This window comes from Erpetoichthys calabaricus, chromosome 4 (genome assembly GCF_900747795.2).
Source record: "Erpetoichthys calabaricus chromosome 4, fErpCal1.3, whole genome shotgun sequence".
Taxonomy (NCBI): domain Eukaryota; kingdom Metazoa; phylum Chordata; class Cladistia; order Polypteriformes; family Polypteridae; genus Erpetoichthys; species Erpetoichthys calabaricus.
This window is the reverse complement of record NC_041397.2, coordinates 211,533,997-211,606,085: the sequence shown is the minus strand read 5'-3', so window position 1 is coordinate 211,606,085 and position 72,089 is coordinate 211,533,997. Positions and strand designations below refer to the sequence as shown.

General features: G+C 37.8%; 1 protein-coding gene across 1 annotated transcript; it reads left to right on the top strand.

Moving 5' to 3' along the window:
- Positions 1-20,800: 20,800 nt before the first annotated feature.
- On the top strand, positions 20,801-71,687 carry LOC114650555 (F-box only protein 40-like). The gene is made up of 4 exons (XM_028800280.2): positions 20,801-20,914; positions 46,406-46,431; positions 46,621-48,525; positions 71,025-71,687. Exons 2-4 carry the CDS (start codon positions 46,429-46,431, stop codon positions 71,226-71,228), a joined length of 2,112 nt encoding a protein of 703 aa, XP_028656113.2. The 5' UTR covers positions 20,801-20,914; positions 46,406-46,428; the 3' UTR covers positions 71,229-71,687.
- The last annotated feature ends 402 nt before the right edge of the window (positions 71,688-72,089 follow it).

Sequence of the window (72,089 nt, the reverse complement as noted above, 5' to 3'; positions counted from 1 at the left end):
TCACAGCCATACAGTACATAAATGTATAATAATTTAAATAAACTGCTGGCAGGTACTGATTTATTTATTAGTATACTAGGGGGCTTTGCTCCCTGCTCGCTTTGCTCGCCAACCCCCTGGCCTTCACTACGCGCCACCCATTTCGCGTCTCTGCCGCTCACATATGTGGATTTCACTTTCACCAAACATCAAATCTTTTAATTCTTGTGGATACGCCTCTTCATTGGGAAGAAACACTACTTTTCCCTAATGGCAACACGAATCAGGCAATTTACAAGTCTCCGACTTAAAGTTCGATCTCTTTTTGCTGTTCCATTTTTTCATTGAGTAATAATTTCGATTTGTTTGCGCTAATGCGATATTTTACTATAATTTTTTTGAGGTTTTCAAATTTTAGTACTTTCATTATCTCTAACCTGCTCTGCATGTGTATTACGCCAATGTTTTTGAATTCTTTACGATGTTCTACTTTGTCAACTACTCTTTATCTTTTATTTCCAGTCCTGGCTGTGGTTAAATCTCTTGGCACAAAGTCTTGTCTCAAGGAATGTGAAAGTATCTCTCTGAAAAAGTCACATCTCGTCCCAGGTCAAAAAGTGGGGGGGGTGAGTGTTTTGGTACCCCAACTAAGTACTAGTGCTTACTTTCCAGCAAGTACAGTTGGTTATTGAACTGGATGATTTACAAATATCTAAATATTTAATTTTTAAATCATTTATAGACTTCTCTAAATAATAATTTGGCTTGCCATGACAAATAGGCTTTACTGAAACTGAATTAAGTGTAAAGGAGAGTGGAATCAGGTTATAGAGTGTTAGATTATGTCTTTATACAGTTAAATAATGAAATAATGAAGAAAAATATAGTGGTCAAGCAAATATGACATAGACACATAAATATGATATGTTTTTATATACAAAATGAGAGGAATATGCTGGGATTTTGTGTACTTTAAGTAGGCATTATTTGGTTGGGGAAGCAGTGATTATGCTTTCTGAGGTACCGTTGAAGCATTTTGTATTTTACTAAATCTGATGAGACAGAAACAGTCACTTTTTGTGGAATGATTTCACACTTTTCTGTTTTGTGTTTAAGTTGTGTTAAAAGACTCCAAATTTGTTCCCACAGCTCTGTAATAAAGTGTGTTATAGAAAAAGACTGTTTTCCAGTTTTATTTTTGTACCTCAAAGCTCAGATTGTAACAATATTTTTTACAGAAGAGTGCATGTTTGGCAGGAAATACTGCTGTTTTACCTACCTCAGCAGTATTTTAAGGCTACTTTATCCTTAGGCTCATCAAATACTGTTACATCAAGTGGTATGTTTCCATTCTTACCAATTTTGTGCACCTCCTGACTGGCATACAGCTCTGAAGTGAGATTTTAGGACACACTATGGTAACTTACAGCTACTTCTTATGTTCATAGATTGTCTATATTGTATTGATCCTTTGACAAGGATGATGGCTCTGTCAAAGGTGTTATAAATTCCGAGAATAATTGCTGTCTCCCAAGAGGTATACTATGAATGAAAACCTTCTCTGCCATACCCCTAGTATAACACTTTGCCCAAAATGCTGCATCATGTTGACATCTGGCCACTTTATTACAACACTTCTTATAATGAACTTGATGTCACAGATGAACTGTACTTTTGTGGAAGGACCGTCATTTCTACAAACATAATTTGTGATTCACTGATAAGGGGATTTAATCCTAATATGCATTATGTAATAAAATACTTGTTAAGGTTTGCATTTGTTTTTCTGTGGACTATGCTACAGTATATTTTGAAATGACTGTAAGGGTCACATGCAGACTAATGTCCCAACTTTCTGAAAAATGTGAACAAAGAGTCAGTGTATACTAAAGAGAGATACATTGTTACGCTTTTTAAATGCATTTTTTATTATATATTATATGATCATTTATTTCTTCTTCTTCTTTCAGCTGCTCCTGTTAGGGGTTGCCACAGCGGATCATCCTTTTCCATATCTTTCTGTCCTTTGCATCTTGTTCTGTTACACCCATAACTTGCATGTTCTCTCTCACCACATCCATAAACCTCCTCTTGGGCCTTCCTCTTTTCCTCTTACCTGGCAGCTCTATCCTTAACATTCTTTTTCCAATAGACTCAGCATCTCTTCTCTGCAAATGACCAAACCAACGCAATCTCGCCTCTCTGACTTTGTCTCCCAACCGTCCAACTTTAGCTGACCCTCTAATGTACTCATTTCTAATCCTATGCATAATCGTCACACCCAGTACAAATCTTAGCATCTTTAACTCTGCTACCTCCAGCTCTGTCTCTTGCTTTCTGGTCAGTGCCACCGTCTCCAACCCATATAACATAGCTGGTCTCACTACCGACCTGTAGACCTTCCCTTTCACTCTTGCTGATACCCGTCTGTCACAAATCACTCCTGACAGTCTTCTCCACCCATTCCACCCTGCCTGCACTCTCTTTTTCACCTCTCTTCCACAATCCCCATTACTCTGTACTGTTGGTCCCAAGTATTTAAACTCATCCACCTTTGCCAACTCCACTCCCTGCATCCTCACCATTCCACTGACCTCCCTCTCATTTACACACATGTATTCTGTCTTGTTCCTACTGACCTTCTTTCCTCTCCTCTCTAGAGCATATCTCCACCTCTCCAGGGTCTCCTCAACCTGCTCCCTACTCTCGTTACAGATCACAATATCATCAGCAAACATCATAGTCCATGGGGACTCCTGTCTAATCTTGTCTGTCAACCTGTCCATCACCATTGCAAATAAGAAAGGGCTCAGAGCTGATCCCTGATATAATCCCACCTCCACCTTGAATGCATCCGTCACTCCTACCGCAGACCCCACCACTGTCACAATTCACTCGTACATATCCTGTACAACTCTTACGTACTTCTCTGCCACTCCCAACTTCCTCATACAATACCACAGCTCCTCTCGAGGCACCCTGTCATATGCTTTCTCCAGGTTCACAATGACGCAATACAACTCTTTCTGACCTTCTCTATACTTCTCCATCAACATCCTCAGGGCAAACATCGCATCTGTGGTGCTCTTTCTTGGCATGAAACCATACTGCTGCTCACTAATCATCACCTCACTTCTTAACATAGCTTCCACTACTCTTTCCCATAACTTCATGCTGTGGCTCATCAATTTTATCCACCTGTAGTTGCTACAGTCCTGCACATCCCCCATATTCTTAAATATCAGCACCAGTAACTTCTTCTCTACTCCTCAGGCATCCTCTCACTTTCCATGATTCCATTAAACAATCTGGTTAAAAACTCCACTGCCATCTCTCCTAAACACCACCATCCTTCCACAGGTATGTCATCTGGACCAACGGCCTTTCCATTTTTCATCCTCTTCATAGCTGTCCTTACTTCCTCCTTGCTAATCCGTTGCACTTCCTGATTCACTATCTCCACATCATCCAACCTTCTCTCTCTCACTCATTCTCTTCATTCATCAATCTCTCAAAGTACTCTTTCCATCTGCTCAACACACTCTCCTCACTTGTGAGTATGTTTCCATCTTTATCTTTTATCACCCTAACCTGCTAAACATCTTTCCCAGCTCGGTCCCTCTGTCTAGCCAATCGGTACAGGTCCTTTTCTCCCTCCTTAGTGTCCAACCTCTCATATAACTAATCATATGCCTTTTCTTTAGCCTTCACCGCCTCTCTCTTCACCTTGTGCCTTATTTCTTTGTACTCTTGTCTACTTTCTGGATCTCTCTGACTATCCCACTTCTTCTTCGCCATCCTCTTCCTCTCCTGTACTTCCACCACCAGGTTCCCTTTTCCTCTTTCCTCTTTCCAGATGTCATGCCAAGCATCCTTCTTGCTGTCACCCTTACTACATCTGCTGTAGTTGCCCAATTGTCTGTTAACTTTTCACTGCCACCCAGTGCCTGTCTCACCTTCTCCCTAAACTCAACCTTGCAGTCTTCCTTTTTCAACTTCCACCATGTGATCCTTGGCTCTGCCCTCACTCTCTTCCTCTTCTTGATCTCCAACGTCATCCTACAGACCACCATCCAGGATTGAAATTAAAAGTATATGTTGATATTAAGGATAACTCAGAGTCAGAACCAAAGTTATGTTGAAGCAAATTAGCAGCATCTTTCCAGTTTTGTCATGAAAATTCTAAGCAGAAGGTGAGAACAATATGGAGATGTGTTACTCAACTGTAATAGTAAGATAAATATGTGCTTCATTGCTATATTTAAAAAATGTCACATAATGACATATTTTAGATTACAAAAATATTTGGAAAAGAATTCAGAATTATTGTTGAATAGATGGATGTATAACACCTAAGTAAGTAAGTATAATGATAATATACAATATACAAAAGTACAATAAAACTACTTGGGGCGGAGTGGTGGCTCTGAGGCTAATGATCTGTGCTGGTATCGAGAAGGTTGCTGGATCGAATCCCTGTCACTGCCAAAAAGAGATCCTACTTGCCCTTGAGCAAGACCCTTAACCTGTAATTGCATCAGGGGTGCTGCACAATGGCTGACCCTGTGCTCTGACCCCTAGGCGAATGCAAAAACATCCCAAGGGGAAGAACAAAAAAAATATATGCAAAAGTACAATAAAAATAAATAAGCTCAAACCTAATTGCATAATACTGCCTTGTGCAATCCTTCTTAAATTCCCATACTTATAGACACAACAGTGTTCTTTATTGTGCAGGTATTGTTTTGGTATTTTTCGAGATCTAACAATGTTTATAAAAGTCATGCAAACCTTTCTAATAATTTCTGTGAGAAAGATGGGGATTATTATGCAATGCTCCATAGGCTACTCAAGAGAGTTTTCTTGGCCTTGCCTTAAGCCTGCTTTTTATTTATTTTTTCCTCATGAAGGTTCTGTCAGGCACAGGCTAGAGATCTTTCCTTGATCACTGCAATACATTAATATAATTTTAGCCAGCATCACACTCCAGATAAGATAATATGTAAAAAAGTAAGAAACATTTTTTAAATAATTGCTGGTTCATTTATGTTATTGCTTTCAGGTGCTAGAGGTAAAGAACACAAGCACTGGTAAGTGTCAGAAAAACATGTACAGTTCTTAATCAGTAAGTATGACCACAACAAATATACATATAATGGAGATGAATAAGGAAAAAAAGGACATGTCATCTTAAGGGCAGGAAACCAGAATTTTAACAAAGGACAGCAGGCATCAAAGCCAGCATTTAAAACTGTTGGTCTATGCATCCCTTAAGACCATTCTGATGGCAGCTGTCATCCATGAGAAGCAGCAGGCAGGCTGGAAAAAAGATGAAAATATTTAGAGATAAATCTTAGAGCTGGATGAAAAAAAATAATAATAATAATTGAGGTGATAATAAAAAAAGAGCAGGCCAAATATATGTCTCAAACAACTGTCACCTGGCAATGACACCACTTGAACTATATAAATGCATTATAAAACTAAAACAAACAAAGCACACTTTTTTGAATATGCTGTTAAGGGATGTTGAGGTTATGGATTAGTTCAGAGTCATAATAACATCATAATCTCTAAAAATAATCTCATATTTTCAAACACTGACTTGCTAAGTGTTCCAAGAGCAAAGTGTAACAGAAATGGTAAAGCAGCCTTTTGCTTTTATTTAAATAGACTATCGAATGATTTCCTGCTAGAGATACATGAGGCTAATACTACTGAATAGCTAAAAAACAGCTGTAAAAGATTACAAGTAACACCACAAAACCACATATTTAATGTTTTGCATTTATTCACAACAGCATGTATGGTTCTTTTTAAAGAATACTACCACAGTGTAATACAGTCTTAAATATAATATATAAAGCTGAATGTGTTTTATTTTGTGTTTGTCTGCCATGCAAATCCACACGGTTGGACCAATCACTGCCAAAATGCATAAAAGTACTTTGGAGTGCCCAGGTGAGGCTGCAGTCTTTAGGCCTTGTAACTCCTACAGGTTTATTTTCTGCAGCTGCTACACCATCTGATGGCCATCTGATCATAGCATTGGTTATCTAATCAAACATGGACTTTTACCATTTTAACCATTAAAGACCTACACAATATCTGATTTCAATTGTAACTTAATTTTCATTCACCTACGTGAATATTCGTGCTTTTAGTTCAGCATTCGATACAATCATTCCCCAGCAGCTAATACAAAAAATCAGCCACTTGGGACTCAAGACCTCTCATTGCAACTGGGTGTTGGACTTTCTTACAGGGAGGCCACAAAATGTGCGGGTCAGCAATAACACCTCTAAGACCATCATGTTGAGCACAGGGGCCCCACAAGGGTGTGTGCTCAGCCCGTTGCTCTTTACTCAGCAGACCCATGACTATGTACCAATCTACAGTTCCAATCACATTGTCAAGTTTGCGAATGATACAACCGTGGTTGGCCTCATCACTAATAATGACGAAGCCAACTATAGAAACAAGTTGAGTCAGTTGGTCCAGTGGTGTAAGGACAATAATCTCTTTCTGAACATGGGTAAGACCAAAGAGATTGTGGTCAATTTCAGGAGAGGTCATCCACAGCACCGCCCATTGACCATCGATGGTGTAGCTGTGGAAAGGGTGAGTAGCACCAAGTTCCTGGGGACGTACATCTCCAAGGGCCTCTCCTGGTCAGATAACACCACATCACTGGCCAAGAAAGCTCAAACCCACCTCTACTTCCTACGGAAACTGAAGAGCACAAGTTCCTCCCCCCATCATGTGCTCTTTCTACTGGGGCACAATCGAGAGAATCCTCACTAGCTGCATCCCTGTATGGTATGGAGGCTGCACTGCCTCCTGTAGGAAGTCCCTGCAACGCATAGTGGATGTGGCCAGTAAGATCATTGGTGCCCCACTGCCCTCCCTCAGGGACATTTTCCACACCCGCCTCACCCTCAGAGCCTTTAGCATTGCTGGGGACTCTTCCCACTCCTTACATTCCCTCTTCAGACTCCTCCTGTGAGGGAAAAGGTACTGGAGCCTCCGGGCCCGCTCCACAAGACTATCAAACAGCTTCATCCACCAAGCTGTCAGGATGTTGAACTCTGTCCATTATCTTCCCCCCTTGCCCCCGGCCCTTGGACCGTAACAAAAGTCATTATCTACCAAGTACCCTACTTCAGCTGGTATTATATAAAAACTCAATATTACATCTGCTGCTGTCTGTCTTTTTGTACATCTCATAAGCTACTCTATAATGCACCTTCTCACTTTTTACTGTATGTGGCTTTTGCACTACTGATTATTGCACATTGTACTTAGGTTACTTTACAAGTTCTAATTTTATTTATCTTATATGTTATACTTATATACGTTTATTTTATATTTTATTGTACTACGAAGATTCGATTCTTCTGTATGTTCTGTACATATAGTGAATTGACAATAAAAGGCTCTTTGATTTGATTTGATGATTTGATTTGATTTACATTTTGTGGGCTTTCCATTTCTTGCCTGTTTTATAACTTTAATTTTTCATTTACTAGTTGTAAAGCATTTTGAGCTATACCTCTGTAATGAAATGCACAACTTAAATAAATTATTTGTTGTTAGAAATGATTTAGAAAAACTCAAACTTAACAATAAACAAAGTAATACATTTTGAAATACTGAAATATAATGTTCTTAGACCAAATTCTCATTGTTCTACACATTCCTCCTATACAACATAGTAAAATGGCCGTCCTTTCATTCGACACAATCATTTTTTTCCTCTTTTGTTGTCCTTAGTTCAGGTCTTAGAATAAGCACATTCAGTATGGCCTTTCTATGTTCCCTGCTTAGCCCTCTTGGAAAGTATGTACTATTTCTCCGAATGTCACCATTACTAAATACATTTGAAAATGCTAAAACTTTGAGAATGTAATAATGGACAGACCAGTGTCCCATCCAGGATGGACTCCCTTCCCTTACCTAGCTGGGAGGCCAACATAATCAATGGTACAGAAGGAAAGGGCACCAGGACTGGCATCCCACCAGCCATGGATGGGAATCACATAACCAGCTAGGATGCCACTCTGCAGGAAGGGCAAATGGGATGGAGCATCAGTACTGGGATATGTAATGGAAAAGCAGGATAATGCTGTGTGGAATAGAATCCTGTTAAAGTTACAGCATTCAATAAAAAATATTTGTTTTGAACCCTGGGACTTGTGTCTGTGGAGTTGTGTCTGGGGTTTTGTGGCACCCCATAGTGTTCAGAAGAGGTTAAATAATGTGTCACCTACCAGGTCAAGCCGTGGGACTTAATCATAAATATATTATCATTTTTAAGTAATATAACCAGTTATCTATATAGATTTTATCTGTCCATGCATTTTCAGAGCCATCTTTTTCAAATCTAGGGCAAAGAGCAACCAAACCTGGGTAGGATGCCTGTCTAAAGATGGGCACCCTCAAATGTAGTGAAGAGGAACATGAACTAATTTTTTTAGCTGAGACCTACAGATACAGTGACGTGAAAATGAAATTGCAGTCTCTTTAAATATATTACATTGTAACTACCATCATCTAATATTCACCAAGTCCAAAGTGACAAAAACATGTAACAAATTTACCAATGCCATTATATATTCAACAAAACAAACATAGTATTTGTTGTGTGAAACACACACACACACACACACATATACACATACAGGTCAGGTGAAGTTGGCAAGCATGAACCAATAGAATCAATTGCCTGCCATACCCACCACAGAACAAAAAAGCTCGGAATCCTGGTTGACAACCCCCTCCAAGGAGACACGCGGTCCTGTCCCACCCCCTGGAAATGACCCTCAATCTGCCACAGCCAGGTATTATGTGGGTGTCCCCTTGGCCTGGTCCAGCCACTCAGGTCCTCAACAGTGAGGATCCTGTGAGCCAGATCATGCTTGGGGAATCACATCATATGGTTGTAGTCCTGTAACTGACGTACCCTAATAATGCAGGTAATGTGCCTCATTCAGGACTCTGCCATGAGCAACTGCTCATTAAACACAAAGTCAAACCAGCAGTACCCAAGGATTCTCAGAAAAGACACAGTACCGAAGGAGTCCAGTCTTTGTCTCAGCTCAATGCATAGTGTCCATGTCTCACAAATAGCAAAACGTACAGTAACTGGAGATCCAATTGGGTCACACCTGTTGGGGATCGGTATTAGCGTGATGCTGAGGCGTTGCCCACTGCACGGCAGCACTTGCGTCCAAATTTGAGGTGATCCATCCAGGTAGGCACGTGGAACATACACATACAGTACATAGTGTACAAATCTGTGTACCCTTATTGCTTTTACATCAGGTGAAAAGGACATTAGAGCCTGATACAACTAATCAGTTACACTTTGTTAGTTGCTGGTATAGAACTTCTGGGTACTGTTAGTATTGTGAGTAACACCATGCCAAGGACAAAAGACATCACCACAAATTTTTGCTCCTCAATCAGGGAAGTGTTTTAAGGTCATCTCCCAACAATTTAAAGTCTATCAGTCAACAATGAGAAGGAGTATTTAAAGGGGTAACTTTCAAGATAGTTGCCAAACTCCATACTAGAGGGCACCCCAGTAAATTCACCCAGAAATCTGTATTATGATGCTGCAAGAAATGAAAAAGAACCCAAAAGGTGTTCACCATTTTAAATTCTGTATACTTCACTTCATCCATCCGAAAGAAGAAGTATAGGTAGCCAGGAGAAAAAAATAAAAAACACATGGTAACACATGTTAGGTTTACAGAGTCGATTCTGAACAAACTACAAAATGTTTTGTAAAACTACAAGAAAGCTTGTAACATGTCCCCTGGACAGACCAAAGTAGAAGTCCCTGCTTGTTTTCACCCTAAGAACATCAGAATAGTGCTGGAAGATTGATTTCTAGGTTTTTATGCAATCACAGGTACATCTCACTATTATTGAGTCCACCAGGGATAAGTGAAAAGAAAATGAAAGGCCATCTATGTGAAAGACAATGCATGACTGGAAATTGGATCATTCAACAGGGCAATGATCCTAAGATAAATAGAGCATCTACAACTCAATGACTACAAAATACAAGAATAAAGTCTTTAGAATGACCAAGTATGATACTAGAGACTGATAAATATATACAGAAAATTATTACTTCAAGTGATGGCAGCTACAGGTGATTATGTATTGAATGAAAAATGACAAAGCAAAATTGCTTTTGTGTCAATTGTCACTTGAAGATCGATTTCTCTAATTGTAGGACTTGTTGAGGACTAGATTATATTATATGTATAACTACAGAATTGGGTCCTCCCTGCGAGGAGTTTGCATGTTCTCCCCGTGTCTGCGTGGGTTTCCTCTGGGTACTCCGGTTTCCTCCCACAGTCCAAAGACATGCAGGTTAGGTGCATTGGTGATTCTAAATTGCCCCTAGTGTGTGCTTGGTGCGTGGGTGTGTGTGTGTGTGTGTGTGTGTGCGTGCCCTGCGGTGGGCTGGTGCCCTGCCTGGGGTTTGTTTCCTGTCTGGTGCCCTGTGTTGGCTGGGATTGGCTCCTGCAGACCCCCGTGACCCTGTAGTTAGGAAATAGCGGGTTGGATAATGGATGGATGGACTACAGAATTTAAAGAGAGTGTACTAACTTTTTTATATAACTATGCAACATGCATGAAGGTGTATGAAACATTTCTTCAGCCCATTAAAAAAAAAAACTCATGATAAGACAATGGGTTTTTTAGTTAAAAAAAGCCTTTAATTGATATTTCTTATTAAATATTTATGTCTAAGGCTAAATACATAATTTTAGTTCAAACTAATATAAAATACTACCTTTCATTGATGAAATAGTTCTTTAAAATGAGAATATCTATATAAAAATATTCAGACAGCATTCATTTTTCCTATCTTAAGTCGCAGACCCCGGTGCTAGTTTTTGGGATTATACTGCCATCTAGTGTCAAAAATTAGGCAGCAACCTGTAATAGAATCAAGATTAATTTATTTTATAGTTTATACTGTAATTTACTATTTTTAGTCGGATCAGGCAATGTCAGTTTAATCAAGCACTTTGCACTTTTACGTTTTTTAAGTATAATTTGTTTTTTAAAAAAATTCCTGCAAACATTTTCTCTTTTTCAAATGGATAAACTTTTTTTATTTTTGAAGCTTTAAAAAGATTTATTATTAATAATAATAATAAATACAGAACAACTCACTAATATATTTCTGTTGGATTATGATAATAATTTATTACTTACTTAGGTTTATCCAAAAATATGTTCAGCTTACAAGTAAAGTAATATATATGGCAATACTCTAGATATAAAAACATTATATATTAAATTTGTCAACTCTGTCCTTAAATTTTAAACATATTATTAGCACAAAAATTTCCATTTTTAAAAAAAACACTTTCCTGTTTCTTTATGTTTAATGCAGTTTTTTAAAGAATATTTTTCCCATTTTATTTTTCTCGCCATTTTTCCTCAGTAATTAATGACTTAATGATAAATTCTCTATTTTCTTTCCAATCTATACCTTCTTTTGTTAAACTTGCTCAATCTAACTTTTAGGTTGTGAAGATCCTGAACTGGTGAAAGGCAGCAGTGGAGCTGTTGGTCCATCACAGAGTGTGCACACACATGACCTCATCATCACTCTTACTAGCAAATCTACAGTCACAAATTAATCTTAACACAGATATTTGGAGGAACTCCAGAAGATCAGGAGTAAAATCCATTCAGTTGGGGTAGAACATGCAGACTTCACACAGAAAATGACTTGGCCTCCTCAAGCTATGGGGCCACATCCATAACTACTGAGCTGTTGTGCTGTTGAGTAAAATAGATTCAATGTATTTGTAAACAGCTTTCTTTCTGGAAAAACACAAACATAAAACATTAGGAAAATACAAAACCATACCAAATTTATACACTTAAGCACTCATATTTTGAACACTGTTTATGCATTTGTATGCTTCTTTTCCCACAATTCATTCATGCATTATTCAATTATTTTACATACACAAATGATTTTGTTCTCATTAGGGGCTACTTTAAAAAAAGCAGGTGCTCTTTGATTGAAATAGTCAGGTGGCCAACGAAGGTCCCAGCATATGCTGTTTTGAATTTGTGTGGATTTACATTTCTCTGTCACGAATTTAACAAAAACTGATCAGAAGCAAGATTAATGCAGGAAAAAAACATTTTATTTTTATCCAGATAATAACACTAAATAATTTTTATCAATATGGAAATATTGGTCACCTACCGAACAATCAATGAGGAGACCAAACAGGCAGTATGTGCTTATCACTTCCAGCTTTCAGTTCTCCACTCCTTAAAATGAGCATTTGATACACACATTTTGAAGCAGACACTCACTAAAAATGTTTACAACTCTTGTTTGTTTAAATGATGAAAAAAACAGTAGGTGGAGAGACCTCCCATTGTGTATCAGATCTTCCATTGTGTATTTAAACCTAACATTTTTACTTCCTACAGGTAATATTTTACATTTACTGACATTAAATTTCATCTGCCACAAATCTGCCCAATTTGATGGATTCCAAATTATCTGCAATCCACCCATCTTTATATCATCTGCAAACTTAATCATCTTGTTAATTACCTGTATATTTCTATCCAAATCATTTACATACAGTATATTAAAAATAGCAGCGGCCCTAGCACTGACCCCTGTAGAACACAACTCTTAACATCAGCCAATTCTAATAAGGCTCCTCACACCATAACTCTCTGCTTCTTGTGTCTGAGCCAATTCTGCACAAACATAACCCTGAAATCACACATCTTAATAGTTTGATGCCCAACCTCTCATGTGGTGGCTTATCAAATGCTGTATGAAATTCAAGATAAATAATATCATATGATCCACCTTGATTTTTCTCATAGAATTCCAGCATGTTAGTAAAACATGACCTCCCTCTTCTGAATCCAATGCTGACAGTTCAGAAAAACTCCTGTACTTGCCATGTGCTGCTCAATCTTATTCTTAATAATTCCTTCCTTTAATTTTCCTATGATGCACGTTAAGCTTACGCGCCTATAGTTGCTTGGATAATGGGATAATATTTCCCACTTTCCAGTCCTTCTGAATTTCTCCAGTACACAGTGACGTTTATATACATGTATTCACTAGCCTCCTTAAGACCTCAAGGATAAATATTATCTGGTCCTTGAGATTTGTTTGATTTCAGTCTATTTAATCTGAGCAGTACTTCTCCCTCTACAGTTTCTATATCACTCAGTACCTACTTAGTATTCCCGTTTACCTCTGGGAGGTTATCCACTTCCTCACTTGTGAAGACCTCAGGAAAAAAGAACAGTTAAGGAGGAGGTCAAGTGCATCAGAAATAGTTAAGGGGAATTAAAAGATACAGACAGTGAAATAGCAGATGCCCTAAACTTACATTTTTCTGAGGTGTTTACATGTGAGCAAGTGGATAACCTCCCAGAGGTAACAGGGACTACTAAGTAGGTACTGAGGGATTTGGAAATTGTAGAGGGAGAAGTGCTGCTCAGATTAAATAAGATGAAATCAAACAGATCACCAGGACCAGATAATATTTACCCTTGAGTTCTTAAGGAGGCTAGTGAGTACATATATAAACCCTTGACAAATATTTTTAGGAAGTCACTGCGCACTGGAGAGATTCCAAAAGAATGGAAAATGGCAAATATCATCCCATTATCTAAAAAGGGTGACAGGGCAGATCCAAGTAACTATAGGCCAATAAGCTTAACATGCATCACAGGAAAATTAATGGAAGGAATTATGAAGGATAAGATTGAGCAACACCTGGCAAGGACAGGAGTTATTCTGAACAGTCAGCATGGGTTCAGAAGAGGAAGGTCGTGTTTTACTAACATGCTAGAATTCTATGAGGAGGCAACAAAAGGATACGATCAAAGTGGAGCATATGATCTCTTATATATATTTCTCTTCTGGTTCGTCTTGCTTCCACTTCAAAACCGGTCCCGACCACACGCAGCCGACATGGCAATTCTTGATTCTTATTCGTCCTCTTCCATGTTATGCACTATACTGGCCTTCTGAGCATAATACATCCAACAAGTACTCGAGGTGCTGCCACAACGGTACAGTAGATTTACCACTTTTGCGGGAGCCACCTGTGTCTTTACAATAGTTTCCTACACAGCAAACATCAGAAGCTAAAAATTATTGTGAACACATTTGAGAATACAACTCTTCTCTAGCATTTGCTTCCATGGGTGCATAGATAACTCAACCTCCTAACCACGGACCATACTGTTTTAAAATACATGAGCAAATTTATCACCAAATCTCTCCACTATATGCTAACACTTCTACCTCTCCAAGATATGGACAGTTGTATGTTTTTGACACAGCGCAAGCTACTGAAGTACGCTTACAAAATAAAGCAAACTCTGCATGCAGCGAAAATGTACTTCTCCAGCTAGATTCCATGCTCAGAACCATCAACACCTTCGCTAAATCATACAAACACATGCATGAAATCGCTCAGTCCAATCCAACAGCATATGTACGAATGGTTTTCAAGGAAAACCCTGGGAAGAAGTTACGACGATACAATGCCCCGACATTGCAGCGATTTTTGTCGGAGAAGATGGCGAAACGCCTGCTAAAAGGGACATTTGCATCTATCCCATAGGCAACTCCTGTAAACAGATTTCCACGCTCAATATTAATTGCGATCCTATAGTTTACCCACTTTTATTCCTTTACGGAGACATTGGCTGGCACAGAGATTTACAACATGTTCCCGATAAAAGAAGCGGCAAGCGAATAAGGCTTACTCAATGCCAATTTTTTACGCATACAGATTAGCAATGAGGAATACATTTAGTATTTTGCATTCCAGTGGCAAACTATTCCAACAGTACGTCGTAGATGCATATATTAAAACAGAGGGCGCGTGTCTCAACTATCTCAGATTACATCAACAAGATCTGCGCGTGGAACTATCAGACGCAATGCAAGCAAACGCTGAAAATAACAACGTACGTGTAGGCAAAATGATCATATTACCGTCCACATTTCCAGGAAGTCCAAGATACATGCAACAAAACTATCAGGATTGCCATGGCCATAGTACGTAAATTCAGAAAGCCTGATTTATTTATCACTTTCACATGTAATCCTGCTTGGTCGGAAATTCTACATGCATGTCTTTCAAGAAGTATTTATTTCTTCTTGATTTCTGAATTCCTTTCTCACTGTTTTCCGTTCCTATTCTTTACACTGCTGTATGCTACGGCGGATGTCGGCTAGTATTATTTATCTGGACTTTCAGAAAGCATTTGATAAGGTGCCACAATAGAGGTTGGGCATCAGATTAAAAGAAGTGGGAGTTCAGGGTGATGTTTTCAGATGGGTGCAGAATTGGCTCAGACACAGGAAGCAGAGGGTGATGGTGCAAGGAACTTCATCAGAATTGGCCGATGTTAAGAGTGGTGTTCCACAGGGGTCAGTGCTAGCGCCGCTGCTATTTCTAATATATATAAATGATTTAGATAGGAATATAAGTAACAATCTGGTTAAGTTTGCAGATGATACCAAGATAGGTGGATTAGCAGATAATTTGGAATCTGTTATATCATTACAGAAGGACTTGGATAGCATACAGGCTTGGGCAGATTTGTGGCAGATGAAATTTAATGTCAGTAAATGTAAAGTATTACACATAGGAAGTAAAAATATTAGGTTTGAATACTCAATGGGCGGTCGGAAAATCGAGAGTACACCTTATGAGAAGGATTTAGGAGTCATAGTGGACTCTAAGCTATCGACTTCCCGACAGTGTTCAGAGGCCATTAAGAAGGCTAACAGAATGTTAGGTTATATAGCACGATGTGTGGAGTACAAATCCAAGGAGGTTATGCTCAACCTTTATAATGTACTGGTGAGGCCTCATCTTGAGTACTGTGTGCAGTTTTGGTCTCCAGGCTACAAAAAGGACATAGCAGCACTAGAAAAGGTCTAGAGAAGAGCGACTAGGCTGATTCCAGGGCTACAGGGGTTGAATTATGAGGAAAGATTAAAAGAGCTGAGCCTTTACAGTTTAAGCAAAAGAAGATCAAGAGGTGACATGATTGAAGTGTTTAAAATTATGAACGGAATTAGTACAGTGGATTGAAACTGTTATTTCAAAATGAGTTCATCAAGAACACGGGGACACAGTTGGAAACTTGTTAAGGGTAAATTTCACACAAACATTAGGAAGTTTTTCTTTACACAAAGAACAATAGACACTTGGAATAAGCTACTAAGTAGTGTGGTAGACAGTAAGATGTTGGGGACATTCAAAACTCGACTTGATGTTTTTTTGGAAGAAATAAGTGGAAAGGACTGGCAAGCTTTGTTGGGCTGAATGGCCTGTTCTCGTCTAGAGTGTTCTAATGTTCTTATGTTCAAAAAATGCATATTTAGAGCATTCGTTATATCACTGTCTGTATTTTTAATTCCCTTTTACTATTCCTCTTACACTTCACCTCCTCCTTGACTGTTCTTTTATTACTAAAATACTGAAACCATCTCTTTGGGTTGTCTTTTCCCTTATCTGCTCTATTCCTCTCTAACAGTCTTTTAGTCTCCCTGATATCCTTTTAATGGTTGCCCTCATGTTCTCATACGCCCTTCGGTTCACAATGGAATTATGAGTCTTATACAACTTATACATCTGTTTTTTACTTTGCACCTTCTTTTTTAAACTCTTTCTTAACCCATTGCAGAGTTTTTTAAGTTCCTATTAATTCCAAATTTAGGTATGTACCTGTCCTGCATTACATGTCCTGCGTTTTTTAAACCTCTTTCTCTGCTCCTCGACTTTCTCCACATTTAAAATCTTTTCCCAGTCATCCGCATCTGCTCAAAATTTGCCCTACCAAAGTTAAACTTAATAGTTTTAGTCTTTCCATTCACACTCTTCGAAAACACAGAGAATTGTATTATATTGTGGTCATTTGACCCTAGTGGTTCAGTTTTGGACATGTGTTGATGATGTTAGCAACAGTTGCCAAATATGGGAAAAATAACAATAAAATATAACGACAAGACCAAAAATAAAATTAAACTAAAAAATGAAAGAGAAAATTGAATTAGCATCATTCAGGAAAATGCAAAACTTAAGAGAAAAATTTACAAAGACAGCAGAAACAATGACAAAAGCAGAGGAATCATAACAGTAATAGTCTTGCCACATGCTGGATTCAGAAAGTATTCCGACCTCTTTATTTTTTACACATTTTCTTACGCTGTAGCCTTGTTCCAAAATCATTTAAATGTGTTATTTCCAACATCAAGCAACATAAATACCTCAGAATGAGTAAAAACAGTTTTTATAAACTTTTGCAAACTTATTAATAATAAAAACTGAAATATCAGATTGATACAAGCATTCAGCCCTTTGCAAAGACACTTGAAATCTGAATCCAGTGCATCCAATTGTACTGATCACCATTGAGATGTTTCTGCACCTTGTCTGGAGTCCAGCTGTGGTGAATCCAAATGATTGGGAAAGGCACACACCTGATTATATAAGGCCACGTAGCTGACAATATGTATCAGTGCAAAAACCGAAATATGAAGATCTTACAGACCGGTTTGTGTCAAGGTGATGAGGTGTAGGGCTACAAAAATCTTCCTTCAGGACTAAAAGTTCCCAAGAGCACACTTGCCTTCAAAATTCTTAAATGTCAGAGGTTTGGAACAATCATGACTCTTCTTATAACTGGCCATCCAGCCAAAATGAGCAATTGTGGGAGAAGGGTCATGGTAAGAGAAGTGATCAAGAACCCGATGGTCACTCTGGCTGAGCTCCAGGGAACCTGTGTAGAGATGGTAGAAATTTCCAGAAGGACAGCCATCACTGTAACACTCCACTGATCTGTCCATCCCATCCCAGCAGGAGTAGTATCCTGCCACTTACTGAAGCTCAGTGATAGAGTGTCCTGTCTCCTGCCAGATCTCACTGACCTCAGTCTTAATAGTGCACCTTTCCACCCGGTAGTCTCAACACCTAGAGGTCAGATGGTCACCACTACATATAGTGAATGCTATACTGTCCTCTGCTTTCCACACTGCAGCAGTGGATTATGCATCAACCTAAAACATTGAATACAAGTTATCGATTGTTCACCAGTATTTAGAATTTCAGAATACCAATTTAGGCAAGATTCCTGATGAAATTTATTTATTTCTCTTGTGTGAAATTCTTAAAGCATTTTTTTTACTTGTAGGTATACAGTACATACTTTATATGTGATGTATGCGTTTTTATTCAGCTGTTAAATTGATTTAAAGACCTGTTATAAAGTTTTGAAAAAATAAACATTCTATGGTATAGCACAAAAAAACATTCCCTCATTTTCAGAAAACTATAGCTTCATTTTGAAAATAAATATGACTTTCAGGAAAACCAGTACAGTATAGGAGATGTGGATTAGTGAATAACATTTAATCCACAGACACACAGGCTCCAGTTATCTGATGTTCTTTCCAAATGATGAAAGATCAAAGCCAAAATAGCACCTTTGAAAAAGCACACATTATTTTTAATACATTCACTGTGAAGTATTCTTTTATGGTTTATACTTGGAAGTGCTCTACTGAAATCACCTGTACTGACTTTGATTTTTCCATGTTTCTATCTCAGTGTCTAATCTGCATTAACAAGCACTCCAATGTCTGAAGAATCTTATTTCCCAGTATTTGTAAGGGTATGTGAGGATTAATATTTAAATCCAGTGAGTAAAATGTTGGTGTAAGTGTGGATTATGTACAAGGGTTCCAGGTTAAATGACCTTAAAAATTCAGAATACTCTTTGAAATTGAAAATATTTTAATGGAGTTAAATTTGGGCAGTTTTGTTTAAGATGATGGAAAATATGTGGGCTGGATGAGATCTAAATAGAAATGTTCAAATTACTAGATATATTTGAAATGGACTAACTAATGTGGTGGTTCCTATATATAAAAAGAGCTAAGATGAGCAGCTGAATTTAATTTACTGGAGGGACAGCCCACCTCAAGGCAAATGAGAATGAGTCAGCTGCTTCTACTGGCAAATTTGTTTACCTTAGGGTTTATTTAATTAATCGTGAGTGAGGGTGAGCATACAATTGATTAAAATATCAGTGCGGTGGAAGCAGAACTGTGCATTTATACCAGATGGTGGTGTTGAACCTGCGTCTCAGTCCTCAGAAAAAGTTTCATTTACTTTTCAAGCTATGTTTCTATTCTCATCTATAGTTAAGAGTGTTGAGGAGTCATTTAAAGAATGAGCTTGCAGGTATAAGCATCCATAGTGAGGTTGCTACGCTGGCTGTTAGTAATATTGTGAGGAGCTTATAAACACCCTGGAGGTAACGCTGTGCAGAACTACTGCTCCTCTGGAACAATAGAAACAAATTAAGGCAGTTTGGGCATTTCATTTGATGATGACCTCTGAACATTTTGATAGGAGTTGCAGTCGTGATTAAACATTAGAAGGAAATCCAAGACATATTTAAAACGAGCTAGAATGTGTTGAATATTCTTCTTCGGAGATCTGGCTTGATTTTCTTAGTTTTCTTACCATTGCTGTCCTGCTGAGAAAACATAAGGCACTTTTAATAATGTATCTTTTAAACCTAATATCATTTATTGTCAAAATAATTCATTTTTAATATGGTTTCCTTTTTTTATTTAGGTTGATGCAGTAATTAATAATTATACCTCGAAGTCCTACACTCTTAGAAATAAAGCAATCCACACAAAGATGCCAAAAAGAACCTTTCTTTATTTAGATCTGCTACAGGCTAAATACAGCAAATAATTATTAATAGACAAATAACATATTTGGCATTCAGGTATATTGTTACATATTTGTGAAATACCAATGAATCATGATTTTAAAAGGACTCTCACTGCAAACAATAACACAGGCTAAGTCAAGTTTTCTTTATCTGTTAATGTCCTGCTAGATAGTGTACCATACATTAAACATTTAGTTTTTTTCCCACATATTGGGAAGTTTTTCAAATCATAAAGAACCAACTTCATATGCAAAGAACCCTTCCCTACGAGGAACCACACGACGCAGTAAAGAACCATAAAGTGCCATTAAAGAACTATTGTTGCCTAAATGCATAAAAAGTGAACCCAGAAATCTAATTGTCTCACTGTGCGTAACTCAGGGCATGAAATGCATGGATTTCTGATAGCTGCAATTATGTTTTTTTTATTAATAATATTATTAATATTTATTAATAATAATACTTTTATTATTAATAACTCACATTATCTTAAACACATTGGTTAGCAAGTAAAGTGTGCATGAAATTCTTTGGTTTTCTTTTTTAATTTGATTGCTTCGAATGTAAGGGTGACAATTTGCATTAGCTTTAAAGCTATCTGGCATTCCTTACCCTACTACTTATATGTGTATTTTTGAGGCAAGCTTAGTGGTTGGAAGGAGATAAACCAGGGTGTAAATTCAGCTCCCCTAACTTACACAAAAGGTACTTAATAAACATTATTAAACTAATTAAACTTATTTAATAATAATAAAAAAACTTTCATATTTCTGTAAATAGATATTCTAAAGGATGTGACTTAAACACAGCATGACTTCAAGATTGCCTGTGGATTTAAATGTCAGTTTCCTCTACCAAAGCTGTCTTCTTTGTATTGTTATTTTGTAGGGCTCTCTTTCTAGAGTGACTGCAGCACTTGACCTCCACAAAGTTAAAAACCATGTTTGCAATAGCCTATGTTTAAATACAAAATTAGAAACCTGAGCTGGCCTTTAGTAACTGTCACATTACCCGTGGCAGCTCACGCACAAGTTTATTTTTAACACTCATGAACATGGCTACTATTTCAGCAGCGCTTAAACGTTCTCCAGAACAAGAAGAACAAATCTAGGATTTTCTAATACATTATAAGGTAAGAATAACTGGTACTTGTTGTTAATGGGCAACTGCAAAATTCTACACCCCTCTTTTCCTTAACTATACTTGATTAAGCTTTTTTTTAATTAAACATTTTAACAGCCTACTATATGTAAAATGATCACAATCTCAGCTACTGTCAAGTGTATATCTTAGGTTTGCAGTGTCTTAAACCAGAATAAATTTACCTTAAAAATCAAAGGCATGTTTAACAATGTAAATCATTTTTTTAAGAATTAAAACTGTGCTTTTTTTTTTTTGCAGTATCTTACTTAAACTATGATAAACTTACATAAAAATTCAAATGTATTTTTAACAATGTAAACAATTTTTATAATAATTAGAACTTTTCATTTTAATATTGGATGTGTTATTTCAAATATCATTTAGGAGATTCTATAGTATTGCTCTGACTGCAGTTGCTTTAGGAATTCCAACAGCACTTTTTGGCTCTGGTATGGTACAAGTAATGTACTGCACTGAATGATGAAGTGTTGGACTCTGACTTAAAATGTTTGACAATAAACAGCTAAGTCTGGTGCCATTGCTACTTCATGATGTTAATGGAGCACATAATGCCCTTCACTAAAAATATATAAAAGGTCACACTAAAGATAGACAAATGGTAGAAAGAACACAACTAAGTCTCTACATTTTTATAACATTTTTAAAATATCAATTAGAACAAACCTTCTTTCTTTATATTTAATGTTAAAATGACTGTTAAATAAGTCATTTTTACTGATAGTAAACAGAACTTTCATCATTAAATAAAAAACAGTGAGACATAAAGAGAAGACATTGCTGGTACGGCACTTTTACACATACTTAGATTAAGAAATTCAGACAAAATACAACAATAAAAATAACGATAACTAGAATCCAACAAGAAACTTTTAAACATTATTAGTGCATCAAAACTGTGGATTGAAAAAATTGATACAACCATTCACTTTCTTAATCCACTTAATCCAATTCAGGATCATCCTAACAACAAAGGGCACAGGTTGCCCTAGACAGGGTGCAACTCCATTATATGACCATTATATGGAAGAAAATAAGAATACCCTGAGATAACACACATGCAGACCAGAGGGAACATACAGTATTCACATTGCAATATTTAATAAGCAAACCACAATTTAAACACCCAGTCTTTTGGGTCTATGAGAAGACACTGCTAACTTCTGTACTACTTGGTGGCACTGATTATTTCTGTAAAATTGCTTAAAGATAACATGCAGCATATATACATATATATGTACAGTACAGTACTGAATTTGTGCCTTTCATAATTCAATATTAAGATGCAGAAGCTTTATTCAAATTAAAAATAAAACTTTTGCAGATTCTAGTTTGGTTGTAAAATGTTCCATTAGTAGTGTGAAGCTCATTTGGTAGCAACTATGTAGAAGAACACACTTCAGAATTACTAAAATACTAAAATATACATTATACTTTTACTACTTTACATGAAGCGTCAGCTTCTGCCATTGGTGGTGGCCCAGCTTTAAACGTTACTAATACTGAGTGGTTTGCCATGATCTGATGAAGGATGGCATAATACAACTGGACAAACATGTCAGTGTCATTTTAAAATACTTATCTGGGCATTGATGATATGGAATGATTTTTATTTTATATAGTCAGACTCAAATGAGCTTGGTGTTGCTGATAGTCATTCATTAGTGCAGTATGTTGTGTCTATGACTTTAGAAAGCCAAAAGAATTTTACGTAGTGTCACTGATAAAGCTTTTGATAAATACATTTTACATAGTTTCACTTAAACAATATTCTTTGCATTGCCAATACATTACAGAAATACACCAGATGTAGAGAAAACAAGTTGATATAAACTACACATTTCTTATGGCAAGTTGACTTCATAATGTGGAGCTACAGCCGTTTGCGTATAAAGTTGATTATTGCAAATCTATAGCTGTCAGGAAGTGCCAAGGGGTAGAGTAAAATCCCAACATAGAATCCAATTTCCCTCATCCATCAGAATTTCAAGGAATGGCCATGCCATGAATGATCCCACTGGATTTTTTAAATGAGGCTGACTTTTTATGCATTGAATCTAAAAACAAACATACCATACTTGGTGTAGGTACAGACTGTCCACATCCAGAAACTACCAAAAGCAAATCAATTGATGCAATTTTTACATCACTTTCATTGGAATTTGGTGTCTATTAAAGATCCTGTATGTCAGCCACAACAAGCCTATCTGGGCTTAGTTTATACAATATATTGTAAAATGCTATGAAAACATGTATGTACTCTAATACATGTAATTACATGCTATCATTTATCACTGCAAAAACATTAAATAAACAAAATATATAAAAATACACATACAGGGTATATGCAATGCAATATTTCTTATGACATTTGTTGTTTTGAATTGATTGATAGTTCAGTAACGTTAAAATAGATAGATAGATAGATAGATAGATAGATAGATAGATAGATAGATAGATAGATAGATAGATAGATAGATAGATAGATAGATAGATAGATAGATAGATAGATAGATAGATAGATAGATAGATACTTTATTAATCCCAAGGGGAAATTCACATACTCCAGCAGCAGCATACTGATACAAAAAACAATATTAAATTAAAGATTGATAATAATGCAGGTAAAAACAGACAATAACTTTGTATGATGTTAACGTTTAACCACATAGTTTGGGGGAGGAATGATCTCCTCAGTCTGTCAGTGGAGCAGGACATTGACAGCAGTCTGTCGCTGAAGCTGCACTTCTGTCTGGAGATGACACTGTTTAGTGGATGCAGTAGATTCTCCATAATTGATAGGAGCCTGCTTATGTGGAGAGAAACTGTCCTGGAACCTACTAGTGTGAATGCCAGAGGTACTGCACTGCTTACCAGAAGGAAAGCGTGAGAAAAGAGACTTTGCAGGGTAATATTGTTTGTCTAAGGCAGCTAGTGTTGTATACGTCCTAAAAAGAAGGCCAATAATATTCTGTGCCAGCTTCATCACTCTCTGCATGCCTTTATGATCTTCAGCCGAGCTGGGGCCATACCAGAAAGTGACATGGCCTGTGACAATGGATTCCACTGTGCTCATGTAGCCATTAATGAGAACAGATGGAGAAATCTGCACAATCCTCTTGTGTTCCACTTGACTTTTTAGGAAATACAACAAAAAATCATCTACTTCTGTGATTCATGCTCCACCTTCACCATTCCATAAAATAAAATCAGTGGTCCAATTTAAGGGAAACAATTTATTGTCTGTGGCACATTTAGTTTGAAAGATTCAACAGTCTGTTATTCACCAAAAGCACACGGTAAAGCTTCCGTAAGATGAACAAGTCTTTTCAGCAAATTTACTACTCATGAATACTTTTATCATTTTTGTCATTTACCTTTCTTTATCATCTTTCATAATACTGTGATTTTTATACATCCTTTTATAATACACTTGTTTTTTTTACAGTTTGTCAGGTGTACTTCTAAGTTCTTTCTGGTATCTGTCAATGCTACGGTTAATTGCTTTTGTTTATACTGTATTTGAAGTGCTGATTTCTTCATGTATTGTAATGTTCTTTTTTCTGAAAAGCTCCCTGAGATGTTATATGCTAGTAAGTGAGTATAGTACAATTCAAAAAAAAGTATAAATTGATTGGTTTGTACAGTACTTAAAAAACAATAAACAAAGTTGAAAATCCATTTGTAGGATCCTTCATTTGAAACTGGGCTCCTTGTCTTCAGTGATATTTGCTCTGCCTATTCATTTTTGAACTTGCTAACTCGATAATATTTTTTGCCATGGTGGTAATGTGATTATCCCAGCAGTATCAGTCACAAGGCAGGAACCATCCTGGAGGAGATGCCAGCCCACTGCAGATTTATAACTGTTAATTTGTAAAATAATATAAGCAAGCAGATGGTGATGACTACTGGTTTTTTAGATGTTTTTATCTGTGCAATTCAATATGTAAAATAAAATTTCCATCTATTTAATGTTTTAAGGATTATTACTGTTTGCTTCTTAGCCATTAGTTGGATAAATTTAGAAGACAGCAATATTTTTTAACCTCATTACTGGCAAATCAGTATGACCTTAGAACTATTTTTTTTTATTTAGTAATTAGTAAATACAGGAGCATTTTATTTGTGCAAAGATTCAATGTTTTCATGCAGGACTGATGCTAATAATTTTCAGGAGTTTTTTCTGGATGTCGTGTGGTGGGTGCAGCAACGTGCTGTATCAGTCCATGCTCCCAACCTATCAATCTTTCTCTTTCTCTCTTTTCTGGAAGAAAGCATAAAATATTGATGGATGCAACCATTAATTTCTTTTCAATTTGTTTAAGTCATACTGTGTGGTACCAAAATGACATTTCAAGTAGGAAAAGAATTAAGGATGAAGGATTATTGACTAGGCACCAATCAGCAACATTAGCAGTATGTTAAGCACAGTTTTGTGCAATCAGATTTATAGCAACTAAATTTAAAATGCACAGTGATGCTATGTAAAGGTACGCTGAGATCTTTGATTTCAGTGTTCTAGTTAATATGTTTTACTTAAAGAAATCTTGACTGAAAGTGTTATTTTGCAGCAAAAGTAAATGCATCAATACAATAAGAATGTTACAACAATGTAAAGTAATTGCTATTTAACACTTAGTACTTCTCATTTCATAATGAGTTTTACAATATAGCGCCACAGTTATAGTGTCCTGTTTTTTTATTCATTTTAGCAGAAGTGATGTCCGGGTTAACATCTCAGTCAGATTTTAAAGAAAAAAGTTGCAGTAAAGTCAATATTTAACAAAACGAGATATTAATTAGGAAATCACTAGGCTGGCATATCTGAAAATTGTCCTTTAGACCTACATTTAGTGTCAAGTACAAAAATGCGTTCAGCCTCATTTACTTTTCCTTTTCTTTGTATGACTAAAATTAATTTACTGGGACTTAGTTATGATTTATATGTGTAATATAATTTAATTTAAGTGATTATCCATTTTGCAAAAATAAATGTCATTGTGATTATGACTGTCTGCAGGACAGTTAGACTCTTATATAAGGATTGATTGAACTGGGAAATCCTTAGAAAACGTGTTCTTCTATACTCTTAAGTGTTTTGAAGTGTCCAAGGTCAAATCAGTATTGTAGAATTCTCAATATGCAATGTTCTTCAATGTTCTTTTTATTGTGGGTTTTTTGGTTAATATGTACAAACTGGAACTATTTTATAAATTAAACAGTCTTGAATGTGTCTATTCAGTTTTTCCCATTTCTCTGAGATAAACAAATATGCTAAATGGAATGAGTCATGTTTTTATTAACAAATAATTTGCTGCAATGTAGTTTTAATTCATTAAATATTATGTACCAAAAAAACATATTACAATATGATGGAATAGCATCCCATTAAAAATGTATAAATTGTATTGCTGAGCTAAAATATGAAATAACCAATTGCAGTCTGTATTCTTTTTGTCTCTAGATTTCTAAAGACTACCGAACCCAAAGGCCTAATAAATCCCGATTAAACTTGCATATTGTTGTTTCTGAACACATCTGTCCAAAAACTGTGACAAGAAACAGGGTGGTAGAGCTAAGGAGCTTGGCAGACCGAGCAGGGTCTAGCTGCAGGATCTCCTAAGGAGCTCAAATTCAATTACTGAGGGCACAGTCTTGCCAGAAAGCCAGATAAAGGATTTAGCTTCTGCAAGAGCTCAGAGCCTACCATATTATATTAAAGGATTTATCTTTAATCATTTATACAGAGCCCAGGACTGAGGTTCCGGCATCTAAGATTTCATGTGTACATACTCTCCGGGACTTCATTCTGATAGATACACTTTTTTTTTTAAATTCAGACTGCCAGTTTGTGGATTTCAGAAAACAAAATGCAAGAATAATTTTGGGATCCAAGTCCAAGACTAATCCCTTCAACCAGTCACCACAAGGCATGTGGGAAATCCACATTAGCTAAGTCTCAAATATGAAAATGTAGGAAAATATGATTGGACATGAACTGATGGCATTTAAAGACATATTACATTCCATTTTAATGTTTTGTCTTGATTTAACAGTTACTGGTATTAATATAGATGACTATCACCATGATCCCATACAAAATAGCTTACTTACAGCAGTAGAAGCAAGACTTTTCTCTCTCTGGTGTAAAATGTCCACTATCTTTTCTTCGAGCAGTTTTGTAGTTAGCTAATACTTTCTGTGAAGCAGAGCAAAATCCAAGAATCTCTCCTGAGCCTTTCCAGTTATGAGCCAGTTTATGAATCTCGTTATGACTGAGAAACTTATTTCTGATGTTCCAAAGCCAGTTCACTTCATTAACTGTATTAATTAAGAAAAGTTTTAATGGCTGTTCTTGTGCACTTCCTCTTGCAGTTTCTCAAGGGTAATCAGAGATTCAACCATAGACTTTAAAAAGTAAATTTTAGCTGTCCTAATCAGCAGTTGGAATTTAAGGCTTGCATATGTACTAAGAAGTTGACTGATGATCTTTTTGTTATAGCTGATCACAGCATGAAATGCAACACTTAGGTCCATGGCGTTATCTGAAAATTGCCTGTTCATCCAACATGGCACCCAACACAAGGAGGTACAGATGACTTTTAATCATATGAGCTTCTGACTAATGGGGTATATCATCATTCACATCTCACTGTATAGTCACCACTACACGTTCAACAAGTAGAGGCCTTACCTGTATCTTCCTGCATTTCTGTCAGACACTGAGTCGTAACAGCATACTGAGATATGATAGCATAGGTACAACACCATTTTCGTGTGCGATGTGTATCACTGGGCTGTACAGTTTCCTTGGATTTAAGGGCCAGTACTGTCTGCATCATAAAAAAACTATGACGGGTATTTGGCTTTGCAAGCATAGAGTAGAGTCTGTCAACTACTTTTGTAGTCATTTTAATGACTATTGACAGTGCATGGTTCAACAAGGATTCAGATTCAGTTTATACACTATGCAACCTCTCTTATTCGCTGCTTAACCCTGCTCTAATGCCCTGACATTACTGATGGTCCATCATACAAGTTTTCGCATACTCTGTAGCCTATATGACAGCAATTGGAAAAAGTAAGCAAATACTTTTTCCCTTAACATGTAGCCTGTTTGTGTGTCTGACACAAACATAAAATTGTTCAGGACTTCAGACCAGTCTTGCGCAATGGATATTTCCTCATTAATTTGCTCTGCACCAATGCAATTATTTAATTCTAGAAGTGACAGCTCATATAATTGAAGTACAGACTGCATCAAATTAAAAATTTGATGAATATCCATAATGTGTGCGCTCGCTAAACAAGAACAGAGAACAATCTAGACCTGCAGTTGCACAAGCCTGAAGGATGAAGAGATGTCAATTCAAAAACTAAAATATTCTCCAGCCAGCCAGTGTTTTTTTAGGAAAATACTCCAATATTAATTTAGCTGTATTCATCAGTCTGCTAACTATAATAAAAAAGTAGGCACATTACACTATTTTGTTTTTATTATTTTTTACGTGTTCAACTAAATAAAACAATTTCGGCTCAAGCCACTGAGGAGGGTAATCCCTGTCCTTGACCTTGCCACCCCCTAAGGTCTACCTATTACCTCTATGCAAGATAAAACTAGTCCAAAAATCTGATCATTGACCCCCTTCATTATATTCCACTTTCACCACAAATTACATAAAATCCCTTAAAGGGGCACAACAGCTGTATACATATGCCCACAGCAAATAACAGACATTAAACCAAACCCTTCTGTGAATGGTCACTCCGGACCATTCAGAGACAATTACCAGTGGATGCGTGACTTAAGGCAATGGTGAAAAATCAGGTAAATGAATGTTGTTTTAACATCAAAATTACAACGACCCTATTCAGAATGTCATCAAATGTTTGCCCTACTTAATACCTAAAAATGTACCAAACTTAGTTTTGTAATTTTTATTTTGTCCCCAAAACACAGAAGTTCTGAAATAACAGCTTGTTTAATCAGGCCAGGAGTCCAAGAAAAAACAGATGTTGGTTGGAACAAAAACCTGCAGCCCTGGGCTGAGTTTATGACTATTCCCCATTGCCATCAAAGGGCTACTGATTTTTTGATGAATTTTAATTCCTTTAAAACCTCTACTAATACACGGCAAACAAACTGTGGATTTGAGATGTATACATTTTTACTGTTCTGAGGTTTATAAGTAGAAATATTAAAGAAGCTTCGTAAAGTGACCTGAATTACCATCATAAGGACATGTGGAAATAAGACAGTAGGAGCACTCACATCCCTCTTCAAGACTGTGTAGGATTCTCCTTAGAAGCGGAACTGATTTGCTCAGATATTCCTGAAACAAGAATGTCAACAATACTACCAAGGTACTTCACTTCTCTATGATACTCAGGTTGGGTGCAACATCATTAAGTTGAGAGAGGCTAAACAAATATAAATGGTCAAATAAAGGAGCCACCATTTTGACACATGTGCAGTGCTAAAAAGATTTGACTGATACCATGCAATGAGATGGCTAGTAGGACAAATATCCCCAATGTAGACATTTCCTACAAACCATTCTTAATCTAAATGTAAAAGCTCCTAACTCTTGAAAAAAAAACATATTTTGTTTTTTCTGTAAAGAGACTGTAAATCAACAATGACATCAGCATGCATTGAATACAAATGTATCATTTATTTATAATAAATAAAAATAACCATGTCAAAAAATAAAAATAATACAAAAAATGACAGAAATTGTGTAAAAATGAAGCTAAGACCCTATTATTCTGACAATTTCTTCTTCATGTGTAAGCATCTTAGATTAGTTATAAAAAAAGAGTATAGACAACAACGTTAAAGAGTTGGGGCTCCCAGAAGAGACCCTGTTTAATTGCCAATGTTTAAGTTGCAATGTAATCTTTGAGACTGCAAGGCAAACACAGTGGAGGTTAGTGTTTGTTGCATTTTCTTCTGCTGGTCCCCTGTTTTCCCTCAGTGACCTCCTCAAAACACTTGATAATTCCACATGCAACAGTGCATTCATAAAAACCTATAGGAATAAAAGTGCCACCTTTAGGTCAAAAGTCGTTAAATGACCTTATTTTATTTGTGGCCATTACTGTTTTGTCTTTATTTTTATTTTATTATTTCATTATAAGTTCATTCATTTCATTTAAGAAGTGCATTTTATTTTTCACTGTGGTGGGTTGGCACCCTGCCCAGGATTGGTTCCTGCCTTGTTCCCTGTGTTGGCTGGGATTGGCTCCAGCAGACCCCCGTGACCCTGTGTTTGGATTCAGCGGGTTGGAAAATGGATGGATGGATGGATTTTATTTTTCAATATCAAAACAAAAAGGGGTACCAAATCTTCAATTATACCATATATATAGATAGCTACAGTAGGCATTAATAAAGAACTGGAAACCAAAAAGTTCAATACAATACAATACAATACAATTTATTTTTATATAGCCCAAAATCACACAAGAAGTGCCGCATACAGTGTCCATTTTAGGACATCCTCCTCCCTCCGAGAAAACTCCATCCTTCCTACTACCTTCGAGAAAATATTCCTCCTCCCTGCGAGGAATCCCCCGTCACCCCTCCTCCCTCCTTCCACCGCCGTCCGCTCTCAGTTCTCCGATGTCCGTTTTCCGTCATCCACCCTCATATCTCCATCATCCGCCTTCAGCTCTCCGTCAAACCCCACACTCCCCCCGCCCCCCATCACGGCATTTTCGTTAATGAAGTGACGTAATACTCCAGCTCCACCTTCTTCACAAGTTCATTCACCGAATTATTTGTCAATTAGATTTCACAGTAAGATTTTACAGCACGGCTCAAACGCGGGAACGAAGGTAAATGACGTTAATTGTTGAGTGTCTTTTAATACTATGGAAGCATACATATTAACACGTGTGCATTAAAACATGTGCATTTACGGGGTGATTTCTCAGGCTTAAAAGCTCACCTTTTATTAAAAGGTAAATGCAAACTTTTTTTCATTCTGATGGGCACAAACCACGTCGGATTTCAGGACTGTGGGAGGAAACCAGAGTACCCGGACGAAACCCACGCAGACATGGGGAGAACATGCAAACTCCACGCAGGGAAGCGAACCCGGGTCTCTTAACTGGCACCTTTCACTGCGCCACCATGCCGCCCACATACAAACTTAAAAGGTTTAAATAAAACAGAAATATATAACTTTTATTTTTACTTCCTTAACTTGTGGAGGGTGTATCCTGTAGCAAAGCTCTAACTTTTTTCATGAAAGCCCCTTTCAGTCAATAAGCCTTAAAAACAGGTGTAAAGATATTGACAATAAGCTACGCAAACCCACCAAAACATGGAATCGTTTAAATCAAGGCGCTGCGCTACCTTCTTCCAGATCGGTCCTAAGTAAGGCGTTTGTATTTTTCCAAAGCAGTTCTGGTTTCCATCTGCATCTGTAGCTGAGTCGAAAAATACCATCCCATACTATTAGTTAACGATTAACACATTTCTATATGTTTTGTAAGCATACAATACAACTGATAATATGTTGTGCTTATTTATCTGGTGTACCAAAATTTTCGCGCGTTTAACGGCTGAAATCCGACGTGGTTTGTGCCCTTCACAATGAAAAAAGTTTGCATTTACCTTTTAATAAAAGGTGAGCTTTTAAGCCTGAGAAATCACCCCGTAAATGCACATGTTTTAATGCACACGTGTTAATATGTATGCTTACATAGTATTAAAAGACATTCAACAATTAACGTCATTTACCTTCGTTCCCGCGTTTGAGTCGTGCTGTAAAATCTTACTGTGAAATCTAATTGACAAATAATTCGGTGAATGAACTTGTGAAGAAGGTGGAGCTGGAGTATTACGTCACTTCATTAAAGAAAATGTCGATGAGGGGGCGGGGGGAGTGTGGGGTTTGATGGAGAGCTGAAGGCGGATGACGGAGATATGAGGGTGGATGACGGAAAACAGACATCGGAGAACTGAGAGCGGACGGTGGTGGGAGGTGGTGGGAGGAGGAGGGAGGGAGGGAAGAGGGGTGACGGGGGATTCCTCGCAGGGAGGAGGAATATTTTGTCGAAGGTAGTAGGAAGGATGGAGTTTTTTCGGAGGGAGGAGGATGTCCTAAAATGGACACTGTAGCCGCAATGGGCTTTAACAGGCCCTGCCTCTTGACAGCCCCCCAGCCATAACTCTCTAAGAAGACAAGGAAAAACTCCCAAAAAAAAAACCTTGTAGGGAAAAATAGAAGAAACCTTGGGAAAGGCAGTTCAAAGAGAAACCCCTTTCCAGGTAGGTTGGGCGTACAGTGGGTGTCAAAAGAAGGGGGTCAATACAATACAATACAATACACAGAACAGAACAAATCCTCAATACAGTATAAAAATAAAAATTTTAGAAGTATGGAGCAGAATTTAACAGTAGATGATATCACATAATAAGATTTGGATATGTTTAGAGTCCTGGAGACCTCATCCATCAAGCAGCCTCCCCCATTTGGCCATTCCATGGCTGAAAAAGCGCTGGGCCAGCCAATCCGATGAAAGGACCCGTCTTTCCCACAATTCCTGTGATCCATCATCAGGGATGACTTTACCTTAGGCAGGTAAAACAACTTGGCAGGTGGGCCGTGGCACCAAGTGCCACATTTGAGTACCGAGAAGAGAAACAGAATAGGTGAGGGTTAGTATCCAATTCTAACTATCGTGTTACTTATGTTTTAGTGCTAATGACTAACAACAGCAGCTCTAGTCAGGATATGCTAAACTCAAGTAGTGAGTCTTCAGCCGGAATTTAAAAGCTGAGACAGAAGGGGCATCTCTTATAGTAGCAGGCAGACCATTCCACAGTTTAAGGGCCCTGTAACTAAAAGCTCGACCTCCCACTGTTATTTTATTAATCCTTGGAAACATAAGCAGACTGGCATCTTGAGATCTTAATGTGCGCTCTGGTTTGTAAGTCATGATAAGTTCAGACAAGTAAGCTGGACCTCGGCCATTTAATGCTTTATATGTTAATAGGAGGATTTTGAAATCTGCCCTAAACTTAACCAGGAGCCAGTGTAAGGATTTAAGAACTGGGGTTATGTGTTCGTATTTTCTTGTTCTTGTAATAATTCTTGCAGCCACATTTTGGATTAACTGGAGGCTGTATAGAGAACAGTTTGAACATCCAGTGAACACCACATTGCAGTAGTCAATCCTACTAGAAATAAATGCATGAATTAATTTCTCAGAAACCTGTTTATTTAGAAAGTGCCTTAATTTCCTAACATTTTTAAGATGGAAGAAACATGTTTTGGACAACTTTGTAATGTGTGCTTTAAATGACATGCTAGAGTCAAAGATAACTCCTAGATTGTGGGCTGATTCAGTAAAATTAATGGGGATTCCAACTGAATTAAATGATGACAAAATATTGTTGTGATCAGCGTCATTCCCTCCAACAATTAACATCTGTTTTATCTGTATTTAAAGACAAGTACAGTAGTTCTAATTCCTCCACTCCTTTAATTCACTAACACAACTAATTAAAGATAACATCGGGGAAACTTCACTTTATTTAAATGTAAGGTATAACTGGGTGTCATCTGCATACGAGTGAAAATTAACATTATGTTTCCTAATGAGAGATCTCAGTGGAAGCATGTAAAGTGAAAACAGTAAAGGTTCCAGTACTGAGCCCTGCGGGACACCATATTGAACTTCTGTGTATAATGATGGAGTACTGTCAGCACATTTCTGTACATATTGGAATCGATTTGATAAATAAGAACTAAACTAAGTGAGCACAGTGCCTGTAAGCCCAACATCATTTTCTAGCCTGTGCAGTAAAATAGACTGGTCGATGGTGTCAAATGCTGCACTTAAGTCCAACAACATAATTACAGTGGAGTTTCCTTTATCAGAGGATATCAGAATGTCATTTACAACACACATTACTGCCGTTTCTGTACTATGACCAGTGCGGAAACCAGACTGGAATTTCTCAAATAAATTGTAATGCGTAAGGTGTGACTGAAGCTGACTGGCGACTACTTTTTCTAGTATTTTAGAGAGAAACGGTAAATTTGAAATAGGCCTATAATTATTTAGTATGTGTGGGTCTAGGTCTAACTTTTTAAGTAATGGTTTAATGACTGATACTTTTAGTGTATCAGGTACTGTGCTATGCAATAATGAACTATTGATAATGTTTAGAATATTCGCTGCAAGAAAATCCATTGCACTTTTTACTAGTTTTGTTGGCACTGGATCTAGGGAACAAGTAGTGGGCTTCATTTTAGAAATTAAAGTTAAGACTTCCTGCTCAGTTACAGGATTAAAATTACTAAATCGCTGAATGCAATGTAAGATAGGGTCTGCTAAGCTAGTATTTGGTTTGTTCTGTGATGCAGAGATCTGGGATCTTATATTTTTAATTTTCCCATTGAAGAAGTTCATAAGTCTGTAATAAGTCTGCTAATATCTATTGGTATTTTGCACTGTTGATCTGAATTTCCAATTTATAATTTAGCCACTGTTCTAATCAGTACCCTGAGGATTTTTATTATTGCTATCTATTATTGTAGAATTGTATTCTAAGCGAGCAATAATGAATATTCAATAATGAATAAAGACAGCTGAAACAGAAACAGTTGGACAAATCTTGTAAAGACCCTGGGCACACTTGCTGCCTCAGCCTGACACAGACAGGCACGGACACCAGGTCCATTCAGTCAAGCCCTTTATTCGGGGAAAGGAACGCAGACTCTGAGCAGTTTCCAAGGACTGATACCCACAGTCACAAGTAGCACAATAAATACTGTCCTTTCCTTTAGAGTCTTGCAGCCTCCTTCCTTCTCCACTTCCCTTGGCAAGCTTTGTCCACTTCCTCCCGACTAAGGCTCCCTGAGTGAAGTGAGGCAGCTCCCTTTATGATGAACCTGAGAGAACTTCAGGTGGCTCTTCAGTGTTATCTGGAAGTACTCCCAGGTGCAGTGGAAATCTAAAGTAGGGCACTGCAGCTCCCCTTGACGGCCTCCACAGAACCCAAAAGGGCTCCAGCAAACTTCAGCTCCCAGCGTGCCCTATGGGAATCCATGGAGACACAGCAACCGAGGTGGGCTCCTCTCTAGATCTATATATATACACAGGGTCACGGGGGTCTGCTGGAGCCAATCCCAGCCAACACAGGGCACAAGGCAGGAACCAATCCCGGGCAGGGTGCCAACCCACCGCAGGACACACACAAACACACCCACACACCAAACACACACTAGGGCCAATTTAGAATCGCCAATCCACCTAACCTGCATGTCTTTGGACTGTTTGAGGAAACTGGAGCGCCCGGAGGAAACCCACGCAGACACGGGGAGAACATGCAAACTCCACACAGGAAGGACCCGGGAAGCGAACCCAGGTCCCCAGGTCTCCCAACTGCGAGGCAGCAGTGCTACCCACTGAGCCACCATGCCGCCCGGACGATTGATACGATTATTTATGGTAGTGTTCTTGGGCAGAATTGTGAGTGAGCCCACTCCCTAAGATGAGAAGTAACCCCACACATGGATTGTCGCAGAATGCTTCACTGTTGACACAACACGGGACTCATGGTAGCGTTCACCTTTTCCTTCTCCGGACAATCGATTTTCCAGATGTCCTAAACAGTCAGAAGGAGAATTTATCCAAAAAATAACTTTGCACCACTCTTCTACTGTCCAATCCTTGTACTTTCTGCAGAATTCCAGACTGTTCTTGATGTTTTTCCTGGAAAGACGTGGCTTCTTTGCTGCCCTTCTTGACACCAGGCCGTTGTCTGAAAGTCTTCACCTCACTGTGTGTGCAGATGCACTCACACCCACCTGCTCCCAATACTGAGCAAGCTCGGCACTGTAGCTGAATCCTCAGGAGGAGACAGTCCTGCCACTTGCTGGACTATTTTAGCTGACCATTTTGTGCCAGGACCAAAAAAAAATAAAAATGATTTTTTTGTGATAAAGTTAACTTTTTATGCTAATAAAGCTCTTTGCAGTGAATTAATATGCATCTGATCACTCTGCACAATTATATATAAACAATGTGAAATGCCACCACAAAAACTGAAGCTGCAAATTTTGCAGCTATGCCACTGCCAAAATGTTTGGACACTACTGTACAGAAGAGTACTTAGTTACATAGTATTTCTGATGTATCTGATTAACCAATGGCACTGTAACTAAGTTCCATTGTCTTATAAATTTTTCCGGACAAAGTTGGGTAATTTTATAATTAATTTTATAAAGACAATAACATGTGCTAAGGATTTTTGTCCTATAATATAAAACATAGAAGTATATATTATTTTTGCAAATTTCATTTAATGCTTTTCCTTAGATTGTTACATACACTGTGACACATAGTTCATATGTCACCCACAGACAGCTTATCACCTAGGAAAAAAAATCTGAAATGTAACTAACAGTACTAGAGATTTTGTATCCAGAACTGCACACAAAGGGTAATATTCCAGTGGCTCTTGATTTTGAACTATTTCTGGAACATTCAGTCCCATGGCAACATTTACCTCCAGATGTTTTGAGACACTAGCACATCACAGCACAAATAACACCTTAAGTCTTGATTGACAGAAGGCACAGTTAGCACAGCAGTTAACACTATTAATTCACAGCTCGAGGAGCTGGGGATCAAATCCCAGGAAAATTAGTGACTGCTAGGAGTTTTCACATTTACATAGCTGCATAGTTTGTTGTTTGCCAAAGTTGAAATAAAAGTTAATATTATCAATATGCACTAGTTATTTGTTGACTCTAATTTGGCTCTGTATAAATGACAGATGGACAGGTATCTCATCCAGGATTGATTCCATTCAGCCAGTACTGCTAACATAAGGTCTGCCTCTCCACAACTCCAAAAATGAATGTTCTTACATAATTATGAACACACGGCTAAAACCTGCAAACAAAATTTTGAAAAGATTGCTGAGTTTGGTCCAAATGTTCAAAGATGTTGTTTAGCATGACTTTACAATACAACCTCTGGACTTCTTTTTGCATGTTATTTTGGGTGTAAGAAGAATGTAACTTTTCTGAGAAGGTGTTTAAATATAATGTGGTCAAAACACTCCATTGGTCCTGTACTGGGAGCAGCTTGATATAGATGAACAGTTTGAGGCATCAATTAATTAAGGGGTTGATTTTGGACACTGCAACGATTCACTGATAATTTCCATAGGACCAGAGATTACTCCATTCCATTAGGGTGGGCTAATTGCTTGCTTCACTGATTTTAGGAAAGATTTATATTTAGAACAACTAGCTTTGCCTAATTTTAAACAATTAAATTTGATCTGAAAGCATCAACATTTATTCTTTGCATGTTATAAAATTAAATAAATCAATAAATCCCAAGAAGGGGCTGGTATATTTTGAAAAGAAACAATCACAAAATTGTTAACAGGATTTTAATGTCTCAGACAAGCTCCAGGAGCATCTGTAATTCACTGATTCACTGCACGCCATGGGGAGCGACTTCATGTTACATTAGCTCTATGTCTCTGTTTATTTTCTAGTGTATGAGGTTGGGCTAGGTAGCAATACTGCAATACAATGATGGTCATTAATCATTGGTGGAAAATATTTATCCTGTTTTTGACTTCTGGAACATTTTATTTAACTGAACCATTTGACAACAGTATCAGCGGGATGGTGTACAGGTGTTAGCTCTGTGGAGAAAGAGTTCACCTGCCCAACAGAGGATGGATATACAGTACTAAAGTAGGTTTGATGCAGATTGTGTGGCAGTGGAGCTGATGTTGCAAAAGAATCAAGAAACAAAGATATAAACAATATATGCCAGTGATCATTATAGAAAATATAAGATCACTGATGAGTAAGATGAAGAAATTAAACGTACTGGCAAGATTGCAGTTAGAATAACGTGAGTGTAGCTTTATGTGTTTAACCAAAACATGGTTGCATGAGTATGTTCCAGATTTGCATATTGCCTTAAAGGGATTAATACCTTAAGATCAGACTGCATATACCATCAGTGCGGTAAGAATAAAGAAGGAGTGCTAGCTGTACATGTAAACAACAAATAGTGTAATCCTGGGCATATCAGGATCTTGTTAACATATTTATCAGCACAACTGGCAACAGCTTTTTAAATTGCTGGACAACTTTGATTGTTCAAATGAGCCGATTTTTACCAGGTCAGTGAGGAAATTACCCCCTGAGGCAATGGAAGAGCTGCTTTGAAGCTACAGACCTGGAGAAGTTCTATGAACAATATAATGATGAAATTACTGACTGCACTACTGGATATATTCATGTTTGTGTGGAGCCTGATATTCCATCAGAAACTGTTCACTGCTTCCCCAACAACAAACCATGGGTTACCAGTGAATTCAATCCTCTATTTAAGCAAAAATAAGAATGTGTTTAGGGCTGGAAATAAAAGGGGAAATGAAGAGATTGCAGGTAAAGCACAAGAAAAATACCAGTCCTCAAAAGTTCTTACATGACTACCCACAGGTGACTCTCACTTCACACATTATGAAGACCTCTGAATGGCTAATGTTACCTCACCTTCAACCACTGATCAGGACAGTTCTGGGCTCTCTGCAGTTTATCTACAAGGACAGTATAAGGGTGGACAATGCTGTCATCTTTCTTCTGAATAGAGCCTGTTCCCATCTGGAGAAACAGAGAAGCAGGGCGAGGATATTATTTTTTGACTTTGCAGGCATGTTTAACACCATACAGCCCAACTTGCTTGGGGTGAAGCCAGTGAGGTTCGATTTCAACACATTGGCCTTGATAACAGACACTTAACTGGTAGACCACAGTCTGTGCAGCTTAAGAATTGTGTACCAAATATGTTTTTCCACCAGGAACTGCACTGACTTCATTCCTACTGATGTTAGATACAATACTGAATCATATCATCTGCAAACATTTTCAGATGACAACGCCATAGTTTGGCGCAGTGGTTCTCAAACTGTGAGGCGGGCCCCCCTAGGGGGGCGTGAAGTAACAAAAAGGGGGAGCGAAGATGTGAAAAAAAGAAAACAAGAATCAAAAATATGGAAAATACATCTATTGAAACCAAAACAAATTAACTTAAACTACATTCTGATACTAGAAAAATAAATATAGCGTTAGATAAATGTCGATAAAAGTTAAGTAGGTATAATAAAATATGCATCTATGATATATCATTAATTAAAAAAGAACAAATTGGTATTAGTGGGCTCCTTTCAAAAAAACGTTAGGGGGGGCGTGAATAAAACTGTTATGAAAACTCGAGTTGCAAATACTTAAATTTTTGAGAAACGCTAGTTTGGTGTATCAATGGTGGACAGGACAATTAATGCAGGACACTACTGAAGGACTTTGTTAAATTGTGTAAACTGAATCATCTGCAGACCTCAAAGATGTCAGGAGAGTCAAAGACACTCTGACACTGGGTCTCATTGATTTTGAAGAGGTTGAGGAACCTACAAATACATTAAGGTGCATCTAAGCAACTGGCTTGAGTGGAGTACCAACACAGAGGCAGTATACAAGAAGGATCAGATTTGCCTGTTTCCTAAATTGGCTGAGGTTGTTAGGTGTATGCGGCCCCCTCTTATATTTTTTCTACAGTCTGTAGTGTCCAGTATAATTTTCTATGCAGTAGTGGGCTGGGGAAATGACATTGGTTCAGGTGGTGTCAAAAGATTAAATAAACTGATTAAAAAAGGGGGTAGTTCAGTCTTGAGAGTAAGATTAGTGGAAGTGGTAGAACAGAGGTCACTCAGGAAGCTGCTTAGTATTCTGGACAATGACTCTCATCCCCGTATGAGGTCTTGGCTAAAGAGCGGAGCACATTCAGTAACAGACTAAGTCAACAGCGTTGTTCCAAGAAACACCGTGTGAGGTTGTGGTCTATCAGACATCTTAACAGACAATGAGACTATGTGCCAATACGCTGTGCCAATGACTGACTTCCTGTACTGTGAAACTGTAACCAATAAATACAGGTATGTGCAAATCTAATCTTAAAATCAGCAAATACCTAGAGTTTGTACTCTATACTTTGTACTATATAATTTTTGTTATATGTGTGTTTGTACCTTTTTAACATATCTATCTATCTATCTATCTATCTATCTATCTATCTATCTATCTATCTATCTATCTATCTATCTATCTATCTATCTATCTATCTATCTATCTATCTGCTTACATTTAAGTCTGAAACAAGCAGTTCTGCTCAGATACGTTATGTTTAAATATAGTATGGCCTACTGTTTAGAGAGGAATGCTCTGTTTCGAACAGTGCATTTCAAAAGTTGTATCTAAACATAGAGCTCTGCATTATTTAGAGCACTGCATTGATTATAAAAAAGATGCCACTCTGAGTTAGTCTTGTAAAACCAGATGTATAACACATACAGAAATCCATGAGTGAATTTTGCTTTAAAAAGGGTGGGAACAATTACACTGCTTGCTGAGTGTCACATTTCTAAACCAATGCAATGCTTCATGAAGGCAGCACTCAGAGTAGAGATGTTGGAATAAAATATTGTGTATGAAGTTTCTTTTTCACTAAAGGAGTGAGTTTTGGTGGTGGAAAGGGTAGTAAAGATGTAAACACATTTGCACATATTCAAGGATGAGCAGTACAATTGGAGATTTATTAGACTCAACTGATTTAGTCAATAATGTTGTGGAGCATGGAATTGTTATTAGCAATACTCCTATTTCAGTCCTGCCCTTTTCCACTCCAGCCAAAAAAGTTATTCTTTTAAATGCCTCAACCTTTTCATGCAAAAATTTCTTAAAACGGGAGCTCCTCTGATATGGAAAAATGATGTCAAAAATAACATGGATTCCACTGGGCTGCAAAACACCAGGGGCCTCATGTATAAACGGTGCGTACGCACAGAAATGTTGCGTACGAACGTTTCCGCGCTCAAATCACGATGTATAAAACCTAAACTTGGCGTAAAGCCACTCACATTTCCACGGTACCTCATACCCTGGAGTACGCAATTTCTCCGCTCGGTTTTGCAGACTGGCAGCACCCAGCGTCAAAGCAGTGCTACTGTTCCTGTGTGGTCACCCTTTCTTTCTTAGATCCACATTCCTGACGCGGCTTTATAAATACACTGAAACTAACTGCATATTGTTTATTAGTGTAATGCATCTGATTGTAATTAACCTGCAGCAATATGAGTGGGGAATCACAGCAGCAGCTGATTGGAAAGAGAATTATCGGTATGCAGAATGAAGCAGACGCCACGGCAAAATGCTTCAAAGCCTTTCCTGTATAGACTTCGCGGTTTAGAAAACGTTTCATCCCAAGAACTATAAACGCACTCAATCAGTCCATCAAGTGCTCCTTGTAGAACTGTTTGTACTTATAAGTACAATTAACCCACTGTAAACTTGCACTACAGTTATAATACTTGCACAACCTGCACCACTTTATAAAGCGTGTATTTACATATGATGATGATATCTTTTTTAAGATGAAATGCAGTAAAATATGTTGATTATATTATACAGATAAAACTTTAACGTCATTTAAATAATCTGTATTGTTAATAATTAAACATGTGAGGACACGTTGCCACAGCGCTAGCTAGTTCAGGGATTGTTCCTGCCTTGCGTTGTATTCTTGCTGGTGCTGACGCGACACTGGAAGGATAGACGGATAGAATAATTAAACATGTACTATAAAGATATTTCAATGTTCCTTAAAAGTTTTGAAGAATCGGTGTTCTAAGCTTACAAATGGCTTCACGTCTATTACAGAGCTGATTGTGTGGTGATTGGGTATTTGGAGAAAGAAAAGTAAGGACAGGAATTGGGGGTTAGTACGTTTGAAAGAGACAGTACCTCTGTAATAAATTTTTTCATCGAAGGTCACGCATGGCGCAGCAAGCCTCTTGCGTGAGACACGACCAATCACTGTGCCACCGTGTTCCCAAGTTTAATAACATGCTTTCATTCCTATCATCATGAAAAAGATATCACGTATACATCTCAGTATTTTAATTATTCAGAGAGCTGTAATATCACGAATGCAATGGATTATGTGTCCTGTTGGAGAAAGAGAAAGTCTGTTTAAGAAGCACGTAATGATTCACACACATAGACCACATAGAAGATCAAATACAGAACAAAGCATTTAACATGCTACTTTAGTTACAATGGGATTTGAGGAACTAGCAAATTAAACGATTTTAAGATGAAGCTTATGATGTTCTACTTTAATGGCAAAATAAACTACGTGATTAAAGTGGAAATTTCGAGATTAAAGTTGATATTTCTTGCTTTTTTCCCACTGTGTGCCTATTTTGTTTGTCTGTACCCTAATAACCTTTCATATGACACTCAGACAGTGGGCTACGACTCGCCTTTTCACGGCGACTTTGATATGTGACTTTTTTTTTATTTCGGGCACTGTGCGACTTTGTGAACTTGAGCTTTCGAGTTTCTCCGACACTCTGTCACTCGATCAACTTCCTTTTGTTGATTATACCACTGTTTAAACCGACAAATAATAGGTTTTTCCTTTGCCTCCACTTGGTATTCGCTGAAATTCTTATATTTTCCCCCGTGCTTTTCCCATTGTCTTTTCACAGAAGGCTATTTATATTGATTTGCATATTCAAAGAGGCGAAATTCTGTGAGGAGTTGGGGCCAGACAGAAGGCGCGTGCACGTGCGTTACTTTTCACGCTGATCAGGATTTATGTAGTGGAAGAACGTGGAAGTTTGCGTACGTACAGATTCCTGCATCTGGATTTTTCTGTATGTACGCACATTCCCGCTTTTGTGATTACGCCATGTTATAGTGTGAGTTCTACGCATGGCATTATACATGAGGCCCCAGAACACAGATATGTTGTAACTTTCTGCAGACAAGTCTATGATTTTAAAATAATGCGAGTGGAAAGCTAAATGTTGCCCTCAGATTTAGGATTCCTAGCTTTAAGTATGTCATTTTTGTTAGCATTGAACCTATGAAATGATTAAATGTGGGCACACAAATCCTAATATTTCAAATGACCCTGCTGGTCCCCTTGTTCAGTCAAAGTTGCTGAACAAGAAATTGTGGCTGAAGTTGAGGTGGCGCCTGCAGCGTGGCTGCAATAAAATGAAGGGAGGATTGAGGAAATGGGTCCTTTCAAGCCAAACCAAAATGAAAAAGGATAGATTACTGGTTGTGTAGCTGTAGAAAGACAGGATGTTAAGCAAGTGAAAGAAGGTATAAGGAAAAGTCAAGTCTCAATTTGATGAGTTTAAATTCCCCAAAGCTCTGAAAAGACCAAGACAGAATAGTCAGCACATTGTGGATAAAAAAGCAAACAGTACTAGAGGAAGCAGTGATCGACTGGGATGAGATTTGTGTGTTGGACAGTGATGATAAAAGGGGCCTCACCAACTCCAGTTTCCTTTCTGAAGGAAGTCAGGAACCTGGAGAATGTTACAGATTCACAAGAATAAAAAGTTGTTAAAGAAACCAATGGCAAAAAGGGGCTAGTAATTCAGGATCCCCCCCCCTTGCCCCAGATATTCAGTTATTTATTAGTTTGGTGAAACATCTTTTGAAGAGGCACCTTGAGCCAGAAGTGTTCGATGAGAGAGGGGGTTTGCATCTTCTGAATATACTAACCGAGCTACATCCTTTCAGAAAATGCCGTAATGGATTACAAGCTGATCATATTCCAATTTTTCTTTGACATTGTTTGTTTTATGTTTTCAGCTTCTCTCCATATTATATAAAGTGGTTTAAGATTGGAAGTTTTAATATCAATAGAACAGGGTTGCACTGAAGCAAGACATCTTGTGCAAATACCTAAAATGAAAAAATCCGATGGCAGCCTTCCTTCTAGGACATGTATAGCGATGCATCTCTTGAGGCACAATGGGCACAGATCTGGGGTGGCAGTGTATTCTTTAGCCCTGGAAAAAGTCATAGTAGAGGAGTGGTGATTCTCCTAACTGATCATTTGAACACTAACTCAATCTCCATCATTGAGGTCATCAAGAACCATCTGCTGCTTTTGAGAGCTGTGACAGAGAAAAGCACTTTGTTTTTTATTAACATTTACACACTGATGGCAAGTAAAGGGTAGATTTTTCTACTCCCGCACTTTTCTCTTTGACTTCGGATGAATATGTGATTTTAGAAGGGGATTTTAACTGTTCATTAAATGATGGCTTTGACAGGAATCATGCTGAGCCCTACACTCCAACTGCAGGTGCGCTACAGCAGATATGCAAACATTTTGACCTGCAAGATGTGTGTAGGGTGATGAATGGAGAAGTGAGACAGTATATGTGGGAGCAACTGAGGGGAAAATTATTTTCTCTTTCCATAGTAGATTGTTTTTATACTTTTAAACATCATTTAGCCTTTTAACTTCCATCTTTTAATCCCCACGGTTTTACGTAGTTTGGTTGAGTGTCAAATTGTTTTTCTAAAACTGCATCATAAAAGCACACACTGGCAGTTTAACAGATTTGAATTTTAAAAACAGTAGATTTCTTTTGGACATGATGGAGAAAACATACTCCTCTTTTCTCTTCTCTGAGGCAGTAGTCGGACATACGCAAAGATCAAATTCACAGTTCTGTCAGCAGCACACTCTGAATGTCATTCAGAGTAAAGTCAAGTCAATGACAGCCCCAGAGGAAGAAACTGTTGACCTTCAGTTGACAATGGCTTCCTCTTCTGATGGATATGTTTCAGAAACTAAAAAAAAGAAAGACTACACACTCTCTTAATTAGTGCTTTATAGAATCCAGAGTGTAGTAGTGTGTTCACAGTTTCAAACTGAATCAGAATCTGAAGCACCAACAAAATATTTCTTTGACTTTGGGAGGAAACAAGGCCAGAGTGAGATGATACACTGCCTGAAATCTTCAGGGGGACAAAAGTTGTCAGAGTCCGATCAGATTCATTCAAGGAGCTTTGGACTATTAAACTGAACTGAAATCAAATTAAGTGGACATCCAGTCTGAAACATCTGATTGTTTTTTTGATGACCTGCCACATGTTCCTGAGGAAATTCAAACTTCTTTGGAAAAGAACATAATATTAGATTAACCTACTGCTTAAATGGAGAGCTTAAACACAGGGAAGTCTCCTGGCACTGATGGGCTTCCAGTTGAGTTTTATCACATTTTCTGGACCACACTGGAACCTGATTTAATGGTTTTTGATTTTTGTGCATGACTGTCTGTGTCATGGACTGCTTCCATTAAGTTGCAGGAAAGCAGTGTTGGCTCTTCTGCTGAAAAAGGGTGACCTTTCTGACATCAAGAACTGGTGACCTGTAGCTTTGCTCTGCTCAGACTATAAAAAACTGTCTAACATAGTAGGAGTCAGACTAAATAGGGTGATGGAATACATCGTTCATCCTGATCAGACTTATTGTGCACCCAGTTGAAAAATTCATGGTGGCATTTTTCTCATAAGGGACATCTTCAACACCTGTACGCTTCTGGGTCTGCATTCAGTATTTACGTTACTCAAACTGGAAAAAGGTTTTGATTGAGTGAAACACAAGTACTTCTGGAACATAACTGATGGCTTTGGTTTTAAACTTTTGTTGATCAATATAATTAAAATCTTGTATAATGACATTCAGAGTGTGCTGAAATGTAAAGGTGTTTTTCCATCTTTGTCCAAAACACATATTGTTCAGGAAAGCAGTGTCTTTTCCTGCTTAGCATGTGCAGAGTTTCAATGGTAATCTGCTTGCCATGTACTTTAAAATAAATTATATCTGTATTTTTCCTTTAAGTCTTTAAAAGTGTGGCATGAAGGAAACACTGGTATAGAATTGTTAATGATCCTTATATAATTGCCTGTAACTTACCTAAGTTGTCCTGGTTTTGGTGTATCTTTATGGTTATTATTATGCTGTTTCATACTGCTAATATGTAAGCACCACACAAAGTAAATCCTCATTTATCTGTAATATTCTATCATTCTCTTAAATGCTTTTAGATAAACTGCACACATGTGCAGGCCTGAGATGACTCTCTAAATCATATCTAAATTTATCTTTTATACAGAAATTGTTTTGCTTTAAGCTACTACGTTTTAGTAGGTGCCTGTTGTTCCAAGATAAGAAATGCTATTGTTTAGTCATTCATTATTTATATCCTAGATATTGTTACAAAGAATAAGTCATATGTGTGCAACCTAGACAGAGGTTTCTCATACTAACTGCCCATTATCTACATTTGTAAAACAAATCTGACATTTACTCCTTGAGTGTAACTCAATACATTTGATTGTTCTGCAAGAGGTAAAAAGATTTTGCTTCCTCCATCATTGACAGTTCTAGAAAGTCAATGACTTGCTCAATACAGTTACTAATGATAACAAGAAAATGGGATAATGCAACTTAAAACCATTTTATTTGATCTTGTTTAAGAAGGAATGCATCTTATTAAATATATTTTCTTGATTTTAATTTGCAGCTGAATATGCATCCACGTTAGAAATGGTAAGTTTTCCCTTTACAATTCAACTACGATTTAATAAATCAGAATTACATGTCAAAACTAAATAAGCTTTTTTTAATATTTTTTCAATTACATAAAGGGCATAATAAGTGTTTTGTATAGGTTTTAAAAATACTGATGTGTGCATATCTTTTGTTAAATAACAATACACTACACTTCTTTTTCTGCAGGGAAGATATAAACAAACCACTACTTTCCAACATAAACATTGTGAAAAATGTTTCAACTGTCATTGCAGGGCCCCAATCGATATCACTAACTCTTGCTTAGTGGTTAATTGTTCCTTAAATTGTGGGGCTTCTTTCCACATGTGCAAGGAGGAAGAACACAAACTGCTATGTCCTTATGAAAAGGTGCCATGTCTCAATGCTGGATTTGGCTGCCCATTTACAATGTTACGTTTCAGACTTGGCAAACATCTGGAAGTCTGTCCAGCAAGTGTTGTGTGTTGCTCGATGGAATGGAACCGCTGGCCTGTTTCAGAAACAGAAAACACTCTCTATTTGAATGTCATGAAAGAACCAGTTAATCAGGAAAATTTAGATATGTCATTGGCCTTGCAAGATCAAAAATTGTTATTTAATGCCTTAAAAATGAAATCTATTTTCCCTGAGTTAATGAAACCAACTGAAGAATTAAAAATCACAGAGTCTGAAGATGAAGGGGCAGTAGGTGGCATGCAGTGTCCTGCACTCACATCAAACACAGAAGAAAATGCATACGCAGAAGCTGAGGAGAACATATCTACAGGGGAGGAGTATCCTGTGCTTACTCAGGCAGAGTTAGAAGCATTGGCAAAAGACAAAACTGTGGCGGAGCTGGATAAATACAAGGAATGGGAAACTATTTTTAGCAAGGAGCTCTCTAGCTGCAGCCACACCGTAAAGGTTGCAGAAAAGAAGTCTAACAGTTCCTCAGTAAAGGAAACCCCATCTACTGACAAAAGTCAGAGAAAAAGTGAAGACATTCAAGAAAAAGTAGTAACTGAAGTGACTGGCGATGGCAGCTCTGAAAAGGTGGGACTGGCTCCTTGGCAAGATGGAGTTATGGAGCGGCTTGGCAAAGAGATGAATGTAAAAGAATACAACATGTATCTTGTTCACCATGGCAGTATGCTAATTCGGTTTGGCCAGATTTCTGCTTGCACACCAAGAGAAAAAGACTTTGTGTATGGCAAACTAGAAGCTCAGGAAGTTAAGACTGTGCGCACCTTTAAAGTTCCTACCAGCTACTGTGCCAAAAGAGGATGTGTTGGGGACCCTTATGGTAAAAGAAAGAAAGTGAATAAAGCAGTAGACACATCTGATTTGGGAGTCACAGAAAATGATATTCCAAAACAAGATATAGTTAAAACAACATTACTTTGCTCTTTGGAAAGAGAACTGAAAGGACATGTAATTTCTGAACTAGTTGCTACTGATGGATTAACTATAGACTTTGGAACTCAGACTTACTTATTTGACTGTGAACCATTCTTAGCTAACACTACCCTGTCCGATCTTGTTAAAGAAAACAATCAATTTCTTGAGCTTCAGCTTCAATCAGAATGTGTAACCAGAAGACACAACAAAGTCAGCTCTATGTTCACCTTTACCTGTGATCATTTCTTTAGGCGTGATGAATTCTCTTCACATTTTAAGAATATACATGCAGATATTCAGTCTTCTCTCAATGGCTGGTTTGAAGAAAGGTGCCCTCTTTCCTATCTAGGGTGCACTTATGTTCAAAGGCGGTTTTGTCCTGCTAAACAGAAGGCAAGAATTGTTTATAATGAAGATCTAAACACCTTCTGCTTAAAGCCAGTTGTCTCCAAAAAACTCTTTGAAGGTATCAAAACAAAGCCTACTTTAAGAAAGAGGGCAAAAAATCTTGACTCTTTAAGCTGCCTGCCATTTGAGATTCTACAGCACATTGCTGGATTTTTAGACAGTTTCAGTTTAAATCAACTAGCTCAAGTGTCTCATCTTACGAGAGATGTCTGTGCCTCTCTCCTTCAAGAAAGAGGAATGGTATCTTTGAAATGGGAAAAAAGAACATATTCACATGGAGGATCTTCCTGGAGAGCTAGGAAAAAAGTAAGTCAAAAATATACATAACCACTTAATTATTATATAGTAGCATGGTTTTTATTAGTAAACCATCCTGAGAATATGCTTGAAAACAGCATGGTGGAGCAGTGACTACCACTGCCACTTCACATCTCTTGTATACTGGGTTTGAATTCCTGCTCATGTGAATTTCAGTTTACACATTCTTCCAGTGTCTAAGGTGGCACAATGGTGCAGTGGGTAACACTGCTACTGTTGGTTCTCCAGTCTTAACCTTATGTTCCCAAAGACATAATGTTTAGTTTGAATATGATCTCCACAATTAACACTATGCATGTGTGTGTAAGTGGGCATATAAAGGGCTTAATGCCCTATTAAGGGCCACCACTTCCTGCCTTATGAACAATACTGTTGGAATAGGCTCCAGCACACTGCAACACTGAATTGGATTATGTCAGGTTAAGGATGCTGTGCTATGTTCAAGTCTCTCAGTTATTGATGTTAAAATCCAAGAAAACTTGAAAAAGTTTTGTATAAAGAATCAAAAACAAGTACATTTTTGAATGGAATTATGAACTTAATGTCAAATTAAAGTCAATCAAAACTGGCAAATTTAACTTGAAGCTTATTTTTGCTGTATTCTACTGAGTACTGGAAGGTTACATGGGCCACACGGTGACTCTAGTTTGTCTGCTATTAGCCATGGTATTCCATGTTTTATGCTTATGTAGCTGGTGGATGGCTAAATGTTGGCAGATGGAGCTTCATAAGTGTAGCATGATGTTCTCCAATTTGCTAATAGAATGCTTTTCTCTTTTTCCGTTCTCGCTGTGCACTTACAGTTTCTGTCAGTCACTCCATACTAGAAAAAATAACACAGAGACACAAAATAAGTTGTAAAGGAGCTTGTCACATGTGTTTGGTTCTGCCCGTTGCTGTATATTGTTGAAAGAAAAGTTTGGGGACCTGGGAGGTAAACCATTTGGCAAAACGTGAGATCCTAAATCACAGTATTCTACCGAATGATAATACAACCCATGAAGTGGATGTGCACTCCTACCACCACTAAAGTGCACTTAAAAAAGTCTGACAAGAATATGCACATTTTCACTGTGTTCATATTAGGTTACTGAGATATGAAAGAATATGATTCTAATTACTCTATAAAAGAATGAAACACTGAAAGCACTCATGAACTCCTAGGCACTTACAGTCATAAAGCCCTATCCATGTCACCACTCCAGCAGAAACAAAGCTCTTTAGTTTTAAACATGTTTTAAAAATATACATAATTTTCTTTAAAAAAAAAATTGAACGCAATACAGCTTTGCCCCCTACTAGCCTATCAATGTACTCATAAAAAGAAAAAGTAGCTCTGCAAACAAGATCACCAGAGCTTATAAGTCAAGTCAAGTCAAGTAGCTTTTATTGTCATTTCAGCCATAAACAGTTGGCACAGTACATAGAGAAACGAAACAACGTTCCTCCAGAACTCACATAGAACACAGGATTACAGCACAAAGACAAACAGTGGTACAAACGAAGATATTGCAGCACTGACCAGTACACATTTATGATATCTTAAAGTACAAAAAAAGTAGCATGTTAAGCCAAAACGTGACAATATCTTAATAGAAAGAACTGATGTAAAAATGACACTAGAAGCTGGAAGAATGTAACAGTATTGTAATAAATATTATAATAAATATAAAGACATGATCTATTTGAGTGGGAAACCTTGTGCATGCTATCAGTCTAGTCCCCGAGTGTTTAGGAGTCTGATTGGCTTGTGGGAAGAAGCTATTACACATTATGATAGTGAAGGCCAGAATGCTTCGGTACCTTTTTCCAGACGGCAGGAGGATGTATAGTTTATGTGAAGGGTGATTTGGGTCCTCCACAATGCTGGTGGCTTTTTGGATGCAGTGTGTGGTGTATATGTCCGTGATAGAGGGAAGAGAGATTCCATTGATCTCCTCAGCTGTCCTGACTATCTGGCGCAGGGTCTTGCGATCCATGACAGTGCAATTCCCAATCCACAAAGTGATGCTACTGCTCAGGATACGCTCAATCAGTTGTGCAAGTTTGATTTGTAGACTCAAACTCTCACTTGCAGGTGCCACGTTGCGCCATGTGGCAGCCTTTACAGGAGCTCCCTTTCTCTTTTTAAAATTTACTTAGAATTATTAATGGTTTTAATGTAATAAATTAATGTTATTAATTAATAATTTTAAGATTTGGCCTCTGGCTTGTTTCCATACATTTTTGAATGAATTATTTAAATTAAAATGAGAAGATGCTGCTGTCGTCTGCCTCAACTGCTTCTCAGACATACTGCAAAATAAAGAAATGTTGCACAGTAAGTGCAAAGGATCTGATGGCTTCCTACGTCTATAACATCACTGTGCTCACCACCAAATAAAAAGACTCCTGTTACGCCCTGTTGGAAATTCTGCTCATCTGTAAATGAAAAGGGCAAAAGGGTGAATATCTGTAGCAAAGATAAAATTTACAAGCTCGGTCGGTGATGGAAGAGGTGAAGATTTGGAACAAGGACTAAAGTAAAGTGGAAAGGATTCAGACCTGGGCTGGCTTCATATAATGAGAAATGTTTGAGTGATTTCATATAAGTTGCTTTATCTGTTATATCCCATAACTAAACTAAATGTGCGTTGAATTGAATTGTGGACTGAATTTGTTCATGTCACTGCCAGGGAAAGTATGTTACATCATAACTGGCTGACTCAGCAACAGAAATTATTCACTTTGTAGCAATAACTTTTTTGAATAATCAATCTTAATGCTGGTGACTGAATCAAGGCCTGTTAAGCCTGTTCCTTTCATGGACACTACCCTATCCAATATTAATGCCTTTAAATATTAACCTGTGGCACAATCCAAGCAGGTCTGACCTCATCTTACTGCCACCTACAAGCCTGTATTGACAGTAGCAGTTATTTATTATCCAAGCCAGAAGATTTTATGTATGTTTGAAGGCGGTGGGGATTGTTGTTTGTTTTTATCATATTTATTTATTTGTTTAATTTTGAGCTTCTGTAAAATTTTAATTTCCCCTTGAGAGACAAATAAAGTATAATCTCTATTATCTATTCTGCAATTTGATAAGCAATCTTACATTGAAATCTTGTTTTCTCTGTAAAGTACATTGTGATTTGAGGGTAAGGGCTGAGGCCTAGGTGCTAACCATTTTTTTATTTACTAAAAAAAAAACTTAAATCAGCTAAACTTTAAAATGTATTTTATTTATACTGTATGTCTACTCTCTAAGACTCTCTGGCTTTTTCTCACAACTCAAAAACTAGCATGTTAGTTTAACTAATATAACGTTCCCACACCTGCTAAATCCATTCTAGGATGAGATCTGGAGCATATTCCAGCTATATCCTGCACATTGTTGAACCAAGACCTAGACAGGGACCAGTCCCAGACCCATTGTGCTAATTCCAGTATCTAAACTTGCCCAGTATGAGTGAGGGTCCATGTGGATGTGAATTTTCCCTGAGATATTGTAGACCATCCAAAGTAAGTTCCCATCTTATGCTCATTGTTGCAGGTATAGGCCTTGGCCTTGCACAACCATAAACTCAGTGAAGTGGGTTTAACAATAATGGATACATGCGACTCTTTCTTGAAATGGCAGTACTTACCATTTTTTCACTGACACATAGTTGTGATATAATTTGTGTTAGGCTCTCTTTTGATAGTTTCTAATAATCCAAAGGTTTTATTGAGTTCTACACAGGATTTTACTGCTCTTTTTATTTAGATAGGCCATTTGGAATAATATAATCACTTTTTTATGTGAGCTGTCTCTCACTGCTGAGAATGTCATTTTCCAAAGGTGAAAGACTAGGATAATTCCTGATATTACAACCTTTGTCACTCAAATACCAGGCAATTTAATATAAATTCAACTCTGTTTACAATTAAATGATTCTTATTATGGTACGACATAGTGATGCTTAGTAAAGCAGTTTTACAGTTCTGAACTCCTGGGTTTAAAACTAACTCTGTGCAGAGCTTGTTGTGGGCACTCTGTCTCCATATCTGTGTGGGTTTTTTTTACAGGTATTCTGGTTTTCTTCCTCATCCACTGGCATAGCTGGGGGGAGGGGGCACTTTTTTAGGGGCAGCACTTTTTAATAAACTTTAGTACTAGACTTTTTTGACAATTTTCTTTGATACGGCTTTAGCAAGCTAATGTGTGTTATCTGTGTGTCAAAATTACACCATTTTAATATTTACAAATACATATGTTGAAAAACTATATTTTGTGAATGCCAAACTTGACAAGTTTGCTGACTTACTCCGACCGAAGGCTCTCTCTTTTGGCTTATTCCAGCCGAAAGGGATGGAACTGTCAATCTCATTATTAATATTTTATTATTCTCTCAATTTCAAGATGAAGCAAACAAAAGAGAGAGGTGCCGCTTTTAGGAAAAAGAGAAAGGCAGGGTAAGAAGTATTAAAAAAGAATGAAGGGGCTTTACATAATTAACTATATCATAATTAATAATTAAAAATGTAGTTCAAATCTTTGTCATTTTCATTTTTTGTTTTACATTTATTATGTTTTACAATGTAAGTGGATGGATGGTGGGGGTTGACACACTCAAAGACTGCTCTGGGCGACAGAAACTATGCCACTGTCCACATCTCTAAGACATGCTTGTTAGGTCAAAAGGTGACTAATACTGATGGACGTGCATGTCTGTGTGAATGTGTTCAGTGGTTGTCACATACCCAATCCAGAGATGTATTTTAGTTTGCACATAGAGTTTCCACAATAGGATTCTGCTCCTGTTACTCTTAAAGTAGGTAGATGGCCATCACTTTAATTGAGGTTTAAAGAAAGAGGACCCAAAGAAGCCTTTGTTAAGGTCTTGTTACATAATAGTGATTGATTGATGCATTTTTGTAGTACCTAAACTAAAGTGTTACTGGATCAGGTAAAATGAGAGGAAGATGAAGACCTAATTATGAGAGACTTTTTGTAGCGGTGTCAGGTGTTGGACTGAAGGGAAACAAACTGGTGTGGATTAGACAGTGGATTAGTGGGTGAAAAGGTGCACCATGATGGAGGTAGAGTGGATGAAGCCCAGAGAGAAGCCAAAAGTAGATGTGGTTGGAGGTTGTGTCAAATGATCTGAAAAGAATGGATCTCACCCTAAAGAATGCCCATGGCTGGGGAATGTGGAGAAAAAGATTTGTTGGGCGACCATCAAATCTGGGTTTATCCAGAAAATGGCAATTAAACCAGTAATAATGATGATGATGATGCATGATTCTGTTATCAGCAGAAACTTTCATTAGTTGCAAACAACATACACTTTTTACATACACATTTTAAGCACCTTTCATATTGTGTGACATATAAGACTGAAAGGAAATAATTAAATATTAATCATAAGGCAACTGCAGTTTGTCTTACCAATACTTTATTGTATGTTGATTTTAGTCAGGATTTTGTGTAAATGGAAAACTTATACTACACATAGAGTGTTGAGTATATACAGTAGGATAACCATTCTTGTAGCAATATAGATATCTAAAGTCTGCAGTATTTATTACAAACTTTACTCACAATGTTCACCAAGATAAGAGAAATATACTGTTTGGTACTTTTAAAACATTTCTTAAGATACAGAGATGAAGTCAGAATTATTGAACTAAGAACATGTACAAAATAAAATGCTTCTTACATAAAAACCGTGCACGCCGTTATTTCTTCAGGCAGGAAAGGGAGCATGTTAAAAGTACAGTGTTAACACTTTTGTAGATTATAGTGACTGAAGGTGCCCACTATAACAATAAATACCTAGGTGTAATGCTGTATGTAAAAAGATTGCTTTAAATTAAAGAAGGAAGTTTCCTGTGCATGTAAACATCATGACAGTAAACCAAGTATTTTTAGTGAAGGACAGCAAAATATGATGTGGACATCACCAGTAGTGCCTCAGAGATTGACAAATAAAAGGTTCATACCTCAGGCTTTATCAATGCCAAGTAAATCATCAGTGATAATCTTTTAGGCTTGTTAGTAAGTGATTACATGTTCATCAGCAAGGTAACTAAATGGTGAGGGTTGGTAAGATCCTATTTTAATTTATATATTTCTATATACTAAAGCACCAATGGTGGGGAAGCTGATCTGGATTAATTATTTTGTAATAATCAGAGAAAAATTCAGGATGTAGAGGTGATTGAACCGTTAGGGTCAAGTGAATACAATATAACACAATTGTTAGTGCTTTGAAAGAGTGAGGATGCACGGATCAAAACAGTTAAGTTTTACTTTCATATGGCAAACAGATCTTGCGAGCTCTAAAAAGGATAAACTGAGATAAGCTTTTAAGTGTGGAGACAGTCAAGGAGCAGTGGGACATGTTTAAAAATGTTTTACATATAACGTAGGAGCGGTCCATCACAAATTTTGGAATTAGTAAGGATTAAGAAGCTCTACAATGGGTAAATAAGGAGATGAAAAAGAAGCATGCAAAGGAAAAAAACTGCTGTATAAGGTGTATAAGAGTAAAAACTCCAATGTGAATCAGAGAACGTATAAGAGCATGAGGTGGTTATAGAGTACATATGAAAACCCTTCACACATATTTTTCAATAGTTACTGCAAACTAGGGAAATTTGTAAGGAATGGAAAATGGCAAATATTACTCTGTTATATAAAAAAGGTGATGGGGCAGATCCAAGTAACTAAAGGCCAGTAAGCTGCATGTGCATCAACAGGAAATTTAATGTAAGGAATCATGAAGGAGAAAACTGAGCAACACATGGCAAGAACCGGAGTGTTAAGGAACAGTAAGCATGGGTTCAGATGAGGGAGGTTGTGTTTTACTAACATGCTGGAACACTATGGGCATACAACAAAAGAATACAATCAGAGTGTTGCATACAATATTATTTATCTTGACAATTAGAAATCATTTGATAAGGTCCTATATGAAATGCTGGGCATCAAACTATGGAACCCTTTCAGAATTGGATGATTTTGAGAGTGGTGTTCCTTAGTGGTCAGTGCTGGGGCAATATATAAATGATAATAAAAGGAATATAAACAACAAGTTGGTTAAGTTCACATATTGTACCTGCATAGGTGGATTTGTATGAGTCATTCCAGAGTGAGCTTCGACAAGAGTTTAGAATAAGAAGGCAGTATTTCAAGAAGGCAAGTGAGGAGGAAAGATCCTCCGCAAAAATTGTGATGAAGCTCTCCACCCTCTGCACAGCTGAATGGCATAGGAAGAATGGCAAGGAGGGGGCCAGAATGAGAGCAGCCTTCATTATAAAAACCATTTGGGTTTACCAAGAAGACCCACGGGCTAAAACAAACCAGCCAATTTTCTTATACTCAAGAGGAGGTTGACCACTACCTCAGTAGTACATTTAGTGACAGAGCAGGAGAGTAGGAATTAGGGTCATGCAAACCCTTGATAACTCCATTAGAACCCACTCTTCAGTATCAAGAAGTAAATTCTTAAAGGGGTAAAAGTGGCTAAACAAGCTCTGCACAAGGCCCAAGTGGAGTACCACATGTTGTCTACAAGAGATGTCCCAGAGTCTTGGGCCAACTTAGGAAAACCACTAATTTCATCTGAAGGAGGGAAAAGGTAGCCCAGGAGTAGAAGTATGCTGAGGTTGTGTCATTTCCAAAGGAAGGGAACGCAAGTACCATTGAGTGGTTTAGGACCATCTCACTACTCAGTGTTGAGGGCAAAGTATCTTATAGCATTGTTGCACAACACTTGACAGAGATTCTCCTGAAGAATACACATGAATTGTAAATCAAGACACCCTGGTGGTACCGCTCTGATTTACAGAGCTGATTTTAAAGTAGAACAAACTCTATTAACATCCTACTTATCCTTTGAATATCATGTGATCCAGTTATTAGGCGTAGAACCTTTCACTATTAATAAAGTGTATCATTTCCCCAAACCATGTAATTATTTTAATGCTGAACTGTCATTGTTTATTTTTCAGCTTTTGCATCCCCACAAAATTTGTAAACTTGTAAACAAGCTGCAATTAGTTCAAAGTCCTGCTGCTTTCTTACTGAGTCAACTGAGGCCCATAATCACATTACACGTATTCTATACAAACGTCATTGCTTCTAGTTAAGTACTATATCAACTTTAAGATTCTTGTACTCACTTACAAAGCACCCCATGATCTGGCTCCCTCTTATTTAAAAGATCTAATTAAATATTATACACTCACTGCACTCTTGTATTTCTGGCTTTCTTGTTGTTCCTTATGTCTGTCTTCCATGGGAGGTCATTCTTTCAACTATGGTGTCCCTTAGCTCTGGAACTTTCTCCCTTATCATGTCCAGACTCTTCATATTTCTTTCTTTATTTAAAAAACAACTTAAAATCCACCTTTTCAAAGTTGCCATAGATTTTATCCTTTTATATTGTTATGATTTCTTGTTTTATTTTAATTTCTAAATGTAATTTAATTAATTGCACCGTTGTATGGTTTTATCTTGTAATGTCTCCTTCTGTGCATAGAAAGGTGCAATTAAATAAAATGTATTATTATTATATTTCAACACCTCTATGCAGAAGAGGGAGAGGCAAATGTGACAGAATATATCGAACACAAAGGAGAGGCCATGCAGCTGAAACAGGATGCATGTGAAGGGAAAGAAGACCTGGCAGTTAAGTGGCTGGACCTCACCAATGCCTACAGGTCAATCCCACATAGACAGGTGGAAACTACACTGGATCAATATCATGCCCCAGGCAAGATCAGGGATCTTATTTTGGACTTTTACAACTGCATCAGCCTTGACAGTGCTGCTTGAAAGCCTCTATAAGGGCATTTATGGATGACCCGACAGTAAAAATAACTTCTATACCAGGCTCCCCCAGTATCCTCCACGGCCTGAAACAACTCATCAAGTGAGATCGAATGAACTTCAGGCCAGCCAAGTCTAGGTCCATCTGTCATGAGGAAAGTTTTGATTCTTTTTAGGATGTGTCCAAATTCCATCTTTCTCTGAGAGGCCGCTCAAGTGCCTATTTAAGGCCTTTGACTGCACCCTGAGGGAAAAAGCAGCAATCCGGGCAACCAGCGATGATTTGGGGACATTGCTCACTGCTGTAAATATTTGGGGACATTTCTCACTGCTGTGAACATTTGGGGACATTGCTCACTGCTGTGAACAAGTCAGGACTGTAGGGGAAATTCATGGCATGGATTTATCACCATGTCATTCTACTACATACCCTTTGCACCTGCTGGTTTATGATGTTCCACTGTGCACCTCTGAAGGCTTTGAGAGGAAGACAACTAACTTCCTGTGAAGATGACTGGGATGACCACAAAATCTCAGCTGCATCGCCTTGTACAGGAGCAGGAAAAAACTGCAGCTCCCTTTCAGCAGTCTGGCAAAGGAGTTCATGGTTAACTGTGCAAAAGAGAGAAGCTGTATAATGAGACATCAGTGACACTAGATTTTCCTTAGCAGGCACTGAAGTGTGAACTGGAAGGAAGTGGAGAACACAGGAGGCAGTCAACCATGTGTAAGCACAGCTGTGGCATGGAGGTTTGGTGGGAGCAGTCATGTCAGATTGAGCAGGGTTTGGTAGCAACCCAAAACTATGCTTTTACAAGGCTCAGGGGAAGTTTTGAAGCTTCAAGCAAGACTGTAGGAGTCCCGTACAAGCAGTATAGTAGTAATGCAGCAATATGGGGTGTGGTCCAGAAGGGAGCAGGCTATAGTACAGAATATCTCATGGTTCAGACTCTGGAATGCAACTACAGATAAAGTTCTTGATTCAAATAGTCTGTAATGTCCTTCTGAACTCATCCAATCTCATTTGCTTGGGCCTGGCAAGAAATCCTGCATTCATGTTGAGCCAACAAAGAGGGGCAATGTAGTATATATTGAGCTGTTGCCCAAAAGCCTTGGGAGAAGGATGCTATCACTGGTGCTATGATCAAATGTTAAGGGTCATAGGAGATCATTCACAGCGAACAGCAACAACCAGAAAGGAAGTACATCACCTTTGTATGGCCTGGAAGAGAGGCTACAGGAGCAGATGGTTTACTTGCCATAGTAGGAGACTGGCAGCTGACGGCTGACCTAGGGAAACAGCTCAGATTCCCAGTCACCATTGCAGAGACCAAACTCAGGTCTAACACAGTCCTGATGTGAGAGACAACAAGACAAGTGGACCTGCTGGAATTAACTGTAACATGGGAAGTCTGGATTGAGGAAACTTCCAAGAGGAACTGGTCCAAGCATGAGACACTTGTAGGCGAATGCTGCAGCTAGGAATAGAGGGCCCAATATGAGCCCATTGAGGCATACATATACTATGCATACATACTATAGTGAACTACACACACTTTATGCAGAAATGCTTACTCTGTCTACTGAAACACATATAGTAAACTATGTGCCTACAAAGACTATATGTTGAAATACATAAGTGCTAAAGTGAAATGCTTGCAATCCACCATAACTGCATATTAAAATGTTCATCAATTATAATAAGTGTGATTAAATTAAACAAATGCAGTTTTAAAGAATTTAGAAGTTATTTCCTGTCTTGCACCCAGGACAATCCCTAGCCTTCCCTTATTTCTTCCTAATTTAACTTATTTCATTGAAACTGTCTGTAAAATGATGATGAACATATATGTTGGTATTATGAGGAGAGGCAATCCATGTGCCGAGTTTTCCCAGTAGCAGTGGGGGTTAAGCACTTGCACACACTTCAGTGTGCCTAAATGCCACTCCAAAAAACCTGCAGCACAACACTCAGAAAACCTGCCCAATGAAGTAATACTAAGTACATCACAAGTCACTTACAGTCAATGCAACAGGAATTCACTATTAAATGTATTTATTTAAGATCGAGTTCAGTAGAATGGACTGAAATTACTAATCTCTATTAAACACAGTTTAATAAACAGTCAATTTATAAATGACCGCTTTAGCACCTTAAGGTTTGAATGTTCCTGTTAATAGCAAATATTTTGTTTTATACTTCATGTACATTTACTTCAGGTGCAGCTTGTATATGTGAAACTTTCTATTTGGATGCAAGGTACAGATGTTATTTATGGTATGCATCAGAAAAAAATATTACCTTAATATCAAATTTCCCTAAGGTCAAATTACGATGCATATACAAATATTAGATAGGCACAAGAAGACCACATTTGCCTTTAAGAATCTGTCACTAGTAATCAGTTCCCAACAAATGATTGACTTTAGGTGTGCAAGTTTCAATTTATGGTTAATTTTCCTCAAGGAGCAATAATGACTTGTCCTTCCTGAATAATGCATGCCTCAGCTTCTCAATTTAGATCAAGACAGCTTTCTTAGAGCAAAGTACTATAGTTTGCAATCAAATCACAGTCACCGTTAAATAGAGCCAGGCTTTTATTTTGCACAGCTAATATTCATTTTATGTTTTCAAGAGTGCAAAATATAGTACTTTTAATAATAAATGTATGTATTATACTGTGGAGTGTCTGTGCCTAATCCTGAAACAAAAGCTAAAATGTCAAATATGTGAAAAGCTAAAATCCCAAAAATAATGAAAATTAAAATCAATAGTTTATTAATCCAGATGGGCTACACATAAGAAGAGTACAATGCACTATATAAATAAAATAAAAATAGAAAAGAATATTTGCTCCTCTGGGCCCGCACAATTAGTTACTGCTTGACTGATCAGGGAAGTGGCTTACCAACTGCTTATATTTAAATAAAGGCACAGACCTCTCATTCGACCAACACTGCATGTATGCATCTGTTCCCACTAACTTGTTTGTTTGGAGATTGTGTTAGCTGATGACAGAGCTCCTTTTAAATACCTACATGGGAACCGCTCCCATCAATTTGGGGTCAGGGTATCCCAGCACTACATGACAGTTGTGGCTCCTAGAACCTCTAAATGGATGGACACTCTTTCATTTAAAGAAATTTGTTGTGAACTATGATGCTAAAAACGGAAACAGTTTATTTTAATAGCAGGATTTTAAATAGTAATTTAGTGGTATGGATTAGGTCATCTGTCCTCAAAACGCATGTACTCCCTGTGACATAAAACCAGGTAAATAGCCAAAAATTCAAACGGAAAAATTAAATAAATCAAACTGCAAACGTTAAATCAAAATATACATTTTTTTCTCTTGGTAGGCAGCTAGAATTTTTTTGTCTTATTTATTTATTTATTTATTTTTATTTAACTCTTTCAGGGCTGATGTCGACTTTGTCGAAATTCAGGGGTAGAGCACGGTAATCAGCTGTAAACTACAACAAAACTCGCCCTTACATTTAAGATTGACTCTCTTTGCTAGAAGGAAAGTTAAGTAGCTTTGTTGATTTGAACTCGATTCCCTGCGTGAGTAGCGAAGAGCAAACAACCTCTAAAATGGCATCTACATCTAGCAAGAGACTAAATACGCCATGGACGTTTTACATATTATCGCTGAATTGGACTCTGACTTGTCGGACTTGGAATTTGATACAAGTGATCAGGAGATGGACATCAAATATGAAAGTGAGGTACCAGCATCAGCTCATCAGTCCCCAGATGATCGTGGTACTGAACACGTTTGTGTAGTTGATATGCCTACGACAGCACTCGCCCTGGAGGACAACCACTTATGATGACAAGAGGTACAAACCATCAAACAAATTGAGTCTCACTGCGACTGCCACCGCCGCCCACCTGTGCGAAGGCAGCCAGCCCACCGTGCATTCTTGCTGGCCATTGAGGTGCCCCCACGCAGCCACTGTCTCCAGAGATGCCAAACTTGTGCCAACAGCAGCCACAGCACATAGCAACAGACGTTTTATGTTGATTTATGTGTGAAACCATTGCTTTGTGTGCTTTATTGGAAAAAAATATTCAGCCCTCAAAGAGTTAAACCTATTTTACTTTTCAAGGTATTCTTTCTTCTTTTTTCACAACAGAAGATGCCCTATCTGCAAGCAGATTTTTACAAGAGAATAATGCTCAAAGTCTCAAAGTTAGGAAACACAACATTTTTTCCAGGAAAATGCCAGTGGATTAATCTGCATATAGCTGCCTCACCCGTCAAAAGATCACATTTTAATTGTACATCTCTGGAATGATTTAAAATAAACTAATAAGTGTACAGATGCACCACTGGCTACTAATCAGACCTAAGGAACTAGAAGAGATATGAGTTGCACTGTTTTGAAATTATGACCTGATAAATTCAGGTTGCTTGGACAGATTAACTCAATATTAGGTGTAGCCAATAAAATGTATCAATGTATTTTACATATTTAATTTGATATTCTTTGACACTACTCTAATAGAGCCATTAGACACTACATTTTCAAGTAATGCAAGTTTTACCTAAGGTGCAGGGGTCTGGAGGATCCCTAATTAACCCTGTGGTCCCCTTGAAGGCTGTATGGGATACGATTCTTGAGTGGGAGCAGCCCGCTGAGCAAGGAAGGAAAGTGCAACCTTTAAATCATGTGAATTCAAGGACACCTTCATAAGAAACAAATAAATATGAGTCATGTACAGGTGTTAGTGCTTGCCTTAGGGGGGCATCACCTCTGTGATGTTGGATAGTGAGACAGTCATGGCTGATATCATGATACTGACAGTTGGGAACAGTGAGAAGCTAGCCGTGACTTGTTCCCAGTTGGTATGTTTTGTTTTGTATTTTCCTATAGACTGTAAAAAGGGAAGCTGAGTACTCATTAGGGTCTTCGGTACCATGTTGCTGTTAATTGCTGAATAATAAGTAAGCCTGCTATTGGGATGAATCTTTGGCAGTGCTATCAAAAGTCCCAGAGGTCAGCAGCAATGTGCAGGGGCACGCGGGAAGAGGCCTTGATCAGAATACAATTTAAAGCAAATTGGAATTCAGAAGGAATGGATCAGAGCTTTGCTGCCACAGTCTTACACACACACACATGCTCCAAGTGCATAATATGTTGTGAAAAGTTGCTGTACTGTATGATTCTAGTCAGATGTACAAGGTGATGTGGTTTGGTTGCTGTTATGCTTCAGCCAGGGTTTCACTTCTGGCTCAATGTTTTCTTTTTTTAATGTATTTATTGTATTTTAAATATCATTTTGAAAATTGTGTAATTGATTGTAGTTTTGTTTATTGAATATAATGTTGCTTATGTCAGTATTATGTTGTTGTATGTGTTACTTTCAGTGTTTATGTGGAGCCCTAGGGATAGGTCCACCTAATGCTGCAGTTGGTGAGCTACCTCCAGCAGTAATTTAGGAGAAACAACCATCAACATGGCTGCTTTGGAATTGTAGTTTGTTCCTATCTTGTGGTTTGTGCTTTTTCTGATTTTTGCTCTTCCTGGCTTTAATCCCCTTGTTATTAATTTAAGGTACTGTCTCTTGTTTCTGTTTCTGGATTTATTTATTTCAGGTTTCTTCAGGTTCCTGCCTTGATTTCTGTGCAATCGTTTTTGACTTTGCTTAATAGTTAAATATGAAAGAATCTCTGTTTGGTTTTCATGTCTGAGAGCCTTTTAGGGTCTTTCCTCTCTCTCTCTCTCTCTCTCGTTGTCATGACATTTTGATATTTAAAGATTTTGCTTGGGCAGCATGGTGGCGCAGTGGTAGCACTGCTGCCTCGCAGTTAGGAGACCCAGGTTCACTTCCCGGGTCCTCCCTGTGTGGAATTTGCATGTTCTCCCCGTGTCTGCGTGGGTTTCCTCCGGGTGCTCTGGTTTTCTCCCAAAGACATGCAGGTTAGGTGGATTGGCGATTCTAAATTGGCCCTAGTGTGGGTGTGTTTGTGTGTGTCCTGCGGTGGGTTGGCACCCTGCCCGGGATTGGTTCCTGCCTTGTGTCCTGTGTTGGCTGGGATTGGCTCCAGCAGACCCCCGTGACCCTGTGTTTGGATTCAGTGGGTTGGAAAATGGATGGATGGATGAAGATTTTGCTTTGTTTAGGCCATAGACCTGCTTCCAGAGTTTGGGCCTAGGGTATTTGGAAGTGGTGAGGCATAGTCCCTTGGTGTTAGACCAGTGGTGGAGCTCAGGACTGTATTTTGTCTGAAAGTGTGTCACCGTTTTTGGTATAGTTTTTAATTTGACACTTTTTTCAAGTGCTTGCAAGCTTATAATTGGGGCACACCTTTAATTCAAGCTACCTGATTATTATACCTCATATGACCCTCTGCATCTAAAAACATACAGGAAGTTAGCTCATGGGGAAAAGGAAAGTGTTTCTGCCCATGTGGGCTTGTAAAAGGGAAACCGATTTGGCACACGTGGGCTTTTAAATGAAATTAATTTCACTAAAGAAAAAAATAATGGTCTCTCTATACCAGTGTTTCTCAACCTCGGTCCTGGGGGCCCACTGTGGCTGCAGGTTTTTGTTCCAACCAGCTTCTGTTTTTAATTGGACTCCTAGGCTAATTAAGTGAACTGTTATTTCCCAAGTTCTGTGTTTTAGGAACAATATAGAAATTAGAAAACTAAGTTTGGTTAAAAAGAAAAAAATTCATATATATATTAAAATGTACCAAGACGTTATATGGGAATAATGTATTTTTTTTCTTTTTAACAATATTTTCATCTTGATTTTCATTTTACTTTTCTTGGTGTTCTAATTGTTTAATTAATCCATTATTTACTAATTAGGGAATCTGATGCTAAAGTAGTTGCAGCCTTTGCTTATAAAGTGTTATTTGCCGGGGTGTCTGCTCTGCTCATTTTTAATTCTCATTAATAAGATACAACAAAGGGTAAAAACTGCACAGAGAAAGCTCAAAATATGATGAAATCAACAAAAGAGAATTAAGCATTTAAATCTCTAGTAAAAGCAGAAATATTTCTAAATGTCTTATAAATGTAAAAATCATGCTGCTGTGCTTTTCTGAATGTAGGATAAAAGAAAAATAATACCAGCTAATTAAATGAGATCAGTGCTATCAGGTATTGTCACTGATTAGGAATCTGGTTGGAACAAAAACCTGCAGCCACAGTGGGCCCCCAGGACAGAGGTTGAGAAACACTGCTCAGACTTTCTCAGACTGGTTCAACCAACACAGAACTTTATGCAGAGTAAACTAAAAAATCTCAGTGTCTTCCTTGTCTAATTTTAATGTTTCACACAATGACACAGTATTGCTTAGCTGCCCTTGTAATAAAATACACAATGAAGGAGAAAAAACACTTATTGTACAAAAGACAAGAAAGCTTTTTCATGAAAATGTTATCAAATCAAGTTTTGTTTTCAACTGGCTTAATTTATTATCTGGTGATTACTGTTACAGACACATCTGTATGCAAAATAAATTAAGTAGGCATAATAATATTGACTTAAACTGTCAGATAAAACATGTACAATTTAACAGTATTATACATGGAGTTGTTTTGATTTTGAAAGCATGAGAGAATCAAAATATTTCCAAGAGCAAGTAAATATTACAGCTCTTTTTTTCAACTGTAATATTTTATAACTAATCATTTAAATCTGAGAATAACAGGGCATTTAGGACACTCCACCCAAAAAGTGTCACTCCTCTCGGTATAGCTTCATAGATCATGCGTTTATGTCAAAACAATTCTCTGGCTGTAAATGTTAGCAAGTCTTCAAATTTTCAACTCTTTTGAAAATTTATCATGTACTGTAGTGTTTGGTCTTTTATTGTGTGTTACATTAAATTGACAGTTGTCATGCCCTGCACAGTGTTGGTTTATGTCTTTGCCCAGTATTGCTTGGACTGGCTTTAGATATCAGCTGGAATAAATGTATATAAAAAGAATGAATGAGTTTAATGTTCTAAAAAAAGTACAGTGGCATTATTACAAAAAATGACGTCTTCACTTTAAGTAAATTTCTGCAATTCCCCACCAAAAGAGCTTTTGTTGTAATATAATAATTTCAGTAATTTCTTTTCCAACAGGCATTTTTTCTTTTCCCTAATATGTTGTATTTTCAGAATTCTTCTGCAATGATGTGTTTTGCTAAGTATAAATTACTTCAAGGACCAGCACAGTGGGGCAGTGTTTAGTGCTACCTTACACTCACCAATAACTAAATTATTTCCAGGTCTTTGGCTTGCTTCATTATTCCCATATCTGTATGGGTTGTTGTCTGTTTTGTCTCTCACATCTCAAAATATTAGTTTAGAAGGCAGTTTGTGAGTTTGAACATGGGTGGACTTTGGTCTCTGCGATCATGAATTCTAGTAAGAGGGATTGAGAATGTTATGTGTTAGGTAAATGACACATTAGGAGTGTGTGGAGTTCAGTCATTCTTCCATTTTCCAAACTACCCAAAAACTTGCTAAAAAAGCTACAGTACATTTATAGCATTAATTCTGAAAATAGCTCTTCATTTAGTGCATAGAATTGCATTGTGGTAGTCATTACATTTAATTATTAGATCCCAGGTTCTTCTCTGATGTAACCTGGACATGTTCTTTGTGTTGTAATTTCCTGAAAATGTTCAGAGGTGACGGCTAAGGTTTGATGAAATAAATTTAATCTTGGCTGAAACTAAAGGTAGTTTTGGCCAACATCAATAACCATTTGACTTGAAATACTAGTTACACGTGGACTTCCGGTTCTTTTTGCTCATTCTTTGAGTCATTTATTTATGCTAATTTTACTTTTCTTAATTACTTGCTATATTCCCGATGCATGTGTTATGTTTGTTTTGATTTTTGGGTGGGTCCCCACCTGCCCATCGCTGCAAGGAACTGCACTGAACAGTCCATTGCAGTTCATTTGAATTTGCTTGGGAATTAGTGAGTTAATACTGTGATTTTTTCTGCGCTTTCATGTTTTCTGGAAATTTAGAATATGCCATCCATCCATCCATCCTATTCCGCTTATCCGAGGTCGGGTCGCGGGGGCATCAGCTTGAGCAGAGATGCCCAGACTTCCCTCTCCCCGGCCACTTCTTCTAAATCTTCCGGGAGAATCCCAAGGCGTTCCTAGGCCAGCCAGGAGACATAGTCCCTCCAGCGTGTCCTGGGTCTTCCCCGGGGCCTCCTCCCGGTTGGACGTGCTCAGAACACCTCACTAGGGAGGCGTCCAGGAGGCATCCTGATCAGATGCCCAAGCCACCTCATCTGACTCCTCTTGATGCGGAGGAGCAGCGGCTCTACTCTGAGCCCCTCCCGGATGACTGAGCTTCTCACTCTATCTTTAAGGGAGAGCCCAGACACCCTGCGGAGGAAACTCATTTCAGCCGCTTGTATTCGCGATCTCGTTCTTTCGGTCACTACCCATAGCTCATGACCATAGGTGAAGGTAGGAACATAGATCGACTGGTAAATTGAGAGCTTTGCCTTACGGCTCAGCTCCTTTTTCACCACGACAGACCGATGCACAGCCCGCATCACTGCGGACGCCGCACCGATCCACCTGTCGATCTCACGCTCCATTCTTCCCTCACTCGTGAACAAGACCCCGAGATACTTGAACTCCTCCACTTGAGGCAGGATCTCGCTCCCAACCCTGAGAGGGCATTCCACCCTTTTCCGGCTGAGGACCATGGTCTTGGATTTGGAGGTGCTGATTCCCATCCCAGCCGTTTCACACTCAGCTGCAAACCGATCCAGAGAGAGCTGAAGATCACGGCCTGATGAAGCAAACAGGACAACATCATCTTCAAAAAGCAGTGACCCAATCCTGAGTCCACCAAACCGGACCCCCTCAACACCCTGGCTGCGCCTAGAAATTCTGTCCATAAAAGTTATGAACAGAATTGGTGACAAAGGGCAGCCCTGGCGGAGTCCAACTCTCACTGAAAACGGGTTCGACTTACTGCCGGCAATGTGGACCAAGCTCTGACACTGGTTGTACAGGGACCAAACAGCACTTATCAGGGCGTCCGGTACCCCATACTCCCAGAGTAACCCCCACAGGATTCCCCAAGTAACACGGCCTTTTCCAAGTCCACAAAACACATGTAGACTGGTTGGGCGAACTCCCATGCACCCTCCAGGACTCTGCTAAGGGTGTAGAGCTGGTTCATTTATTTAGCTGGTCTAAATATTCATTTAGAATATGCGTTATGTTTTTTTTTTTTACTTCAGCTACTGGATTCAGATTGGGACTTGGTTTAGATTACCTTGTGTTTTCAGCCAACTCCTTTTTACCTTTTGTGCTCTGTGGAGCTTAATTTTGTTCAGAACATTTTTTTCTGAAAATAAAGTCTTTTTTATTTATTAAGATTTTGTGTTTTTGCCCTTGTTACTAGCCTGGTTTTGATAGATTCCCTGTCTAGTAGGGCTGAAACGATGGACAATGTCAATTTGCAGACCACATCATCAATATTAATCAAAATTGTCCATGAAATCCAAACATGCAGCCGTCACATTATTTCTAATCTTGCACACCTCATAAGAAAGCTGTCAAGCACTAAGAAGTAGTTTTCACAATTATTACATTTGCTTTGTTCTGAATCAGGAGACGATTTGTTTCAATCTTTCAATTTCCAGATAGTTCAGATGCATTTCACACTGCAAACTTTCAAGTGAACTAAACATATCAATAAACACTCCTGGCTGTGTTGTGAGCTTCTTTCATTGGATAGAACCATTTTTTCAAGGGGAAAAATATCATGGATGGTTGACAACAATTGTGTTTGTGCACTGCTGCATTTTCTCTATTTATTTATTTTATTTACCTAACACAGCTGTGTGACCAAAACACCTATCATCAAACAAGTGAAAGACTACTTGAAAATTCTGCGCTACTACACTTGGTACGAAAAGGCTCCTGATCAGGGGCCTCAGGTATAATGCATTGCATAGAACTCACACTAATACTGTACAAGGAGTACAAATAAAAGTAGAAATATGCGTACACACAAAAGAATACAGATGTATAAAACAGTGTGTAAGCAAAGTTCTACGCACTTTCCCTTTATAAATGCCCCTGGGCAGGAATTTTAACGTACAGGCACAAGCCTACAGCCCCACTACTCACAGAATTTTGCCTATTTGAATATGCAAATCAGTATAAATAGCCCCTTCCTTTCAGTGTTTTGTTAAAAGACAACGGCGAAACCACATATATAAACAAAGAAGGAGGCAAGGAAAACATACTATTGGATGTGGATTAAGCACTGGTATACTGTAAGCAACAAAAGGCATTCAAAAGTGTCTGAAATAAAAAAGAAGTGGTCAGGTATCAAAGTTGATGTGAAAAGGTGAGTGTCAAAACCACTGGAGGAGCGGGCAGAATTACCGGGGTCACACCGTTTGAGCAGTGAGCTGCTGCAGTTATTGGTGAGACACTTATATATCTTGCCACAACATTAATGAGACGCATTTTAACATCACAGATAATTTTCACATTAATAGAATGGAAATGCTCACTTCAAGTACATTTGGAAACCTGGATTTTGTTGTGAATTGCACTTTGATGTTTGCCCATTCAGCAATAGTGTAAGGAAATCTTATATATCTAGATGACAAGTGGATAATACCATCCCATATACCTGGCATGGCGTGACTCAGTGATGACTGAGAAATACCTGATCGCTCATGTTGAAAAGCTCCGGTGGCTGAAAACCTGAGGGTGGATAGAACTTGCAAAGATGCAGGTATAGCACAATTCCTCAAAGTCTGCCTTTATAAAGCTGGCACCAGTTCAGCACACAACTCCAAGAGGATAACTCTTGGAAATCAAAATCGACTTGAAAGCCACTATCATCATGGGACAAGAAAATCAGTATGATCTCTAAATACGTGCTCTCTACTAATTGTTCCATTTGCGATGTCTTCTAACAATGCTAAAGCAGCCGTGGTAATTGGAATAGTTTGGCCATTCCATGCACTGTTATATTATTATAGAATGACTACAATCAAGTGCTTTAAATTTGTAAATGATATGCAGTTAATTTTGGTGTCATTGATGCGAATCTAATAAAGAGGAAACCACACAGAAACAGTAGCACTGCCGCTCATTTACAAAACTGAGCAGAAACATGAGTGCACATGCTCTGAAGCTCCATGAAAATGTGCATTGCAATAGTTTAGTTTTTATACATCTTAACATGAGCATGGAAATGGGTGTAAACATCATTTTCGTGCATATGCACCATTTATACCTGATCTCCCCGGTGCTTGGTTTGCTGCGATTGACTGGTAATTTTGCAAGTTGTTTTATCAAATTGTGCTTCATCTGCATTTACAGTATGTGCATTTTTATTTGTACACTTTTATTGTTTTAATGCTCTATGTTAACCCTCCACTTGTTATACTGTGAATGACATTCCCTATTACTGAGAGCAGACACTTAGCATGACTAATACAGCATGCAAAATTTCACCCATAATGCACAGCATTTCATTTAGTTAAACTGGTCCCATATTTGATCACATTAATACCACATGTGGGTTGTTTTGGTCTACCACATGTGGTCTGCAATTGGCATCTTAACATGTCCTTAAACAAACCAGAGTTCAAAACAACTAGTCTAAACAAACTAGATGCAGGAGGTGTGTGAATTAAGGCACCCCCGCCAAGTGAAGACCCTATATGTGGTGCATGAGTAGAGCAGCTAATTATTAATTATTCACAAGCTTCGTCCACCCCCACCAAAGAACTCCCCAGCACAGGTGATGTAATCATACATCATCAGCGTTTTCAAATGACATGGTGATGATGTGAAATATTAAGATATTCAACAGCCCTACCTTCTACTGTACATGTTTGTAATTTTTTGGAACTTTGTGCTTTTGAACTCTTAGGTATCATAAGAAAGATCAAGTTTTCTGCCTAAGTAGTTCACAAGTACCAGCAGGCTGCTGCCACACATATGCTTGAGGCATAGCAGATGCTGGAGCAGTCATTCTTCTTCATTCTGTCATGTAATTATCTTCTACAATGTGCTTCATGCTGAGCAGATGTCACTTTCTCTGTCAAATCCCCTATGTGGTTTTCCATAGGAAACACACAAACCATGATAACCTCTTGGAAGTTGCTGCTAGGCACATTTTTTTCTTTATCAGTGCATATCATGCATACATTTTCAATTATGACCAAGGACAAGGGTCTTCCCCTAGTAGATTGCATGTAATCACATGACAGACACAACCCTTAGCATTTTTATATATAGATTTAGGAATATGAAACTGTATCCAGACCCATCTAGTGCAGACACATCTACTTCTGAGCAGTGACCTTAACTACATCTCATCCACTCTAAATGTGATGGCCTTTTGTGTCCTAAAACAGTTCAGTTATGCACCCTGTCTATGTCATGTATTTTCAGAATTTTTTATAACATTTTTTGGGATAATTGATAATAAAACCAAATGCATAGACATGTTTGTGACTGTTTGAAACTGCAATCACAAAAGAATGCAATAATACAGTATTGAATGTCATATTGTACAGCAGTTATCCTATACACAAGTTGACCTTCTGGTAGCTACGAACAATGAATGACAATTTAAAGAAATATGTTGCTGCTCAATGATTGTGTTTCTGTTATGAGATGAAAAATCTTTGTTTTTTTCTTTCTTTTGTTTATGCAGGTATGGCAATTCAGTTGTCTCTTTTCCACCATAGACAGCTGGAGTTTTTCAGATATGGCACCAATGTCAGAACACCTGAAAGTCTGCCCTTTTTATGTCACTGAGAAGAAATGTGAGCCATTCCCCTTGACCAGCATGTGTGGAGATTCAGAGCAGTCACAGGAGAGAGTGTCTCTTATTTCCATGTTCCTTCCAGGATATTAAGTGATCACAAAGCAGTTAAACAGCATGTAATGTCTCATGTAAAATCTCACCAAGGGATATGGTGGTGAAGTTTCATCTTGCACATCGCTGGCTATCACATCCAACTTGACTGGCTGTGTAAACACCAAAGCTTGACACTCAATTTGACTTTTCTCTGTTTTCCTCTAGCAGAAACAGATTTCCTAAGAAATTGTTTTATTAGAAATCTAAAGGTTTTTGAACTTATTTCATTGTGATAGGTTACAATTTTGTTAGCATTCTTAATTTTGTTGGTATTTGCTTGCACTGATGTTGGAATTAAAATATTGAAATATTCTTAATATTCAGAATATTCTAATATATAATGATATGCAAAATAGTTTTGCACTCAAAATATTAACTACTTTGTAAGGTACAATATGGTGCTGTACGTGGTAGGCACAATCTATGGACTCCTGTATGCTAAACCTGTTGAACTGATTTATAAATTCTGACATATTTTACAGGTTGCTTTTGAGTGGTTCACTACACGTAACATATGTAGTATTTTTATTTGTTTTTCAATTTGCAACCGACTCTAAGTAAAGCTCACATTTAAGCACTTTTAAGTCAGTGGATTGTGTTTATAAACAAATATGCCACAGACAAGGGACACCATCATAATTTATAAACAAGGAGAGAAAACTGCTGATGAAATATTCCATCTGTCCACAAGAGGGAGAGGTACACCCACAAATGTACATTAAGTTACACAACTGTGCACGCACAAATTATCCTCTCATATACCTATCATATTTTTCCTGATTTGTGTTTAACAATTAGCTTGAGCACTTAAAAAAGGAAATATAAAATTACATTTCTGCTGTGATTTTTAATACATAC

Coding starts and splice junctions, on each gene's coding strand:
- LOC114650555 (XM_028800280.2), top strand. Junction 48,526..71,024: donor CCTGGAGAGCTAGGAAAAAA/GTAAGTCAAAAA, acceptor TTGTTTATGCAG/GTATGGCAATTCAGTTGTCT.